General features: G+C 53.3%; 1 protein-coding gene and 1 long non-coding RNA gene across 3 annotated transcripts; both read right to left on the minus strand.

The window, feature by feature from the left end:
• Positions 1–8,461: 8,461 nt before the first annotated feature.
• ZFTRAF1 (zinc finger TRAF-type containing 1) lies at positions 8,462–53,372 on the minus strand. 2 transcript variants are annotated; one of them, XM_074986508.1, is made up of 4 exons: positions 52,961–53,372; positions 21,159–21,397; positions 19,207–19,418; positions 8,462–15,777 (listed from the first exon to the last, which is right to left on the minus strand). In XM_074986508.1, the coding sequence occupies exons 1-4, from the start codon at positions 53,300–53,302 to the stop codon at positions 15,386–15,388; spliced, it is 1,185 nt and encodes a 394-aa protein (XP_074842609.1). In that variant the 5' UTR covers positions 53,303–53,372; the 3' UTR covers positions 8,462–15,385. The 2 variants fall into 2 exon arrangements, with proteins under 2 accessions (XP_074842609.1, XP_074842608.1); XM_074986507.1 differs by having other exon boundaries at positions 52,886–53,372.
• On the minus strand, positions 16,738–18,666 carry LOC142009070 (uncharacterized). The gene is made up of 2 exons (XR_012644317.1): positions 18,399–18,666; positions 16,738–17,203 (listed from the first exon to the last, which is right to left on the minus strand). It is a non-coding gene; the product is annotated as an uncharacterized LOC142009070 (long non-coding RNA).
• Positions 53,373–70,886: the final 17,514 nt, after the last annotated feature.

Consider the following 70,886-nt stretch of genomic DNA (forward strand, 5'->3'; position numbering starts at 1 on the left):
TGTGTAATTTGGGTTATTTTTTCCAATGTGCATTACCTTACACTTACCCACATTAAATTTCATTTGCCATTTTGCTGCCCAATCACTCAGTTTGCTGAGATCTTTTTGTAGTTCTTCACAATCCCTTTTGGTTTTGACTGCCCTGAACAACTTGGTGTCATCTGCAAACTTTGCCACCTCACTGCTTACCTCATTTTCTCGATCATTGATGAACAAGTTGAACAGGATCGGTCCCAGGACTGATCCCTGGGGAACACCACTAGTTACCCCCCTCCATTGTGAAAATTTACCATTTATTCCCATTTACCATTTATTCCCTCTGCATATGAAAAGCTGTAAGATGGGCCCTGGCAGGGACTTTCTTGGGTCTTCAGTCCTCATGATCTCAGCCTGTCCAGACTGGGGGGGGGGGGGCGGGGGGGCGGTGCGCAATCCCTCAGTGGGATGATGTGGCCTTAGTAGTTTCCAGCTCAGCTCCTTTTTCTTTGGGTCTCCAAGGGGCCATGTCCCAGCATGTGGGCCCCAGCAGGCCGGACCTACAATGTTTTGATAACGGAATCTATGTAACCTGAAATGAGCTTTCAGGTCCTTCCAAGAGTCAGCAAATAACTCCACAGGCTGTGTCAGAAGTTATAACTGATGCATGTAAAGTTTTGCTTTAACAGTTCTTCTCTCTAACCCCTGTTCTTTCTTTTTTATTAGTAAACCTTTAGATATTAGCGCTAAAGCATCAGTAAGCTTGTTGTATGGGTAAGATCCAAGTGTATATTGACCAGGGGCAGGGGCAGGGGCTGGGCCCTTTGGGAACTGGAACCATCCGTGTGGAGTTTGGTGAAATAGGCTTAAGAGCCTCTCACCTGAATTTGGGGGTTGTTGGGCTGGGCTGCTAGAGCAGCTGGGAAGTCGGGGGGTTTGCTTGTGTGGTGTCTGGCTGGCCGGTGAGGCTGGTTGGCTTTGCCTTGGTAAGAAGGAAATCCCAGCCTGGGGCGGTAAGTGGCCTGGACTGCAAGCAAAGATCCCCTGGATTGATTCCGCCAGCTATGCCCGGAAACCCCGTCCTGTCCCCCGGGGAGAACTGGGGCGCTGGGGGTGGCATTGTTGTGTGTCAGGCTTTTGCCAGAGGCCCCTTGTGGCAGAGAGGCGTTTGCCAGGGCTTCCCGCTGGCTCAACCCCTCGGTGGGACCTGCCAGTCCCTGGGTGCTGGCTCTGGCGCTGACCCTCCGGGACAGGGGCCACACTGTGTCCGATGCTGCTCTCAGTGACCACACGGACCAGCGTCCAGTCTGGCGGCACCGGGCTCCTGCTGCTCTCGTCAGAGGCCGAGGGAGGGAGAAAAACCTTCCAGCTGCACCGCTGCTGCTCCCAGCCCCCCAAAATCCCCCTCTCCCTGCCCCTACCCCCACCCCCACCTCCAGCCCCCAAAATACTCCCTTCCAGCCCCCCATCCCTCTCTCCCTGCCCCTACCCCTACCCCCACCCCCACCCCAGCCCCCCAAAATACTCCCTTCCAGCCCCCCATCCCTCTCTCCCTGCCCCTACCCCCACCCCCACCCCAGCCCCCCACAATACCCCCTTCCAGCCCCCCAATCCCTCTCTCCCTGCCCCTACCCCCAGAACCCCAAAATACCCCCCTTCAGCCCCCCCAAAATACCCCGCTACCTGCCCCTACCCCCAGACCCCCCCCAATACCCCTCTTCCAGCCCCTCTGAAATCCCCCTCTTCCAGCCACCCCAAAATTCCCTTCTTGCAGCCTCCAGAATCCACCTTTCAGCCCCCGCATCCCCCCTCTCCCTGCTCCCAGCCCCACCACACTCCCCACACGGGCCCTGTGCTGAAGGGCCAGGAGAGGACCAATACGGGGATGTGTGTGTGTGTGAGACACCCCAATGACCCCCCAGCTGTTGCTGTGAGGTGGTCACCGGGGAGCCGTGCCCCAGGATGCTGCCGGTGGCCCCGAGTGGTGCCGGGGCGGGTGGGGTAGTGCCCTGAGCCAGGAAATTACCCTCACCCCACTCCCTGCCCCAGAGCTGTTCTCATTGCCCCCCCCCCCCCGCCCCCAGCCTGCAGCGCCTGCCAAGGTCATGGGCCTGCAGAGTTCATCCTGCCCCAGGCCCAGCCCTGTACCTTCCTGCCCCCCGCCCCCCCCCACAGCCCAACGGCCTCAGGCCAGCTCCACCGCTCCCCTGTACTCCCCCAGGCCGCTCTCAGCTGGGCCCTGCAGCCCTCCTGGCGCTCCCCAGCTGGAGGAGAGAGCTGCTGGCTGCCTGGGGCGCCAGGCCAGAGGATATGACTGCCCTCGGGGAGGGGAAAGGCGCCGACAGGGACGTGGCCATGTCAGTGGTGGGCAGTGAGGCCCTCAAAGGAAGGTGGGATCACCGGGGGGGGGAGGGGGGCAGGAAAGGGGCAGTGAACCAGGCACGGGCTGAGACGCCAGGGGCTGCGCCAGCCGGAATAGGGCCTGTACCGAGGCAGAGACGGTGCACACAGGCTCGAGTGCCCCGGCTGTGGGGGGCCGAGCTCTGCCCCAGAATGCCGGGTCCCCCCTCCCGAGCTTCTCGCCCTGGGGTGCCCAGCCAGAGGAGCTCAGCGCCAGGGCCAGGTGTGGGGCAAGCACCAAGCTGCACAGCCCAAAGCAGAGCCTCGCCCTCAGCTCGCCGCCGTGGGGCCCTGCAGCTCTCCTCCGGCTGCACCCGCCCGCAGCAAGGCGAGCCTCCCCTGGCTGCAGAGAGCCCCCTGGGGCCGGGCTAGGCCTGCCAGCTGGGCTGGGCACCCCGGGAGCAGCTCAGTCCTGGCCTGAGCACACCCCCAGCACCTCTGCCCTAGTCCTGCAGAGGCTTCATCCCTCTGCTTGGGCCAGGAGCAGCAGGCACGGGGGCTCCCTGCAAGCCGGTGAGGAGGGACCCGGGCGCAGGTCAGGGCGAGGCCCAGGGCCCGGCTGCATTACTCCTGGAGAGAAATTAAGGCAGATGAGCGCTGCCTCTTGCAGCCCCAGCTCTGGCCCACACAGGCCCTTTGCAACACAGCCCGTCAGCCCTATTGCCAGACCCTCGCCCGTCCCCTCTGCCAGCTCCCCCCACCAGCCACCCCTGCTGTCCTGCCCGGAACCTGATTCTGCCCCCCCAAGGCAGGCCTTGGCATGGCTGGGCAGCCTGAGGCTGGCACTGGGCTGCCGGTATCTCCCAGCCGAGCCCACAGGAGGAAGCTGTCGATAGTGGGGGTCAGGGGACAGCTGCTGGGTGTTAAGGAGTTGTGGGCCCTGCTACTTAGAGAGATGCACAACAGCCAGAGATGCAGCCGGAGCCTGCAGCCCCGGCCAGCTCGTGCAGAAGTACCGGGCAGCTGGAGCGCAATGGGGAAGCGGGGAGGCAGCGCTTTGCTCTGAGTCACAGTGGAAGGAAACCTCCACCTTGGCCCTGGGGGGGCCCCGATTCTGGAGCTGCAGCCCCAGTTGGGAGACGAGCTCCTTCCTGGCTGCCGGGAGGGACGTACCGGCTGGCCGGGCAGCACAGTCAGAGCAGTGGAGTTAAATGATACCTGCCCAACTCCCACTCTGTGGCACGGATCCGCCCGGGGCAGCAATGCAGAGCCGGGCTGTCTGAGGCTCCCAGGTCTGCAGGTCCAGCCAGCTCGGCCCCGCTGGGGCAATGCTGGGGCTCAGCGCCACGGGGGATGGTCCCTGGAGCAAGGGGCTCGTCCGGGGGAGGGTAAGAATTCTCTCAGCATTTCCGCCCACCAGCGCAGCAGCTAGTGCAGCTCCATATTACCAGCCCCCAGCCCAGGGACAGCCCTAGGGATGTGAGGGGGTCCCCAAGCTCTGCCCCCGGCCGCAGGCAGGAGTGTGATGGGTTCAAGGTCCCCAAGCGCTGACCCCCAGCTGCAGGCAGGAGTGTAATGGGTTCAGGGGTCCCCAAGCGCTGCCCCCCAGCCGCAGGCAGGAGGGTGATGGGTTCAGGGGTCCCCAAGCTCTGCCCCCCGGCCGCAGGCAGGAGTGACTCAGCAGGTGGAATGGGCATTTTGTGTCGCCAGAGGCCCAGCTCAGCACAGCGGGGTCCATGCAGCCGGCAGAGACAGTCATTCCAGCCGATCCTGGGGAGAGGAGCCCTCCACACCAGGGCCTCAGTTCCCCCTTTGTTCCTCTCCTCCAGTCCAGGCTAACTGCCCCCCACTAACTGCCGTGTCTAATTCATACCCAGCCAGGCTCCTCTCTGGCTGTGGTCGGCCCAGGGTGTTACCTGGCAGCTTAGGCTACAGCCGCAGGGGTCATCCCCGGCCCGTGGGAGCTGCTGGGCCTGTCACTCACACATCCACCCCCCCACAGCACATCGCTCCCCGCTTCCAGACCAAGCTGAGCAGGGTCACTCAGCCAGGGAGCTGGGGAAGTTTGGGCCCTGCGCCCTGGGGTTAAACATCAATTGAGCCAGCGGCGCTCCCCTTCGCTGGGGCCTGCCTCCCTGACGTCCTGCAGGAGCTGATCCACCTTGTCTGGTGGCTGGACGACGTTGGGGGCCAGGCCAGCCCAGCTCCCCCCGCGGTCACACCAGCCCCTCCTCTTCCCTTGGGCTCTGCCCAGGGGCTCCCTAGGCAGGCCCATGAGCTCTGCAAGCCGTTCCCGGAAAGCCAGGATGTCCTCCACCCCCCACTGTCCACCCAGGGGAGCCCCCCCAACTCTCTCAGCAAGCCCAGGGGTTCCCTCCCCCTTCTGCACCACAGCTTAGGTGGGGGGGAAGCTGGTGGGCCCTTGGGGTCCCTGGGTGCAAACAGCAGGTGGCACAAGTGCTCCTCACAGTCCTGAGATGCCGGAGGCCTTTATGCAGCGGCACCCCTTCTCCATATCCCAAGGAACCTTCCCAGCAGCCCGTGGGGCCGGGACTAATGCCCCAAGGCCCAGGCAAGTCAGATCCCTGGTTTCCCCCACCTGCACCGGAGCAGGGTGGACATGAAGTCAGCCCCTTGGTTGCTGAGGACCTCCTGGGGGGACCCAACCCTGCTGGAAATGGCCAGCAGAAAGTCTGCTGCCGTGTCCACCTTGGGAGGGCAGAGTCAGGCCCCACCTGGGTGTATTTCTTCCCCAGCTGGGTTGCCTTGCCAGTGGGCCCCACTGTATCTATCGCTACCTTCTGGGAGGGCTCCTCGGGTGGGCAGATGCCTCAGGGCAGCTTTCCCCAGCCCCTGGCAGGAGCTGCAGGTCTGGCAGTCCCACTGCACGCCCGCAAATGTCCCTGGCCAATGAAAGGTCTGAAGCAGCCTCAACAGGGGGGTGCCTCGGGCGATACCTTTGGGGAACCAGCAGCAGCTGCTGCTGGACACCCCGCCCCCCCGATTCTCCTTTCTCCAGGACTCTCCTTCATGCTCAGCCCAGCTGTCCGTGAAGTCATCTGCCAGCTCCTCCGCGCTGAGAGAGTCCTCTGGCTGAGACACACTCCATGGAACCGTTCCAGGACACATGGACCATCAGCTTAACCAGGTCCTCTACAGTCTGGGCTCCCATCCCACACACCCCCTTGCCGTAGTTCTGTGGCAGACGGGAGGCCAGGTCTGCACAGGTCTCCTCCGGCCCCTTCTATGCCTCCTGGAACAACTTCTTGTACATCTCGGGGCTCAGCGTGAATTTATGCAGCAGGGCCTGTTGGTAGTGCTCAGGGTGCAGCCCCTCCAGCACCTCTGAGCCAGCCGGGGGTGAGCTTCTGGAGCCATTCCACTGAGGGTACCTGGTTCAACTTGCACGTTCACTCAAAGGAGGTAAGAAACCCACCCAGGTCCCCCCCCATCCTTATGCTGGGCCAGCACGTGCATCTCTAAGTGACCCCCAGTCCCAGGCCTCCTGGCCCTCTCGCTGCTCACTGCGTCTGGGCTTCTCAGCTCCCCCAAGGCCCGCTCATGCTGCCGCTCTCTCATCATAGAGCTCCTTCTCCTGGTCCTCCCATTCCTCCAGCCATACCTTGATCTCCAGCCGTGGCACATCTGCCGAGAGGGACCCCGCCCCGGGTGAACCCCTGCTGGAGGAGCGTGGCCCGGTGGCCACCGCATCGGTCTGGCAGAGTTCTGGCCCCCATGCTGCCTGAGGGTGACGCTCACAGGGTATAACCAGCTACTCCATACCTGGACCACATCCAGGTCCCAGGACAGGTCATTCTCTTCCAACTGGGCAATCAGCTAGGCCTTGGTTGCCTTCCCCACAGTCAGACCCTTCTCTCTGCACAGCCACACAAGGGCTGCCTTCAGGAGTTGGGTGTAATCCATCTCCCCACTGTTCCCTGGGGTGCTGACTCGCCAGCCGACACTGCAGCACCCCATGACTCCCCAAAATTGCTTTGTTCTGCCTCCAGCACCCCAGCTCTTATACACCTCCATCCTTCTACTGCACCCCGTCACTTGCTGCTGGAAGCCCATCTGCAGGCGCAGTACATCCCACCGCTGTCACCAGCTGTGATCGGGTTCGGGGTCCCAAGCACTGTACCTCAACTGCAGCCAAGTGGCTCTTGCTCAGCAGGGAGAACGAGGGTTTTATTAGTTAACAGAGACACAGCGCAGCACAGAGGTGTCAGTACAGCCGGCAGAGACATCCTGGGAAAGGGAGGCCTGAGGCGAGACCCCTAAGACAGGACCTTGGTTCCCCAACCATTGTTTCTCTCCTCCAGTCCATGTTAACTGCCTTCCAACAACCCCCCCAACCACAACATCACCTCTGTTGCTTCCGCGTCTAAGCTCAACCCAAAGATTCTCAACTGGCTTTTATCCCTCCATATACTGCATGTATACGTCCATGTTAACTGCCTTCCAACAACCCCCCCCCAACTGCCCATCTGCCACTAATTCAAAACCAGCTGGGCTCCACCCCACTGTTCGGGGACAATTACCACCTGATAACTTAGGACACAGCCAGCAGGGGATCATCCGCAGCTTGTGAGAGCTGCTCAGCCTGTCGCACACACATACCCCCTACATCACAGCTGGGTCTGGCTGCAGAGGCGCCAGAGCTGTCTGGGCTCGGGCGCAGAGGTGCCAGGCTGGTGGGGTCCAGGCGGAAAGCCAGAGTGCACTCACAGAGCCAACGACGAGCTTGAGGCTACTCACCCTGACCTGCCTTGGAAGCAAAAGGCACCTCTGCCGTCCACACCTTGCATCTTCCCTGAGGGGGCGGGGCAGCCTCTGCAGCAGGTACAGGGTGCCAGGCTAACAGGCCCAAAGGAGATGCCAGTAGGGCCCCCCGGCATGGCCAGCGCAGCTCAGAGCACAGCTCCAGCTTGCTCCGAGCCCCCCCACGCCTGCAGCCACAGCTGGCTTGCAACAGGGTTCTCTCTGCACACGCTGCCCACCAAATGCCTGTGTTCCCCTTTCTCTCACCCTGCAGAGTGCCTTGGTCAGTGGGCTCAGACTGCAGGCAGGGAGGTGGAGGTTGGGCATGAGGAAACACCTGCTAGCCGCACGGGGGCGGTGGGTGTGTGTGTGTGTGTTAAACACGGGAATAAATTGCCTCGAGACATTTAAGAGCAGGTTGGATGAGTATCTAACATGGATGACAACTGGTGCTTGGTCCTGCCACAAGGGCAGGGACTGGACTTGATGGCTTCTCGAGGTCCCTTCCAGTTCATGTTCTATGGTTCTTAGGCCAGGCCAGAGAACTAGACAGGCCCGAACACCCAGCAAAGGTGAACTGGATACCTACCGCACACCACCTCCCCCTCAGACAGCCCCAGGCCCTCCTGTCTCTTCATGCTTCTAGCCAGCGTTCCCTCAGTCTTTCCATCAATGGGCAGAAGAAATTTTGCTGTGCACGCTAAGGCCAATGCCAAGGTGCACCACCAACAGAAACACACTGCCCACTACGGCTCTGCTAATCAACTGTGTGGCACCTGAATCACTCCCGCGTGGCCACCCAGCACCCAGATTACCAGGAACGCTGCATCTAACCTTATTTATTGTCCACCTGTAACCCCTTTGTTTCCTGCTGGGCTCCTGGAGAGAGGAGGTGACCCGTCCTGGACACAGCCCTTGGCTGGAGGCCACTGGGGGGTCTCCTGAGGCCATGTGCTTTGTGACCACCACTCAGCTCCTGCTCACTGGACAGGGTGCAGGAACCCACCGCCCCCCCAGTTCCAAGCCAGCATTGCACAGCAGGAACTTATTACCAGGAGGTCTCCGCCGTGACCCTTTGCTTTGGGTTTTTTCTTCCGCAGCCCCAGTCTCCACCCCCAGACTTGGGCTGTGGGGCCTCGGAACCCCCTGGGCAGGTGAAGCAGTGATGAGGGGGTGCAGCCATATTTAGGCTCTTACCTCTCCATCCCATGGTGCCCCCTTTCTGCTCTGGCAGCGGTGGGTGGTACCCGCTGGGCTGTGGCTGTGTGCTCTGGCTGCTGGGGTCCTCGTCCTGCACCCCTGGGGCTGGCAGATCTCCGGGCCTGCCAGAAGGATGCCTGGCAGCACATTTTGGTCAAGTAAACACAGACCCAGGCGGTTTGGTTTGGTTTTCCTTTTTTACTACAGTTACATACAGAAACTATTCCAACAGAACGCAGACCACCAAAGGAACAGAGGAAATCATGCCCGACAGTGGCAGGGCCAGCCCTCTCCAGCTGCGCGAGCACCCGGTAGCGCTCAGGCAATGGGAGAAAATGAGCGGCCGCGGCAGATGCAATATCTTCTCTTCGCTCCTCAGCCCTGACTTGCAGCCATCCCGCTAGGCCAGTCCCGAACGCGCCACGTGGGGGTCGGTTCTGCCTGATGAGCGCCCGGAGGCAAGACTCACCCCTCTTCCCACCCTCATCTCCGCGGAACAGCAGCTGAATCCCACGTTCCCGCTGTGAAATTAACGCCTCCCACCCCCCTATTATTTCTAACCCCCATACAGAACGAGCCAAAGGAACGAGAACAAGTAAAACCAGGCCAATTACAGAGAGGACATAACGATCCCGCAAACAACCCATTAGCTTTTAAATTACTTTAATTCTACATTCACTAGTTAAATAAATTACCCACAGTAAATACTGTAAGGAGGTTTGTGGTCTGCCAGACTTCAGCTCTGGCATTGAGAGACATGCTACAATCTTTGTCTAGTACTGAACTAGGCACGTAAGGCTCAGCTACTGTGTATGAATTTCGCAAGGCCCAGGAAGGACAGGGCGACCGCTGAGGGACGAGGGTGAGGAGGGAGAACGGCTTCGCAAAAAAGTTTAGTCGTTTAGAACTTTTTGCCCACCAGACGCAGGAAGCCCGTGGAGGCTGGCCGGGAAGCAGCCCTCGACTCCTGGACAGAGACGTAGGAAGGCCTCTTAAAACCGCCACCCCAAAGGGAGCAATGGGCACTGCTCTGACGGGCAACCCCACTCCCTGCTTCCCAGGTACTGCCACTCACAGCAACGCGCCTCTCAGACTAACCCTTCCGTCCAATGTGCCTATCCACTGCTCCTCCCTTCATTCTGCACGGAGAGCATGAACATTCACATACAAGCACTTCTCAAAAGCTGTACAGGTGTCGTCTCCCTGGGCTTCCAGAGAGATGACCTGCCACTGGGATAGTGCAACCAAGCCCCCCCACAGTAGCCAGAGGGGGACGGCTGCGTTCAGTCCTTTTCAGACACACTGGGTCACATCAGTCCCCAGACCCGGGCTGCAAAGCGAGCCCAGGCTTCTGCAAATTTAAGTCTGTGCCTGACCAAGGATCCGAGCCCTGCCTGATGGGACCCCTTTCAGAAACAAGGCTACTCCGCAGCACGATTCCTTGCACGTACCGGAGAGAGGACTCTAGAGGCAAAAAAAAAAAACCAAAAAACCAGGAACAGAAAGACTCAGTAGCAACAAGTGAGGAGAAAGGAGGGAAAAGCAGCAGGAGCAGCAGCTCGGAGATGAAAACCCGCAGACGCAGTCAGATGAGCAGCACCCGCTGAAGGCCGCAGAGGAAGGTACCTGGGAAAAGAAAGGGTTCCCCTCTTCCCACAGCCATCCTGTGCAACCAATGGCTGCCATCGAAGGCACATAGCAAACAGTACGTAAGACATGGGCACACGAGAGGAGCAGGGAGACGATCAGCTAACAGGATAGGTTCCTTGTGTGCAGCCCACGGCACCGTGTACACTGCCAGGAGGGACATGTCCAAGGCTGCAGGAGACAGAGTTGCACTAAATTACATCTGACAGGCTGGGCCTCTATTTGCCTTAGTACCAGAAATTCCTGTTGCACTGAAAGATGCTGTATGACGACAACTCCTGCCCCATCGCGCAGAGGATAAAGGAACAACACCGAACCTGCAAACTAGAGGCTCCTGCCTAGACCCCCCCGCGCCCTCGAAGAGAACTGCATCAAAACACCGCTCCGGCTGAATCCGACGCCTAAATAGAGTAGTCACTGGCGAGAAGACCCATATTCCAACACCGATTACCCTCTCTGCTGCATGAAGAGGCCGTTCCGTCCCTTACCGGCTGTGGTTGTTACAGCCTCTGGATGCAGGGCTAACCGACTGAAACAGCACCGCAGCGCCCTGATGGCTACCCCACCTGAGCTGCACCCCTCATTGAAAGAGAAGGGGATGGCTGCATCTGTTTGACACGCTAATCAGCAGGGCCCTCGACCGGGGTGACGAAAAGCAGAGCAAGCCAGGGGCTACCCCCATTGGGAGCAACGCGGGGAAGACTCTGCTGCCCCGGGCACCATCTAAAGCAACGTGTGCAAAAAACGGCCAGAACATTTTCCCGTCAACCACAAGAAGAGGAGCAAAGCTCCCTTCTGCCACCAGAGCCTGTTCCTCAGGGCAAGATTTCCCAAATCCAAACCAATTCACCTCCTGAAACTCACCAGCGCTCTCCCTACGCTTGGGGAGCTCGAGCAACAATTTCAGACATGAATGAGCAGTAACCTGCATTACTGTACCAACAAGTTCAGGCCTGCAGGATTACACCAGCTGTAAAGTCACAGAAGTAGTGGGGAAGGTGGCGGCCTGGGAAAACCATTCTACACCGACAAGTTTGCAGGGGGCCACAAATTCTTATTCCAGAGCCCAACGTGCTGGGAAATGAGTCAGTCTGCAGACAGTTTTCTGAAAGGACAAGCTGGCACGGGGAAACCCAGCATGCAAACTACAGGTTGATCGAACCTAGAGGACAGCACTGGACCGGGCCCGAGACAGCCATGATTAATAAATATAAGACATCTTTCCTTTCACGAACCCGTGGGGGGGCTGCGCACGAACCGCTGTTTAAAAAGTAAATCGCTACAAAGAAAGATCTTGCAGGCGCCTGCCCCTGAGCAGCAGAATGAACATTCCCAAGGATCTGCCTGAAATTTTCTAGAAGGATCTTCAAAACTTCCTAGGAGAGAATGACGTGCTGGGGGGAAAATCTCCCCCCGAACTAAGCCCCGGGTTATTCTGAGTGTTCCAGCTGGAAAGGGAGCCCCTCCGGGACAGGGTTTCTTCCGCTGAGCTCACTGAACAAGCACGCATTTCTCATCTGCTCCGTCTGCTTTGGGAAGAGACACTCTCTCTCTCTCAGTGTAGGTCTTGGAGGGAGGGTGAGAACCACGCAGTGTTTCCACAGCTCACACTACTGCAGAGCATCTCTGTGCTTCCATCCTGTGGATATCGCCAGCCCATTACAAGACAGTCTTACTGGAGCACTACCAACCGCACAGCTGATGCCAGAGCCTGGATTTCTTTGGCCACCACGTTCAGAAGCAGCTTCCTCAGCAGAAAGCTCACAGATGTACCAGGCGTACTAGCCAACCAATGGAACTGGTTACGAGAGACCAGCACTTCCTAGCCTATGCTGAACGGAAAGCATCAGGCCCTGCTGGACATCCTCGAGGCGACCTTTTCTCAGTCTGGAAGATACTCACTCTTCTGTCTTTGCAACAGTGGGGAAAGAGCTTTGGCCCATGAGAAATGTACCTACCTGGTGCACCGTTTGTTTGCACGGTGGCTTTAACTAAATTCTCACACTCTGGACAACAGGACTTAACCTATCAGCTCCTTTCAGAGAGATGCACTGGCCTGAGCTGCTGCATGGGGTGCTTTCCACTTACTCTAGGACAGGCAAATCCTTCCTCAAAGCGACAACTCTTTCCACTCCTTCATCTCCCTTCCCTTCAGGCACCAAGAGGTGCACACGTCAGTTTCACAAATGCTCAGACTTGTAATCGTCTGTCCCCAAAGGTTATAGCCAAGACACTTCTCGATGGCTGTTGGTCGTTCCAACAATGCTACTCTGAAGATACCTTCCAAAATGTCGGCGATCACTGGGTCAGGTGAGCTGAAGTCTAGGCATCCATGTAGTCCAACAGAACATGCTGTCATGGTGACATGTTATTTACCCTGTTACTCTCCTGAAGGGGCTGCAGAACACTGGCTATCTCATCCCACTCAAAACAGTAGGCGTTAACGAGGACAGGTTCTAAGAGCTCTTGCTGTTCACAGCAGGAAGTAGTGGCCTGTACCAGACCGCCATGGAGGTCTTGCTCCTTGCAAAGAAACAAGCACCACCCATGCGGCACTGCCTGAGCCAGCGGCTACCACACAACAGCCCCCCGCCGGGGAACTCTCCTTTCCACAACAAGCCTTTGTGCTCTTGACCCCAAGAAACGAACTGCACTACAAATGGAACAAGCGCATGCTGGGACAACAGGAAGGCAATCGCGGTGCCAATTCCTTACCATGACCGTGGGGAGACCCAGTCTGCCCCTGGTGTTTGACGGACTGCACTCTAGACTTGCCAAGCACAGGACTCTGATCTTGGCCAGTCTGCTCTAAAGGGCTCCCGAGGGCACCGTCTTTCCTGACACGGCTTCCACCCTATCCTGTGAGCCACTCGATCCAAGGAAACAGCACGAAAAGGAGTCCGCCTTTGGTAATCCCTTCAGCGTTGCTAATGCAGGAGACAAGTGGCCCTGAGACTGTGTGTTTGGAAGAGATGTACATTCATCACAAAAAAGTTCCTCTGAAGTTTTAGAAGGTGGCCTGTCTTGCTCAACAGGCCCTGCAACGTTGGCCTCCTTCTTAAGTCACTCAAAACCGTCACCAAATATAGACTCTGGCCTTCTGGTATGCCTGTCAACCTGTCAGTTGAATATGTAGCATGTGACAATACAAGAGAGTAACGGGACAAGCGGGACAATGGCTCTTTGGTATTTAATCAAAAGAAAGCTCTACTAGGTGTTACTCCTCTGAAGCTATGGAGAAGCCTACGTAGAACGGCAGCTGTTATTCCAGCATGTCAGTGTTGGGCATTTCACACACTGAAGGCTCTAGGAGCAGACAGATTCTGCTCTCAGGAGGCAGGAAGGAGGCGTGAAGAACAGGGCCAGGCCTGTAGCACACAAGCTCAGGCTCTCACGCCACACTAGACAGTAAAAACAGCAGCTAAGGGAAAGTTATTTTTTCTTTGCAACTCTCATGGCCATTCTAACTGAACATTTTGAACAGAACTTTTAACTTGGCAGCAATACCCTTCATTCTATGAAACGCTAGGACTCTTTAAAAGACACCGCTAAGATTTCAAGACACTATTAAGACTATTAACTAGGCTTCATGCTATAAACATTCTCCTATTCCGTGGCGCACAGCAGAAAGACTCATCACGTTACCAATAAAAGGGCTCAGACTCCCATCGGCCACTGGGAGGTGAAAAGGCTTGGCTGGAAAGCAGACATGATTCCAAATGAAAACCCAGGGCAGAAGCAGCTCCAGTCCAGACAGTAAAACAGTAATAGCTTCATTGTAGGCAGCATCTGCGAGAGGTTTTTCTGATTTCCATCATACCCAATCCAGTTACTACTTAAAAATATAATTTGACAGCCTGACTTCAATGGGCATATTTACTACGCAGCTGGTCTTGACGACACGGCATTAATGAGCTTGTGACCGAGTTTTCATCCACCACCAGTAATACCCCACTTACATTCCTTAAAAATAGTGTCAAGTGAAACATCCCTGTAGAATTCTTCACAATTTGGTGAATGGCTGCACTATCCCTGTCCATAAACATGCTGTATACATTTCCTATATAAAAAATATTTTCACACGGTAAAATTGCATAATCACTAGAAGAGCCTGCAACTCGTTTCTTTTTTCTCGTTTCACAAGAAACTCAAGTTTTGGCAAAACTGCAAAGGGACAGAATTTCACCCTGCATTCCGAAAAGTCGGCAAGAATTTGGGTTTGGTTTCTACATAACGTCCTTGTCTTGGCTAGATAAAAATCGCAACCTGTGCTGTGCTGTGGGGCCAGAGGAAGCAGGAAACTAGAAAGGACCATGGGGTTGTTGCTGCATGAAGTGCAGGACAAAAGGAAGTAGCGACAGTATTTTGTTTGCAGCATTCCAGGGTGGTGTCTGTGGGGGGAGGGAAAGAGGAGGGGACAATAACCATTGCCCACAGAGGGGCACTGTGGAAATGCTCTGATAACCCATTCTAAGTTAGTCACGAAGAAGAGCATCTTGGCTGGGGAATCACCAGGAAAGCCCGCTCGGTCCAGCAGGCTCAGGTCACAGCCCCGAGAAAGATCATGCAATACTCAGTGTCTGCTTTTCATAATCCTCACCCCGTATCTCCCCCTTCCATTTACAAGCCACAGCCACAGTTAACTCTGCTGGAACACGGGGCTGGGGGAGATGGAGCCTGGAAGGGAGGGCTGAACGCACTGTGCACAAATGGGAGTCTGCCTCTTGGGAACACGTTCACATGTAATGCAGTACAGCTCCATCCCCCCCTCTGCCCTTTCCGCACAGAAGAAAGGGCCATTAGCTCAGCCAGCATGAGTTCCACAACCTGCCCCCTGCCCCTTTGTTTTATTCTATGAACAAAACAGACTGAGGACCAGGCTGCACAGACAGTACTGAACTAGGCTCTCCCAAGCCCCAAACTACAGCTTGACTTGCCTCTGTGCTCCCCGCCCGAAAACAGGAAACCGACTGATCCAGTTCTTTCAAGCCGCATGCTGTCCGAAGGGCAGGGGAGAAAATAGCACCCGCTGAGCCCCGGCCTTTCCCTCCCAATGGCTGGATGCAGATCGTGCACTTTAGCACAACAACGTAACCGTCTAGTCACAATACGCTGCATCGCTTGGCTCGCTGGCTCCCCAGCTTGCCCTCAACACAGCATGCTCAAGAGCTCTGGGGATGCTGCCGGCACTCTCAGGGCTTCCTAGCTGTCATCACGCACGCCAATCCTTGGCAGGGACCTGGCTCCACTCTGCTCTGTCCCTGGGGGAGACGGGACCGGGGAAGGGAAGGGAGGCTGGGGCCGCTTATGCTGTTGCAAAAGACATGCAGACATTTGTTGTTGTTGTTTCCTTTAAAAACGATCAAACGACTGTGAAACCACAACTGGCCCAGGCAGCTGTACGAGGTAACTATGGTTCAGTGGTGCTTTCTGGGTAACTTCCAGCTTAACTCAGCCTTGCCTATTTCTGTATCTGGAATATAAAAAGCCGCAGGTTGATGTTCTTGGCCGCCAGCAGTTTGTTACATTCCACAGAGTCGATGATGGGCAGCGGCACGTACTCCGTCTCATTGTTCTCATTCGTGAAGACGAAGTGATAGATCACAGGGTTGATTTTCACGTCGTCATAGGGCCCCTTCAGGAGCAGGAAGGAGCACTCCATGGGTGAGCTGACCTTGCTTTTCAGAATGAGCTGGAAGGAGAGGGTGCGTTTGCAGGACAGGTTGGGGTTGCGCTCCGAGTCGTTGACTCGGGCCTTTAACACCCAGGTCTGGTTGAGCACGGTGAACCTGGGCGTCTCGTAGTACAGGCGTGTGATGAAGTCATCCGTGCGGTAGGGACGGAACTGAACTTCTGCAACACAACAAAAGGGGGTGGGGGAGAAAACACAAACAATTAACCAGAGCAGCTGGCAGCTTGAACAATTGAACTCAAGTTACCTGTAGCTATTGTGCATGAGCTTTCTTGACATGGCATAAGGAGGCAACTGGGGCTGGGGGTGGCTACGCAAACCCAGCCAGTGGCAGGAGAAAGAGGACTTCATGGGAAGGAGCTCAATGCATTTTAATAGTCTACCAAAACCAGTAAAGTGCTTTTGAGATGCATAAATTTGAGGGGAGAGGAAGGAGGGGGGGGAAAAATACAAGGTTAATCAAGCTCCCTGAATACACCATCTGAGGAACTGCCCTGTGGGATCAGACCACCCCGGCCAGCATCCTCTGTCTGACGACGGCCAGACTCAGACGCTTGGGAGGAAGGCGGAAGTAACACCATTTGTACGGGGGTTGATCCTCAGTCTGTGACGGGGTCCAGCCTGGAGCCCTGAGGGTTATACCCTGGAGATAGCTGCGTGTTTGGTGTCGCTGTAGCTAGCCTGGGCGTCAGCGTCTAATCCTTTTCTGACCTCTTGGCCTTGGCAACCGCGAGTCCCACCCATCAGCAGGCTGTTGTGGAAAGAAGAACCTCCCTGGATTTGTCTCATGTTGCTGTTACGCGGGCCAGGAGAGGCCGACATTAGCTTGGGGAGGGGGAGCGGTGCACACAATCACACCCAACCAGCCCGACGCCTGAACAGACCTGCCCGCTGCCAACAACCCACGGTACGGTGGCTGGGAAGCCTGCCATCAGGAAGGGCAAGCAGGACGGGCTCTTGCCACTTGTCTCCTTGTGACCTATTGCTGGAGAATGAGCAGGAAGAAGGGGCAACCAGCATCTGGTGAGGTCAGGGTCGTGGGAAGTGGTGGAGACCGTGGGCGGGCCCCAGCTGAGGCCTGGAGTGCCCAAAAAGAAGCACCACACGCAGACAGACAAGAGTTCAGATAAGAAAGCAGGTTTTATTGGGATTGCGCGTACACTTCGGTGCTCCAGGTGCAAAGGCACTTATGCATCACCCCAGTACAAACCACAGAACAGATCTTCACGCTTCAACAACGGTACAGAAAATCCTGGGTTCAGATACATAAAGAAACGTAACAGCACATTGGGTAGCAGCCGTCCGAGTTCACTCTTACAGACGTGCTAGCGGGTCTATTCCCAGCCCCCTTTTCAAGGCACGGTCTGCTGCAGTCCAATAACCCCTCTGGCAGCAGGCTCCACAGCACACCGACAGTCAAATCTGCCACTTCGGAGCAAGCCCAGAGCATCCGTGTTTTAAGTCTTTACAGTCTAAAGCATGAAAGCTCACACCAGAACTAGGAGCAATGAACCTTAAGGTGCATGTCACACGGGCTTACATAGTCTTCAGCATTTCCAGAAGTTAGGGAAGCTCAGCGGGCAACACCTGGACAAAGGAGGCGACCAGTTATTCAAGCTCCACAGCATTTGTAACTCAGCTCTCTGCTGTACCCCATCATTTCACTACAGACCCCAACAACACAAGTGCTCAGAGTCCAGCTGCATCTTCAGGGATCGAGCAGCATTATTTCTAGCACACCTCTGTACTCAGGGCGGACAGTTTCCTGGCAAGTCAACGTGTTAGGCACAGGGCGGTGGGCCACGGCTAGCACAGAGCAGAGATCTGCAGCAGAATGCTACTGCTTTGCCCTGCTCTCAAAGGTGTCCCCCCGAGCTAACACCTTCCAAGGGCTGGGCCTGGAGAGCAGCAGCAGGGCAAACCACAGGCCGTCTCACTGCCTAGACAACTGTGCTCGTACTGCAGAGGCTGCCATGCTGCGCTAAGGAACAGACTACTTACCTGTGCTTGTTGGCAGCAATGGACTTAAGGTGGGGGGAAAAAAACCAGGATCTAGGCCAATGGGATCGGCTCAGATGCCTGCTTCCTCTTCCCCCAGACCGAGCTCCTAGCACAACCTATTTGCCACACACCAGCCTAAATGACTGTCACTAAGGAGCCAACTCCAGATTTAAAAAGCCAAGTAATCGATGCAACAGGATGCTGGAGAGGCTATCACAGCAGCTACAAAACCGCTGCTTACCTCCCATGGGACAGGCCAGTCCTTGAACAGTATGAAATTATCACATACTTCCGCCTTCTGGAACTGCAGAGCATCTACCGCTCCTCTGAGCGGAGGAGGAAAGCCAGCTGAGACCAGATCTGCCCTCCCTGCTCGGCCGATAAGGAAATGTGTTTTCCCCCCACCCACGCCTTTCCCTCTCCAAGAGAATCCAGACTTTCCTTCAGCACTTCCCATCCATGCTATCTGTCTGCAAGTGCCTCAAGCACAAATAAATCTGAAACATTTAGCACGGACGTGCCAGTAACATCACCAGTGTCTTTTATGGCATTGTTCGTTCATTCGAAGGTCACTTTTACCCCTCTTTCCCCCTCCTCACTCCTGCACCTTGCCAGACAAGGCAGACAATAGGTAGCTGTGCACTGGGGAAAAGCAAGAACAAGAGGCACTCAAATGCAAGAAGTTACTCCGTATCGCTGAGCACGCTCTCCGGAAGACACTCACACAACAAACAGCACAGAGACCCAGTGCAAGATTAAAAAAGCTTGCTGAATAGCTCACCAAGTGCAAATGGAATGTGAAAAGCTGTAATTCCCATTCCACGGGACCAGGAGACCTATCATGTAGGGCCAGCACAGGTGTTACTTGGTTAACAACACACTGGATTCCACTTGGAAGGGGAGATCAGATGACACACAAAGGTTTTGTTAGCTGGATGTTGTCAAATTTCATTTTCACTTGCAGTAAAACAAAGAACATCCCAGGTAATCCTGGTTTAAAATTCTTATTACTCTGGTCGTGTGCAGCAATCCGGCGGATGCAACTACAGCACCTTACCTGCAGCTAGAAGGGGATCTTCCTCCATGCTCAACACGCACACGGCTCCATGGATTAGTAATCAAGGGGAGCAGAGCCATGAGAACCAAGGCCGGCTGCCACCCCGAGACCAGGCACACCGCCTCTGAAACAGCTCCAGTTTTCACCAGTCCGAGGTCCTGGAATACTGCATTCACCTCCCGAATCAAAGTCCCACCTGGCGCCGGGACCATGAAATCTACCGCCGCTGAGCCAACTCTTAACCTTTGTGACTACGCCTCCATCGCCACCCGGCACCAAGAAGGGAACCCGGACACGAGCTAACCCAAGTGCCAAGCAGTCAGGGAAGGTTTCTCGGAGAGCGCTGCTGGGACAGACGCACTGCAGCTACCGGCTGCCCAGCACAGTCCAGCTCTTCCGATCTACACCGGCACTGTACGTTACATAAGAAAACAGGCTTCATCAGTAGGTAAATGACACTGGTGCCAACAGGAATGCAGTGAAAATGGAGGGAGAAGGCAGTTCTTGCCCAGGACCCCATCTGAGTGATTACCTGTATAGCCAATCTTCTCAAAGCTGAGCAGGCTGAAGATGCTGTTGTACAGCTGCATTTCTTTTTTATGGGTTTGGTCCATTTCATCCAGAATCTCCATCAGCTCATTCCCAGTCTTTGTGGGGTGCGTGCACTCCGTTTCGTGAACGGTCAGCTCGTGGTACGGCCCCTGCCAGGGGCACCCGATGCGCTTGTATTTGCACTGGGTCACCCTGTCAGGAAGAAAGCACAAAGAGGAGAGGGTTGGCTGCTCTGTGGACGGATGCCGCGCCACACAATGAGCTGCGCGGAGAGTAAATGACGTCGCACGAGTGAAAGAGACTTACTGTCTGATCACAATGCAGCCTCCAAGCAAATCCCAACCACCCCGGTGGAACAGTAACTACCTCATCGGCTGTTGGCATTCATCACTAATCCTCTAGGCATCGGCATCCCAGAACCTTCCTCCCTGCCAGGAGGGTTAAGCTGCGCGGGGTGATGGGAAGGGGCCATTTTACCCGAATGCATGCACGCAGCCCGAATTCGTTTGAGAGATTTCACTTGTGGGCATGCTGTAACTGGATCTTCTGCAGCACCTGACCTGCCGCGGTCCAGCTAGAGGGCTCTGCCTGAAAGAAGCACCCCCAGAGTTCTGGCTGCTCAGAACTATGTGAGATAAGGAGCGAGGGAGGGTGTGCGTGACAGGCAGGACAATTCGCTGCCCTGCAGGACGTTGCGGGGATGGCTGGGGGAGACAGCAAGCGTCTGCAAGCCTGCTGGGTCTCAGTGCTGCTTTACCATGCGACAGAAGAAGAGCAACCTGCGGCCCAGCCAGCCACAACTTCGCTTTCCTGCCTCGCCAGCGTGACCGCAGCCAGACCACAGCAAACTTCAGAAGAGGGAACCTGCTCAGAGGTTCGCCCCCAGCTGCACCCCAGTGGCTCAATGCACACGATCCCCCTGGTTTAGATACCACAGCGCCAGTGCTCCCACAGCCTCTTTTCTGAGGACCCTCTGCAGCCCACCTACCACCTCTCGCTAGTCGGGTGTTATCGTGTCCTCTCACCCAATCTCATCTCACTTGCTGCCTGTGCTCCCAATCTCCCTGGCTCTCAGTTTCCTGCCTCCTCTGGGGTTGTGCTTTCTGTCGACTTGGGGCCGCCTACATCAATGTGGCCCACAGGAAGAGGGTCTACAGCACTGGAGCAAATGCCGTTTTCTGGGGCAAAGAAATCCTCACTGAAGATTTTAAAGCCATCCGGAGGCGAGTGAGACATCTCAAACCCACCTCAGCTGTGAGCAAGGGAGGGTCCAGGCACATTTCAGCCTGAGTTACCGTGCTGGGGACTCACTGGGACGAGGCAATTCTTGCTGTTTTACCAGCTCTGGAAGGCTGTTTTCCCGCAGAAGACCACTGACCACACAGTTCCTTCCTCCTGCCTTGTGCTGCTTCCACAGCAGGGGTTACTAGATACTATGGCAGGGGAAGCCAGCCGTTCAAGAAGGGTGTTCCGACTCCCTCCACGGCAGCGTCTCTCCGAAAGGCCAGGAGGAAGCTACCAATGACTGGTTCCGTTAAGGGTTCGCTTGGTCTTCCTGAAGTAGAATGCTGTTCCCATAGCACGGAACGGTGCATGTCTGACAAACCCCATTGCTTCCCCTCTGCCCTGGGAGCAGCAGGTGCAGCTAACACCCCTGCCAGAACCTCACACTGCAGCTTAGTCTGGGTCAGCAGCGTTCCCAATCCCGGGTCAGAAGCGCCATCAAAAATTCACGCTCCAGCTAAGCCAGCTCTTTCCTCCCACCCTCTTCCTGGCGCTGCCGGCTCTGCTTCAGACAGCGCCGTCCGTCTGAGGAGCAGCCGCCGAAGCCCAGCCCAGAGGAGAAAACGGCAAGGAGCTAAGATGGGGTTGCCCTTGGAGGAGTTAGAAAAGCCCCTCGTGCCTCACCGAACGGAAGGGGAGACGGTTTACCTGTCCTGGCACTCCTCTTTCTGGTGTCTCTCCAGGAGGGAGCGAGGGAACTGCCGCATGCAGAAGCCACACTCTGAGGGCAGCTCGCTCACAGCTTTTTCCACAGCCAGGTTTCGGCAGCACAGGCTCTTACTGATTTCACAGCGGCAGTTGGGGCACGTAGCCTGTTCCTCCTTCAGCCGGGCATCTGCTAGTAGGTGGATAAAACAGCCAGCGCACATCAAGTGACCGTTAGTACACTGTGGAGAAGGAAAGGGAAATGGAGCTTCAAAGAAATTGCGGGAACAGCCATCCCTGAGGCACACCCCCTTACGCAGCTGTCTCGCCCGCGGACACGTTAGACAAGGACTTTTTTTTTTTCTTTTTTTCTTTTTTTAATATGTACAACTAAGCCACAGGCATCAGGTAAACTAGGAACAGACCATCCCCTTGCATTAACATTGCAACGTTTCGTCTTTGAGGGACACGGAAACTGCATCCCACACAGCCCGCTGCCCTCTGCAGCCCATGCTGCCAACGTGCCCAAACTCTGCCAAAGGTCAGAAGCCAGCGAGTAGAACACCTTTTGCCTGACTCGCCCCCACCTGGGCCTCAAGCCACATGACTCAGGAGGGGATGGACGGGTGCTTTAAAGTGCTACATGGCTGCTGCTTCTTTTGCTAGAATACAGACTAACACGGCCGCCTCCGTTACGTCTGACCCAGAGGTGCTAGGACTCCGGTGCTGTCCACCCGCCTGAGGACAAGAGACAGACGGTTGGGGTCAAATGCCACGCCTGGGCTCAGACACTCCTGCAGCCCCGCTCTCGTTTTGTTTAAGCAGGGATGGAGCGAGGTTTAAAGGGACGGCTCAGCTTCAAACAGGGACAATCTCTGACTGACTAGCCAAGGAACCACCAGGCTGGAACAGGCACATGGCACCCAGCAACTGGCCAGCCTGACGCTGCTGTTTTACAGGCGCTACGGCACTCCCTCTGCCTCCTGGCGGGAGAGAGACGGGAGGGTGGGTGGGTGACAGCCTCGCAGTGACACCCCCACGCCAACGGAGACAGCACAGCACAAAGAACGGGCACGACAGCTCCTTTCGGGGCAGACCGTTTCACCCTCCACTCAAAACGTAGACAAGCGCCACTCCCGACTCTCACCTCTACGCCGCACGCTCAAGCGGCGGCCGTTTCTGAGCCCTACGAGACAGGGGAGGGCTCTGGAAGACTCGGCTACTGAAGCCTGTTAGCAGGGGACTCCGTTACGCTCCGAACGCTTTCCTGTACACTGCGGCTCTGCTAAGCCAAGAGACAACCCTTTTCAGCAGTCAGTTGACCGCTGCGCGAAAGACACCTTCGCTGCTCGCGTCGACGGGACGAAGCGGTTTTCAACACCTTGACAAAAAGTGTTTTTCAAGGTTAAGCTTCTCGAGCCTGAGCCCACAGGCAGCCCCTCTGAAACACCCTCCCTTCCCCACGCTGAGAGGAAAGCGAACGCCCCGGATCGAGCCAGGCTCTTCAGCAGCTGTTGTGCTAGTCACACACAGCACCAGAACGCCGAGCCGCAGCTTAAAAGTAAAAGCTGCCCAGGCCTTGCTGCCTGAAGCTGGAGAGATGTGCCTTGGCCAGTAACACTGAGCCCCTTACACCCCACGGGGGGATGGCAACATCCCGAAAGCACCACCACAAGCCACCTAACCGTGCAATCCTGACCTCCCCTGGCCCAAAGCGGGAAGGCCGTACAGCCAACTGCTGGGTCTAGCGTAGGGCAGAGTCCGAGCAGAGCCCATAAAAAAAACGTGTCTATTACAATAAATCATCCAAAAGCTGGTGGCCTCTTAATGTCTTAGCTGGCAAGGTGAACCAATTCTCCACCTCAGCCTGCAGCTCAGAGCGAGAACGTGCTAACCAACACGCAGGAGCACCCTTCTATCCTGGCCCAGGGAGGACAGCCTGTTCTGAGGACAGCCGTGCTCCAACACCACTTACTCGGTCTCTGAAGAGCACAGTTTCCAAGTACACACGTACATTTATACTAGCACGTGCCATTGCTCTATGTGGTGGCAAATCCGACTGAGCATATCATCGGCACCATGCTACCCTGGAAATCAAACTGGGCCTTAGCCTGTAGCAGGGCCCGCTTAGTCAGCTCTTCTGCAAGCTGAAAAGTCCCATCTTATTAATCTCGCCTCAGAAGGCTGCCATCCCTTGTCCCTAATTGTCTTTCCCCTTTTCTGAACCTTTTCCAATTCTACTCTCTCTCTCTCAGATGAGGTGACCACATCTGCACGTGGCATTCAAGGTGCGGGTGAACCATGGATTTATGGGGAGCCAGTATGATATCGGCTGCCTTATTCTTGATCATTTTGCTCAACAAGTCCCAGCATTTTGTTTGCTCTTCTGACTGCCGCTGACCACTGAGGGGATGTTTTCAGAGAACCACCCACAATGATTCCAAGATCTCGCCAGTGAGAATAGCCAATTTAGCCCCCCTTGGTTTTAGAAGTAGAGTTGGAATTATTTTTCCAACATGCATTACTTTGCATTTTCCAACACCGAACGCCATCTGCCATTCTGTTGCCCTGTCACCCAGTACCAAGAGATCCTTTTGTGGCTCTTTGCAGTCTTCTTGGGACCTCCCTATCTTGGAGTAGGTTTGCTTCGCCTGACTGCCCCTTTCTCCAGATCATTTATGAGCACGCTGAAAACCACAGGTCCTAGTACAGACCTCTGCGGAGACACCACTATTCACCTCTCTCCATTCTGAAAACTGACCATTTATCCGACCCTGTATTTCACATCTTTTAACCAGTTACAAATCCACCAAAGGACCTTCCCTCTTATCCTAGGACAACATACGTTGCTTACGAACCTTTGGTGAGGGACCCTGTCAAAGGCTTTCTGAAAATCTAAGTACACTAAATTCATTAGATCCCAAGTCCTCATGCTTGTTGATCCCCTCAAAGAACTATAGTGGATTGGTGAGACGTGATTTTTTTTCCCTTTCAAAAAATCACACTGACTCTTCCCCAACAAATTACATCTATGTGTCTGGCAATTCCACTTGTCTATACTTTCAACCAGTTTGCCCAGTACTGAAGTTAGGCTTACTGGCCTAAAATTGCCAGGATCACCTCTGAAGCCCCTTTTAAAAATCTGCCATCACATTGGCTGCCCTCCAGTCAATTGGTACAGAAGCTGATTTAAAGGGTAGGTTACAAACTGCAGTATGATTAATTCGATCCATTTTCAGAGACACGCTGAAGCAGGCTATGCTGGCAACAATACCTATGCTTCAACTTTCCACCACAAAATTGAAATGAACACCAGTTAGAAGATTAGCGGAAATCAGTACAGACAGCTTCTTTCTAAGAGAGAAGTAAAATAAAAACCGCTACCACCCTAGAACAGGTAGGGTGTACTGGAGCCACTCTGTAGCTCCAGAAGTCAAACAGCCAGATGAAGGCAATACTCATGAAACAAGGAGACTCCAGCGTTCCCCTTTGGTAGGCGCTAGGATTTCCCAATAGCATGTGTTTGCCAACAGAAACGAAGACCCTTCTTGCCACCACAGGACTTTTCTAGGCAAGTTCCTGCTGGCTCTTTCCTTCCTCTTTGCCTTATAGAGGAAAAACTTATTCATAAAAACCAAATTGTACCCAGCCCAAGACCATTAAAAAGCCTCAGGCCACATGCAGTGCTCACTGGCACAATGAAGAGGAACAAACATCCCTGCACCTCGCCGGGGCACAAACCTATTCGAACAGGGCCACTGAGACGCAGAGAAATTCTATTTGAGCAAGTCCTAGTGTAAAATTCCTTAGACTAACGGAGCGCTGTCCAGCTGATCCGGGCTGGCACTCGGAAGACAAAGCTCTGGTGAGCAGCACTGTCAAGTACGACGTGAAATGGAAAAGCTGCTGTGAAGCAACTATTCCCCCGCTGTGCAACAACACTAAAGGAAAAAAAAAAACAGGATCCAAAGTCAGATGATGCTGCACTAGTAAAGAGATTGACTCCGTGCTAGGGCTGCCAGTCAGCTGCCATGTGCTATTCTCTGTTTTCCTTCCTAAGTCACGCTTCCTTTGAGAGATTTACCCCACGTGCAAAGCTATTTCAGACCGGCCTCGCGCACACAGCACTATGGCTAGGAAAGCTGCCAGCCGCCTCCTGTTTCCAGAGTGAGTTCTCACCCATTCCTTCCTCTTATGTATGATTTATTATGTAATGGGCACCTCGACTCAACGCCACCCCCTGAGATCTGGCCTTAGTATGCTGGGCTCAGCAAAGACGGAATAAAATATTGTCCCTAATGAAAACAGACATGTCAGATGTGGAGTCAAGGAGGGGGCACAGCTCATAAGCAGAGAGAGCAGGGTAACAGTTACAGGGCAGGTTAGTGCCATGATTTAGTTTTATAGACGAATGAGTGGGCTTCATTTAATCCTCCACGTTTATTCTATTAACTGTACTGCAAGGGGGTCGGGGGAGGAGGGAAGCCGCTGGCGACCACCACGAAGGCAGAAAGAGGGGGGCACTGAGATGAGTTATGGACAGAGGGGCCCCACACCACGCAAGTGGAATGAGACCCAAAGGAGCAGGTCAGAGCACGCAGAAGGGAAAGACCATCCCTGGGGCAATACTACAGCAAGGAGACCCTGAAGCGCCACAGCTGTTCTCACGACTGGCAAAGCCCTGACTCTCTCCCAAAACAAAGCCAGCAACTAGCAATCCAAGGTCCCAGACACACAGAACTGGTTTCTCCGCGGCATGCAGCACTCAAGGTAAAGGACTAGACTGACTGCACCCCAGTCAGGCCGTGGGAGCTTGGATTCAGCAGGCTGGCAGTTTAATCCCGTGTAGCAGGGCAGTTCCACCCTTACCTACCGCCTACCCGCGGTCCAAGGAGGAGAGAACGACACCCAGATAATTGGTCCAGGGAGGAGAGAACGACACCCAGATAATTGGTCCAGGGAGGAGAGAACGACACCCAGATAATTGGTCCAGGGTGGGGTGGGGAAGAGGCTTGTTTTAACAGGTGTGTAAATAATCAAATTACCAGCAGCATCAACAGCCTTGCAGCCTGACAGCCCAACACCCAATTCCACACCCGCAAGTCTTTGCCTTGTGGTGTCACTTTGAAACTCACTCAGCTTCTTGAATTTCATTCTGCAGCTGCCTCCAATGTCAGGAAAACAATAATGCAGGGAACAATGGCATAATCAAACCAACTGTGATTAGTGGGCAGCTTCCTTATCCTGGCTTCTTTAAAGCTGTCATGCAGGAAGGTGCGGAAACCAATGGCTTGGTCACTCCGCCCTCCCCAGCAAAGCATCCCAATCCCTAGCAACAGGTCAATTTTAAAACCTGCCCCACCCTGTTTCGCACCACTGCGCTTGGAAGGACAAGCAACCCACCTGCTGGCACTGAGCACGTGGCCAAATATTAACCCCCAGGTTGTCTGCCTCTGGCCAGGTTTCCAAGCCTAGAGCATCTGGACTCTCTGAGGATGGCACTCTCTCTCTCTCTACAATTGCGACTAGCATGCCGAGGAGGAAATCACTGTTTCTGCACTAAATTCAGTTGCCAATTTACCTTTGAAGGTCATTTCTCCTGAATGCTGAGCCTTGCACAACAGCAGGTCAGTTTTGCATCAGGTCTTAACACGCCCTCTCTCCTCTTCCTTAATGTACAGGCCTCTGCTTCAAAGAGGTTTTAAGCACTTGTTCCAATTTCAAAGTAACCTTGAAATACAGCTGGTGTTTGTGCTCGGTTTGCTCCTTTGCCCTATATTAAAGGCTAACATGGAAAGCTTTTCAGCACATTTTGTACATCAACAATATCGGGAATTCCCATTTTCTCTAATCTGCCAGACCACAGTGGATTGACTTTAATCAAGGTGATTTAAATAAGCAATTCAATCTGGGATTTAATCACCAATCCTCAATTTAAATGTCCACTTTAATTAATTTTCCCATTTGCACTTCAGCTATTTTCTAAAGAAAGGTGTATTCTCACTGGCTGACATGCCATTAAGCCATGTTTATTTCACAACTAAATAGAGCCTTTATATTAGATTTAGTATTACCAGGAAGAATACATTAAAACTATATATTTAAGAAGTTCAGTAGCTTAATATTTTCATATTAGCCAACTGTACATTTTAGTATGTTAGAAAATGGTGAATAATGTAATACTTATTAACTAGATAAGTCACTTTTTGCTCTTGATTTTTGTTAAGCTCCGTTAGGGTGGTAACTAGAGTTTAAGTAAACACACAAAAGGTTATTTTTGTTAAATGTATGACTTTGCTGTATTTATAAAGTTTGACTTCAAGAGTTACAGATTCCCCCCAAATTCTTTAAATAGAAAAGCAGCCTTTAACTCAAAGTTTTTGATAGAGGTTTACAGATTAGCATATTCATTAATTAAACTGTTTCACAATTTAACTGTTTTATTATAAATATGATCCTTAAAGTATTCAGATGTCTGAACAGGTTTATTTTCCAAAAGAAAAACTTACAATTTAAACAACCCATTCTGATTTACATTTTTGAAAAAAATCAGGTTCTATATATTTACCTATTTTAAAAAATCCATTTTGATTCAACCTGCTCCAAACAGTCTTTAGCCAAAATGTTGAAGGAAGCTTTCTCAGCACTCAGAAAGGACAGTGGTTTTGAATCATTCACAAAGAGCTCTTCTCCCTAGGGTTTTGGGATTTTTTAAGGTGTAAACTGCCTGACTTAAACCACACATTTCTCTTATCGTTACGCTGACTTCGGTCTCACCACGTGCTCACCCTTATTCCAGTTCTCTAGTCTGCCAGCAAAGCCAGGGAAACCAAAGCCAAGTGCTGATATGTTTAAAACAGAGAGATGAGAAAAGGATCATGGGAAACCTCAGAGAAAGCTAACCAAGTGAAGCAAAGGCACAACACAATGCAAAACAAAGCTCAATATTAATAAATGCAAAGCAATGCACCCTGGAGTGGAAAAAGTCCAATTAATCACATAACTTAGAGGTTCCACGCTAGCAACCAACTCCAATGGGTGGAGCGAACATTCCTTCTGCACATGGACAATCTGTGGAAGGAGATGGGCCAAGGAGGCTCTGAGGTGCAGGCTCTGGAGTGGGGCTGCAGAAGGAGGAATTAGGGTTCAAGGGGGTGAGGGCTGTGGATGAGGGGGGTTTGCAGTAAGGGAGGGTTTTACATCAGGCTCTTGTTTTCATCCCCGCAGTTAGCAGGGCTCCCTCCGTCCAATGTTACCCAAAGCAACCAAAATTTCCATTATGTTCATATGCAAAAAACCCCTTTTGGCCCATGTAAGGAAATAGGTCTGATAATGTTTTTACATTCCACAATCGGTACACAAATGTGACTACACAGACAAAGAGTAACTGATGACAACATTTTTAATGTGATGGATAAGCCCGAGACAGCAGATGATCACGCTGTCCCCCGCCCCATGAAGTTTCACGGCCGCCCCCCATTCTGTGCACCCCCAGACTAGGCCAAGAGCTCTTGTGGGGAGCAAGTTTTCCCATACCTGCCTCACAGGAACTTTCTTGCTCCTTCCTCTGTAGCATCTGCTGCTCAGCACTGTCAGACGTATCCTGAGCTACATGGCCTCAAGTCTCACCCCGTCTGGCAACACCTATGTTCCTAAGAAGGCAACTCCAGCCAGTCTTCCCATGCCACAGATCAGAGAGGAAAATACCCTGGTTTTGGCAAGCTACGTGTGGATTCACTGAGACAGAAAAACATGTTTCATGGGTCTCTGCAGCTCCCCTGCGTTCAGAGACAGGCTTGTGCAATTTAACACAGCTTCCGGCTTTCTTTAAAAGCAGGGTAGCATTGTGACCTATACCCACTCCCGTGATTTTCTCAGTGAACGCTGTCCGAGCGGGAACAGCGAGGTCGTTGCTCTAGTCCATTAGGAATTCTACCCTGCAGCACTCCTAGGCTGGGAAACCCGGTCTGGAGGCGGGGGGTGGCACTGCTTTGTTCTGCCTGGCATCACCCCTCTGTCTGTGACCGCCAATTAAAGGTTGCCGCGTAAGAAAGACAAAAAGGCCACCCAGGTGCAGAAGTTAGAGCCCCAAGCACAGAGCAATGAGAAGACCTGTGGCACCTTATAGGCTAACAGATATTTTGGAGCGTGAGCTTTGGTGGGCAAAGACCCGTTTCATCAAATGTATCTCTGGGTCTTTGCCCACCAAAGCTCATGCTCCAAAATACCTGTTAGTCTACAAGGTGCCACAGGACTTCTTGTTGTTCTCGAAGATACAAACACGGCTCCCTCTCCGCTACGTGCCACCAAGCACAGAGCACTCCAAACGCGCAAACGTCCCACAAATGGAGAAAGATCAAAGCAGAAAGTAGCTCTGTGTCTTATACATCTCCCTATGCTCCGAGTAAGGGCCCTGCTGTACCATGGCTGTGGAGCCATTGGATAACAGGGAGACCTCAGCGCTCCCTCCGCAAACCCAGCCTGACAAGTAGTAATGAGGTGAGTCACTCGGACCTGCTCCAACAGGGGTAAGCCACAGAGATTACTCCTGACCCCATCCAACAGGGTTCTCTGCCCTGCTGATGTACCTAGCAACAGACAAAGTATGAGAACCTGAAAGGACTCCACACAACCTTTTCTAGATCCTTGTAGCTATGAGGCACAGCCGGTTGGCCCCATAGGCCTCTGGGAGAGACCTGATGATCCAGAGGAGTCAGTCACATTTGACGTGTGGTCTCCCAAAGGAGCCTCCCCATGCCCTGGGCCTGTCCCCGGCCGCCCATGCACAGCAGTGTGATCAAGGGGCAGGCAGGTCTGTGGCAACGGAGGGGGTAGGTTTGACAGACCCCCTGGAAGAAAGCCCAGCTCTGGCAGAGCAGTCTCTTCAGGAGGACGTCGGGATCTGGAACTCCTTGCAAGGAGCATCCAGAATGAGCCAAGCCTGCCTGCTCCGGACAAAAGCTGAAGACGTCTTTTGGGAACAAAAAAACACGCCAATCCTCAGACCAGCTGGTGCGGAACCAAGTGTTCACAGCAAGCAGAGTCCATAGACAGTCAGACGCGGCACGCCCATTGAAATGCGCACTCTGCCGAGAGCAAACAGCTTACACCCCGCGTGTCTACAAACACCACCAGCTCCAACCGTCGCATTCCAAGAGCATCCCCTCTTTCCTCAACCTCCAGGCACCAACAGCCGGCGTCTGGCAGACAGGCTGTTGATACAGGAAGACTTCATGCAGCCAGTAAGAAATCTATCCTCCGCCAGGTCATGCAGTCTGGACGTTAATTGAAACGAGCCCAACAAAGCACTTCCCACTGATCGCTCAGGTTGTGGGGCTCATGTAGACGAATAATGTGAACTGATTCAGAACATGGGCTCTCGCTACGAACCCAGAAGAGCTGCTTTGGATTCCACACCAGGGCAAACTCCCCACACTGTGCGCACATCAGGTGATCTCAAGTCAGGGGAGCTTCTCTCCCACTTTCCAGGGGAAAGCTCACAACCCACGAGATGGTGACAGTCCTGTGAATCCCAGCACACCTTTTCACTCCACACCAGCAGCTCCAACAGCACAGCACAGAGAGTCCCAAGCAGGATCCTGCCCTCCACCCAGGTGCCACAAACACTGGGGATTATGGAGCAGTCTGCAAACTTCAGGCATCTCAAAAATGACAAGGAGTTGGGTAACTCTCAGAGGACCAGCCTCTATTCCCTCTGAGAGCTGAAGCAGAAACCTGCAAGCAGGGGCTGTGCCCTGCAGAAGGGTTAGCACACAAGACCTAGAAAGAAATTTCCCAAAAGCCTGGAAAGCATCAAACCTCAGAACATGCTTGACTTTTTTTTACAGCTGTGAAAAAGACAAGCACGCAGCAGATCAGTGACCCAGTACCATTCATTAGGCAGGGCACAACAGCAAGGGCAGTAGCAACACAATTTATAGGAACAACAAAACCACAGGCCCAGGCGGGGAAGCCGGAATCTAGGTAAACCAGCACGCCGAGTCAAACGCGAGCCCAGCCCTGTGAATAATGTGATTATTGGCTGCAAAAATAGCCACCTCACTCCTCCACTCCCCTTTTAAATACTCACTGCCTAAACATACTGCAGCCTCTACGCATCATGCTTCGGAAAGAGTCCGGCACATTTGCTTGCATAAAGCAACCCTTGAAACATCAACCAGACTGCACCTCACCTTATCCGTATGGGCTGCAGACAGCTTTAAACAGCTATGACCAAGGGCAGGTTAAGCATTGGCCAGAGCATTTCAGCATAATCAACCTAACACCCTTCTCCATTACTAAATGCAGGGCTGGGGCAAGGGTTAGTGACTGGCAAAAGGAATGAAGATTATCACATTTAAAGTTACACTTGCTTTGCCCGAAAGAGTGAAGGGAAACCTGAGTTGTAGTGCTGGACAAACAGCAACAAGGAAAACCCTCAAATACCTCCTGTTCCAAAGCCCCAGACAGATGCTGACCACCCTCAGTTCTGGACACCAATAGCCAGAGGCGTTCCTGAGCCGCTATCGGGTAACACCCAGCTCTCAAAAGCACCCAGCTCTCTCCCCTCCCCCAACAGCTGGGGCACTTACGGGAAACCAGTATGTGCAGCAAAATGCATTTACATCAGGGATGCTGTACTCAACTGGCGGTAGGGTCAGGGTTGCACCGTTCATTGACTGAGCTGTGAAGCCACCAGGCCTTCCATGTGACTAAAGAGAGAAACAAATGGGTCTAATCACTCCTTGATGAGGGCCCAACCCAAACTGCCCAACAGCTCGCCAGCAGGCGCCCACGGCCAAAGATTACAGCACACCGGTGGGCGAGCAGAGCTGGTTAAGAACCAGCTCGGTAACAGCAAGGACTGCGGCGGTCAGAAGCCAAGGAGAGTTAAGCTCCATTGCATTTCAATGGGAACCGAGTGCCTAACTCCCCAAGCGTGAGAGTTAACTGGTGACGAGCCCAGAGGGGAAGATGAGCACATGTAGTTACCTGAAGGGCGCAACCCCCACAGAAGGGGAGAGGCTGCAGCTGGTGGTGAGCTCCCAGCAGACAGCAGGCACCTCGTGAGAGTTATTTGGAGAAACACCCAGAAGCACTCTCAATGGTTCAAGTACCCACATCAGCGGGACCACTGCCCTACCCTCCTATCAGGGAGCACCAGCTGCAGGAAGGGGGCAGACCCCACCCATTCAGCAGCACCTGCGGCCAAAGCCACAAAGGGAGAAAAGCGCCTCAGGGCGCAGTAAGTACCCTTTCCGCCGCAGATGGGACGCGGCTGCTCTGCCTGAGGGAGGTGAGATCCACCAGGAGCATCCTGGTTTGGGTCCAGACCATCGGCCTCAGAGCGGTGAGCTCAGGTGTTTGGTAGCAGAGATGAGGAGCAGTGGTTGCACACGCACAGGAGGAAGTAAACCCAGGGAACCCCCTGCTAGAGCAGACCACAACAGGGACTGCACTCTGGGCCCCGGCTACACTAGCTGCTTGGTGGCTCTCCCCTCAGCCCAGAGCCAGCACATGCTGCTGTCAGAGTCCTGCAGGTTGGACCACATACAGCTGAAGCGGTGAGTGAGCCAGGGGGCCTCTAGCCCAGAGCCCGTGCCCTCAGCCCCAGGCAGAGATACTGAACTTTCAGGCACAAGGGAAAGGAGGACAATTCCCCATGTATATGGATGGCTTTGCTGTTAGTGCGATGCATGGAGACCCTGCCCAACTACGACTCAAACACACAGCAACTCCACTGTGTACTCAGCAGCTGGAGACAGCAGGTACGTTCAGAAGACAAAGCAGCATGTGTGGGGCTGGCCCCTTGCAGCAATCCTTTACACCCCAAACATCGGACAGGGTGGGCAGGACAGTTCAGCCAAGAGTGGAGTCCCTCCGCAGCTGCACTGGTGTTAACCAGGGCAGCCAAAGTTCTCTGTGAAGCTGTTAGCACAAACCCCCGCTCTTAGCAACTCTTTGGGGGAGTGGAGCACCCGTCAGTGACTAGCTTTAATAGCATTTACTCAGTGCGGAGATGCAACTGGGCTTTGTAAGTAGTAAGAAGCCTTTATTAGATGTAGGGGAAAGTTTGGGAGGTGCTGTACTTTTCACGGACGGGGGTTTACAGGCTAGCACGAGGACAGAATGGCAGGGTACCAGCAGGAACCTGTAATATACACAAGATGGGCTGTTTCGTTTCCAAGGATGTTTATTGCACACATAATGGCTTGCAGGCCTGACCCCATGTCAAAAAAATGTAACCTGCGGGTCAGCAAGAGCCATTTGCACAAGTGTTTGCTTTCACACACAGTTCCTTGGTGCTGCTCTCTCAGCAGGGCAAGGTACCTTTCAGAGAGCTTGTGAGGATGCGCTGAAGAAAGGGCAGAGCCATAACTTTTATCCTAACCCATACCCAGCGGGAGGGCAGGAGTCTCTGGTCAGTCCCAGGGTCAAAGCAGTAGTGTCGTCTTCTCACTGAATTCCTATTCGAATCTCTGCCCTTGCTGGGCATTCCCCTCAACCCCTGTGCATTCCTGCCCCTCCTGTCCCCCTGCTTGCCCTAGTCCCCATTGGCCTGTTCCCCTACACCCTGCGTCCAGCCTTGCAGTGGCAGCCCTCCTCCCGTGTTCCTGAAACAAGAACACCCAGCCCCAGCGTTAGCCATCAGGGTTTTCCTCTTCCCCCAGCTCATAGTTTTAAGCAATTGCAAAATGGGAATGCCCTCACCTCCCTCCAGTGCCTGCAACGGGGCATCCAGGTCACGGGACTACAATTTAAAGCAAAGGAGCTGACTGCAGCCACATCCCATCAGTCCCTTGGAATACCAGGGAAAGCAACCACATGCCTTTCAACTCCACCCCGAATTCCCATGCTTACTTGGAATCCATTTCCCTTACCAGTGGAACTGGGAGGTGCGACCCTTCCCATATGCTTGATTTTTGTATTAAACTAACACACCCCCTGTCAAGCAACTAAGGGTAAGAGTGGGGCAAAAGGTGGCCACAGCTTGAAAGACTTGATTGAAGATGCATTGCGGCGTGATCTCTAGGTGAAAGCTTTCTGGTCGCTGGCCTAAGAGGTGCCCTGTGATGTCAAGGTTTCGCCCCCAGCGCTCACTACTTTCTTGCACTATAGTTCTCCTTCAACTAATGTGCAGGTTTGCTCTTTAGCAACTTCCCCATACCTTATCAGATCTGAGCCCATGGCACAACTCAGCCACGAACAGCATAAAGAGCCAAGCACTTCCACCCTGGCTCATGGCAGCAGCCTGCAACACAAGGAGTTGGAGCAGGAATGTAGCCACTGCTGGCCCCATGGCGGGGGGGTGGGATAGGATGGTCAGAGCAGGCAACTAGACACTCAAACAACAAGCCCTGGGGGCAATATGCATCGGAACATGGACGCTTCTCTCATGTACTTGCCCAATAAGCGTACAAAGCTGCACTCCAGCTGCAGAAGTTGGGTTCTCCCCTAACTCCAATTCCTGCTCGAGCAGGAGAGGCTCAGCTGCTCTCTCAGGATTCTGGATTGCACCCCACAGATCCCAAGACATCACTTTGTCCTCGCTCCACCTCCCCGCCCCTTGATACACGCTGCTCCTGGAGCCTCCACGCTGTAACAGGGGAATGACGCCCACACTAACATTTAAACTTCCTCATTTTGTTCCGTGCTGCCTGGTATTTGGTTAGCAACAAGAATGCCAAAGTCACTGTCACAAGTCTGGGCTCTGGGGGCGAAGAGCTGGTAGACAGGTCATCAACTGACCAGGACTCACTCTCAAGCATGTGCTCATAGATAGCCCCTGGGGGAGCCGTCCTTGACCCCACACTGGGCCAAAAGAAATCTGATGTGGCTCAACAAGGAAGTGCAGAGTTAAATGTTTGAGACCTAAAGCATTACTGGTACTTCACAGATGACCGAGGGGGAGAACGGCCAAGGAAACAGATACTGAAGGACCTTGAAAGAGAACATAGGCCACACTTCCCCAGGGCGGATTCTGCTATCTGCAAAGTCCTGGGGGACGCAGTGGAGAACCAGTTCAACAGGAGATCTGCCCTGCGATATTATGGCCAAACACCCGTTAATCAGACCCTTGGAGGTGCATCCAAGAGCAAAGACATTATTACCTCCGTATTTGGCATTGCTGCGACTGCTACTGCGGCCCATTTTGTTGTCCACCGTTACAGATAACGATAAACTGGAGAGGGGTAAGAGACAAGCAAGGAGAGGGACACCACCTGTCTGGGACTGACTCCTGCTAAACAAATAAATCCTGTACAAGGAAGGTGAGGTGGTGACGTGCTCTGTCTAAGTACATCCACAGGGAACAAATTTAACAGGAGGCAGCACAGGTATCAAGATCCGAAGGCTGCCAGAGGCAGCTAGCCACATTTGGATTAGAAAGAAGGGGCAGATTTTTAATGGATTTGCCATTCCTAGTGGACGGTCACTGACCATTTCCAAATCAAGATGGGCTGGCTTTCTGAAGAGTCTGCTCTCACTCCACCAGGAGCCACGCGAGGGAAGCCCTGTGACCTGGATTGGAGGAGGCAAGTCCTAGACGAAAGGTCAGAAAGGACCTTCTAGTAATCACTTAGAGCAAGCTCAGAGGAAGAGTCAGTCCCAAAGTTCTGGCCCTTCTCCTCCTACAATGAGGAAGTTTCCCCACCATGAGCTCGACTGGACCTTGACACCATTTACATTTTAACAGTGCTGCCTTCAGCTCCTGACCAGGCCCATCTCTGCCACTTCTCTGCACTTGCCAGACACTCAGGGAGTGGTTCCAACCTGGGACCCACTCAAACCCTGCTGGCCTCTCGCAAGCCAGATTGTGCCCCCTCCCCACACTGCCCCTGCAGACACCTCCAGACCCAAATCCCCACAGGGGAGCTTTGCTGGGCTGAGAGCTGATTCCAGATGCTGGGGAACACTTCCTACCAGCAAGCTGAAGGCAGGGCAGCAACCTGAGACCCCAAAAAACACTGCCTCCCTTGCCTACCAGGGCAAAGGAGCATGCAGATGCATTAGGAGGACGGTGGGAAGGATAAGAGGCAGACCGGCCTAAAGGGGAAGCAGCGAGCCAACAGGTCCTGTAAAAAAAAAAACAAAAAAAAAAAAAAACCACACACAGCCCATAGGAGGCAGAGGGCAAAGAGGTGGGGGGTTCAGCGAGCCTGCTGGGAGGATCTGGGGGCAGAAGGGACAAGGAGCAGAGCTTCCCATCCTGCCCAGCTGATGAGCAGAACACCCACAGCCAGCAGCATATTTTCTACTGGTGACGCACATCCCTCCGTGCATAACAAGATGTACTTCATCCATGGACGGAACACAGCGGGGAGAGCCGAGTGGATCACAGGATGGTGGCATGGAGAGGGATACACGGTAGGTTCAGGGCAGGACAGAGCACCAAGGAGACTGGTTCTGTAAATCTGCATGACCCCTCTCAGGTTCAGCTTCCTCATCTCTCTTCTTCCCCACCTGGGCAACAGGGGAACTGGCCAGGCGCCAAACTTGGACAAGCAGTGCTGCAACTAACTGACGGGCGACTGGGCCAAACCTGAGCAGCACTGCAACCCATGCACCAAATTGTGCATGGGTTTGGGGCGGGGGGGGGGGGGGGGGGAGCACAGCCCAACCTGCCCCTTCCATGCCCTTCTGCCACCCCATTTTGGGTGCCAGGGCTTTGCACTAAGATACTGCATGACTGAACTCAACTGGCCCTCAATTTCCTCCTCCAAGGTCACAAACCAACATGGGGTGCGTTGGAGGGTGCATGAAGCTAGTAAGAATCTGAGGTCCAGTGCCCATGATAATGGTGGTTTCTGGCTAAGCTGACCCTTAGGCAACAGAGCCTGAACATTAAACCAGCACACTGCAGGATGGCTACTTGCACCCTGGGTCTCTCCACTGAGAGCACCAAGCACGGACACTGATGGAGACTGGCACAGTGAAGGACCACAAGGTGTTCATCCTTGCTCTGAGCAAGCCTAATGTAAAAGGTGGCTCTGGTACCTGTCACCAGAGAGAGACCGGGAGAGGCTGCTACAAGACCACATGGTAGCCAGCACATTTATCCAGGCCTGGCCCACACGGAAGGGCTCAGCCTGAGATCTGGTGCGCACTTCAGCCTGGATTCTCCCCTGCTGTCACAAATCCTCAGATGTGGGAATAGTCACACGTCAATGGGAGCTGGGACCTCTTCCCACAGGCATGTCTGGATATCTTACCCATTGACATGATCCAGTAAAGCACCTCAACTTTAAGTACAGATCCTCGTGAACCTCATGACTACACACACCTTACTGCAAATGCAGGCCTCTGGGAAGCCAAAGGCAGCCACCCTGTGACAGCATGAGGGACAAGCAGGGAAGGAGAACATCAAGAAAAAGGGAGAGGTTTCCTAACCAGAGCCCAGAAAACAGGTGTGCTTGTGCACCCAATGCCAAAATAAGAGCTACAGACATAGCAACCTGTGTTGAGCCTGAGCCAGAAGCAGCCAGCCACTGGCAAAGTCCCCCTAAAAAGTGAAGAACCTGGGCCTAGTTAAGTGAGGAAACCTCAGCTGTGAAGGTTGTCTTATGTTCAAGAAACAGAACCCTAACCGCCCTAATTCTGGATGTTCTTCTAACAACTCTGCTCTGGGAGCGAGACTCTGGCCCATGGGACACAGGGGGAGGGTGTGTGCGCGCGCCAGGCAGTCCCTTCTGGCCTTGGACTCTGGGCTCCTGAATCAGTCATCACAGCCCAAGTTTAGTCTGCCATGAACAGCGGTTTGTCATTCATCAAGAGGGGGAGTGGGACCATCTGACCCCCTGAGGCCTTCAAGTGCAACCGGAGCAAACCGTGTGTATTTCTGGCTTTATCCTCCTTGTGTTCAGGGACCTTTGCCAACATGGAGAATGCCTCATGTACAGGAATGTTTGTTAGCAACCAAATCTTACAAGTTGAGCACCTCTGCATTAATGCACATGAAGTCCCATCCTCTTATATGCACTGTGTTCCCTCCACTCCCCACCATGCCTGGAGGCAGGTAAAGACAAGCACTGCTCAAGGCCTTAGGGCCACGAGTGGCTCTCTGAAGTCATCACTAAGTGTCCTAGAACAGTGGCTTCCCAACTCTGGTCCATGAATCAGCAGCCCATAGAGGCCTTCCTGATGGCCCCTAAGAGGAAAGGCTGAGGATGAGCAGAAGAGGGTACATAGAAGGATTAGAAGTGGCTCACGAGAGATCATTTATGGAGTAGTCTGTTAAAGTAGCTGGTTAACTACATCCCTTCGCAGCACTTTAAAGGCAAGGGACACCACTCCTCTTGACCCACTGCTCGGGGTGTGGGGAGGCGTAGTGCATTATTCAGAGCTGCAAAGAGCAAGTCACTTACTGAACGCAGGAGACAAGAGGAAGACAGAGGCTCCAAAGAGTGGATCTGCAGCCAGTGGAGAAATGTTCCCATTTCCTCACGCATGCTCTCCAAACTCTGGATAGCTACTACGGTGCTGTAGACCCAGGAGCAGACATCACATTCTCTGCTGCCAAATGGCCTCACAAGAACCATCAGCAGAGAGTGACGGCAACTCAGATTAACTTCTATGCTCAACCTGCTGAGCATTGCTCTCTGCAGAACGAGCTCTACAGATGAAGGGAGGGAGATAAAGAACTCAGCTCTAAAGTCTCAGCCAGTGAGCCAGCAAGACGACGAACAAGGCAGTGGTTCATTAGAACTCTCGCCTACAGCAATCACTTCAGAGCTATAGAAACAGTTTAATCACCACCACTGCTGCAGAAAGAGATTGGACAGGCCTGAGCCCTGCAATGGCCAGAGCTTAGTGATTTATCTTCTTAGATAATTGTCCCAACCCAGAGAAGTTGCAAGTAATTTTTTCCATAGATCAAGAGAACGAGGCTGCAGTAAAGACAGAGACTCTGGCCCTAAAGGAGACATCTGATAAAACGCATATCAGACACACCTCTGCAGTGCACGGAAGTCACAAAAAGATAGCTGTCTTCTGCAACCCCACCATTCTCTCGCCCAAGCTTCCTTTCACTACTAATTTATTCAAGAAGTTTTCATGTGAAGCCTAAATTTGTAACTAAAGGCTTACTAATCTGAGGTTTAAATAACTGGGGAGAGATTCAGAGGGGTAGCCATGTTGGTCTGTAGCTTCACAAATAAACAATCTGGTCCCCCTTGGTGGTCACTTGATCATGAGTCGGACATTTTCATGTCACCCTCCTACTTGTGAGTCCACTGATGGCCAATCAGCCCGATTCTGGAGCTGCAGATCTGATCACAGAAGGGGCAAGTGCCGTTGGCTGTTAGTGGGGGCCGGGGCAGTTTTTGACCCTCTTTTCTTTTTCTCTACCTCTCCCTGTCTGCAGTGTGGTGGGACCTCTCAAATTGTGCCACCCTTCCACAGATTACCGCTCTCCACTGGGGATGATCTTGGGCAAGGTTCTCCCAAGCGTCGACACTGATGCTTCACTCGGTCCACGTGTCACTTTGGCACGTCCTTATATCGCTTCCACTGGCCCCTGACGTTCCTCCATCCTTTCTCCAATTTGAAAGACAATCAGACATTTGAACCACGTGATCAGTCCGACAAAGTTGATGAACGATAATGGCTTTGATGCTGGTCATGTTAGACTCTTCCAGGACACTAGCATTCATGCGCCTGTCCGCCCAAGAGATAGTTAGGATTCTCCATAGTTAAAGGCTCAATAAATTGATGTTTAAATAACCGGGTATAGAATCAGAGGGGCAGCCTTGTTAGTCTTTAAGGTGCTACAAGATAGTCCATAGCTTCGCAAATAAAGTTACCATAAAGTTATTTATGAGCTTTTGTGGGTAAGACCCACTTCAGATGATTGGACTCTGGTCATCTGTAGAAGTGGGTCTTGCCCTCGAAAGCTGATGACCTAATAACTGCTAATCTTTAAGGTGCCACAGGACTTGTTATTTGGGTATAGATTGCTATAGTGACACATTAATATACTAAGCTCTAAAGTGGTTTAGAGAAGATTAATAAATGACAGAGTCAAAGCATTTAACATTACCTTACAATGAATCCACACCTGCTCTGAATCCAGGCACATGCAATTCCCAGGAAGGGTGCACTGCACTCCTCTCCATCAGCCTTCCACTTGGAGTCATTTCTCTGCCTAATTTATGGCCTGACCTCCAAAGGCCTGGCCATCCAAGACCCTTACTATAGTAAGGTCTGGATGATGATTGTTCAGGCCTCTAGGTTACAAGCTCCTACAGGAAGTCACAGGGTCATCTTCAATATCAGAAAAGCACTGGGGGCAAATGAATGCCTCAAATCCAACAGCAATTTTGGTTGCCATCAACATATAGCTATGTTTCTGCATCTTTAGGCACCAAAAAAAACTTTGAAAACCTAGTCCTTGGTCTCAAGAGACAATGCCCTGGGTTGGATCTGACAAAGGGCTGCCCACCAGCTATTTCCTACACTTAAGCATTTAGCAGGAAAGGATCACACGGAACACGCACCAATACTTTCTATTTTACACTCAAGTAACAAGAAATGCAGTAAAGGGACGTTAAGATTTCAAAAGTACAAGTCTTGCAGCTGAGTTAACTGACCCACACGCCTACCTAGCAAAGGCAGACATTATTGCACATAGAGAGACACGGGGTAGAGAAAGGTTTAACGAGTCAATGGCTGGAAGAGGAAAACAGACAAGTTCATAGAATTCTACAGCAGAATAGAATAAAGTAGAATTTTCTAGCTCATTATCAGGGCTCTTTTACATACTTTGCTTTATCTAATTCATGACTTTCCCCCTCCTCCTGAGCCCCCCGCTCTCTGATTTGCTCACCTCGATCATTTTTCTAATTTGTCAGCCTTGATTACCGTTTTTGGTTCTCTGTGCCTTAAACAGAGAGTCTGTTCTGGTCTGGCTATTGTCTGAAGTGAGTCTGTCCCACAAAAGCTCATCACCTAATAAGTTATTTTGTTACTGTTTAAAATACTACTGGACTGCTTTATCGTATATAGACTAGCACAGCTCTCCTTGTTACTACAGAATTCTAGGGCTGGAAGGGACCTCAGGAGGTCATCTAGTCCAGCTCCCTGCTTCCAGAACGATCAACCCCAATTAAGAGTGACTTAAACATCTGGGGATAGGGATTCCATAACCTCTCTAGATAACACATTCCAGTGCTTCACCACCCTCCTGGGGAAGTCCGTTTCCTAATATTCAACCTACTGCACTCATTCTGTAACTTCAGACCATTGCTCCTTGTTCTGGAGTCTGTCACCACTGAGAGCAGTTTCTGTCCATCCTCTTTAGAGCTCCCCGGAAGGAAGCTGAAGTCCGCTATTAAATAATCCCTCAGTCTTCTCTTCTGCTTACTAAATAAGCCAAAATCCCTCAGCCTCTCCTCATAGGTCTTGTGCTCCAGCCCCTTGATCATTTTTGTTGCCCTCCGTTGAACCTGCTCCAGCACATCCTCTCTTTACTGGGGGCCCAAAACTGGACACTATATTCCAGATGTTCCCCCCTATTCAGCACCGATGAGGCCACAACCACTTCTCTAGATCTGCTCGAAATGCTCCTTCTAATGCACCCTAATATGTCGTTATCCTTCTTGGCTATGAGAGCACACTGTTTACTCATATCCAGCCATCCACCCACCATAACCCCAAGGTCCCTTTCTGCTGTATTGCTGCTTAGCCAGTCAGTCCCTAGCCTATAACAGTGCTTGGGATGCTTCCATACCAAGTGCAGGACTCTGCACTTCCTTGTTGAGCCACATCAGATTTCTTTTGGCCCAGTCCTCCAATTTATCCATGTCACTCTGGATCCTGTCTACCCTCCCACTAGCTTGGTGTCATCCGCAAACTTGCTGAGGGTGCAATCCAGTCCCTCATCCAGGTCATTAATAAAGATTTTGAACACCACCAACCCCAGAACCAAGCCACTTGAAACTAACTGCCATCCAGATACTGAGCCATTGACCACTACCCGCTGGGCCTGACTGTCAAGCCAGCTTTCTAGCCATCTTACAGGCCATATATCCAATCCATACTTCCTTAATTTATAGGCAAGAATGTTGTGGGAGACTATTAAAAGCTTTGCTGAAGTCAAGGTTTATCACATCCACTGACTTCTCCATGTCCAAAGAGCCTGTTACCTCGTCATAGAAGCTAATCAGATTGGTCAGGCACAGCTTGCCCTTGGTGAATACATGTTGGCTACTTTTGATCACTTTCCTCTCTTCCAAGTGCTCCAAAATGGATTCCTTGAGGATCCCCTCCATTATTTCCCTGGGGATTAAGGTGAGGCTGACGGGTCTATAGTTCCCTGGATTGTCCTTTCCTTTTTTAAAGATGGGCACTATGTTTGCCTTTTTCCAGTCATCTGGGATCTCTCCCAATCTCCAAGAGTCTTCAAAGATAATGGCCAAAGGCTCAGCAATGACCTCTGCCAATTCTCTCAGTACCTTCGGGTGCATTAAATCCAGACCCATGGATTTGGGCACATCTACTTTTTCTAAGCAGCTCTTAACTCGTTCCTTCCCCACCGAGGGCTGCCTTCCACCTTCCCATACTGCACTGTCTAGCACCGTAGTGGGGAGCTGTCCTTGTCTGTAGAGACTGAAGCGGGGAGGGACTGAGTACTTCAGCTTCTCTTACATCATCTGTCACTAAGTTACCTCTCTCATCCAGTGACAGCCCCACACCTACCCTGATAACCCTCTTGTTAAGATGCCTGTAGAAACCCTTCTTGTTACCCTTTGCATCCCTTGTCAGCTGCAGGTCCTGTTGTGCCTTCACTTTCCTGATGACTGCCCAGCATTTTCCAGCCCTATTTATACTCCTCAGTCAACCGTACACGTTTCCACTTCTCATACCCATCCTTTGAGTTTAAGCCGACCAAGGATTTCCCCTTTAAGCCAACCTGGCTACCTACCATATTTGCATTTCTTACTATGCAGCAGGATGGTTTGTTCCTGTGCCTTCAGCAAGGCTTCTTTAAAGTACTGCCAGTTCTCCTGAACTCTCCTCCGCTTCATCTTCATTTCCTAGGGGATCCTGCCCAACAGTTCTCTCAGGGAGGTCAAAGTCTCCTCTAAGACTAGCAATGAGACAGTTCAGAGTAATTAACCACTGAAACAATGTACCATGGGGGGTGGCGGAGTCTCCACCACCAAGGAGTTTTGTGCTAGGTTACTAAAAACTCTGCTCTCAGAATGACTTGGGGGAAGGCCTCTTGCCTGTGTTACACAGAGGGTCACATGGATGGATCCCAGAGTCTCTTCCGGCTTTGGAATCCAGGCATCTCAGACTACACTTGAAGCACATGTAGTGCAGTAGCAGCTGCAGGCTGCAGCAAGGATCAGGACCTCAGTGCACCACATACGCTCGGGCATGCTAAGCCAGTGTTCGCCAAAGCCCTGGGACAGGCTCTGCTAACTGTGAAAAGGCACTTGGTTGCATTTGTGTGGCTTGATTTTAGCTCACCATTCCCCAAGAGAAAGCTAAGCTTTTAAGGGGCTAAAACTATGCACTACGTGGACAGACATCTTCAAGCCTCGCTCAATTAAGCTCTGGCGGGCTGTGGGGCTCCCCACCTCCTGTGAAGCACTGAGGATGGCACGGAACCTCAGGAAGTCGGGAACTCTGGAGTCCTGAGGGCAGAGCACAGCGTGAGAATGGAGGAATAGGGGAGGGCTGAGCAGTTTCATGGTCCTCACTGAGGTGATAAGGGGTGTAAAACCAGAAGTCAGCCAGCTTAATACCCACATTTACAGATTAAGTTGTCTAAGCATGTAACTAGCTTGGCTACACGCTGCTTTTCTCTTCCAAACAGAAGCTTTGGCACTTCCTTTTTAAAAAAAAGCTGGGAAATCCCTCCCCAGAACAGAGCTGTTGTTCAAGTGACTCCCTGCTTGGTATCAGAGAGGGAGCTGTGTTAGTCTGTAGCTTCGAGAACAAGAAGTCCTGTTGCACCTTATAGACTAACAGAGATTTTGCAGCATAAGCTGTCGGGGGCAAAGACCTGCTTCGTCAGATGCATGAGTTGGGGGGCAGGGGTGGTTTCAGAGGGGTATTTAAAGAGTGGGGTCCCAGTAAGAGGGAGGGCCAGAGCTGACAAGGGCTATTCAGCAAGGTGGAAATGGCCCAGTATCAACAGCACTTATCAAGAGAGGAAAAAAGTCAGATCAGACAGGGGGATGTGAGCCTTTGTCAGAGTCTAATGGGGAGCTATTAGCACCCAGAGCAGAGAAACTGCCTTTGTAAACTGCGAGCCACTCGCAGGCTCTGTTTAATCCATGGCTAATGGAGTCAAATTTGCAAATAAATTGCAGCTCAGAGATTTCTCTCTCCATTTGATTTTTGACATTTCTTTGTTTCAAAACTGTCACCCTTAAATCTGCCACTGAGTGTCCAGAGACACTGTCTGTTTGGGTGTATAGTATGGATGAGAGTTAGTTACATCTGGAATATTTTGTACAGATGTGGCCACCCCATCTCAAAAAATATATTGGAATTGGAAAAGATTCAGAAAAGGGCAACAAAAATAATTAGTGGTATGGAGTGTCTGCTGTATAAGGAGAAATTAAAGAGACTGGGACTTTTTAGTTTGGAAAAAAGATGATTAAGGGGGGATATGACAGAGGTCTATAAAATCATGACTGGTGTGGAGAAAAGAGATAAGGAATTGTTATTTACTCCTCCTCGCAACACAAGAACTAGGGGTCACCAAATGACATGAATAGGCAGCAGGTTTAAAACAAACAATATGAAACTTTTTCCACACAGTGCACAGTTAACCTGTGGAACTCCTTGCCGGAGGATGTCGTGAAGGCCAACACTATAGTAAAGTTTAAAAAGAGAACTAGATAAATTCATGGGGGATAGGTCCATCAACGGCTATCAGCCAGGATGGGCATGGACGGAGTCCCTACCCTCCGTTTGCTAGAGGCTGGAAATGGGAGACGGAATAGATTACTTGATTCCCTGTTCTGTTCATTTCCTCTGGGGCATCTGGCATTGGCCACCGTTGGAAGACAGGACACTGGGTGTGATGGGCCCGTGGTCTGACCCAGTGTGGCTGTTCTTATGTTCTCACAGTAAAAACCAAAGCACTGCAATTGAAGACTCAATGGCACGTTCATTTACCAATACTGTAGCCATTACCTTTGCAGACCTCTCCCAGATACGTAACTGAACTGCAATTCCTATTTATAAACGCATTACAGCTAGGACTCCAGCCAACTATATGAAGTACATTAGTAATGATTGCAAATGCTTGAGTACGCAAGGTCATCTTAAATATCAACATTCGCCTTAAACCCCTCATGTTGACAACACAGAAAATGTATTCATAGATAAGGTAATTTACGTAAACCAATCCACTGAGTGCTTGTTTCCAGAGTATAATGCTTCGGGTTGGGGTATTTAAGGGGAGTGCTGGACATGCAGTAAATATTACCCTTGCACACACCCCCTGAACAGCCAAGCCTAGGGAGTGGACCGCCTCAGTGAGTTGCAAGGTTGTCATAACCAAAACGGCCTCCAGGGACACAGTAGTTTTGCCAGCAGCTCTTGGGTACCTAGCACTAGTGGGCTGTGCCTGAACCATAGCAGCGCTTTGATTGGAGGGAGAGCAGGGCTCTCAGCCAATGGGGTGTGCAATCAGCCCACACAGCTCATCACATCCTTGCTTTACAAGCATGTCACTTCAGTAACACCAGTTGGAAAAACCTGGGCAGGAGGAAATCAGGGGGCGAGGACAACCCTGCGCATGGGCAACGGTAAACAAAATCCCTTGAGGGCCACACAGAACCTTGCTCCACCACTGCTCTACAGCGAGCTGGGTAGGATCTGAGTGTGTTATGTTCAGGTCTCAGTTTATAATACCACAGTCCCAGATTCAGGCGATAATTAAGAAGTCTCCCATTCCCCTCTCTTCTTCATGTTTGCCTAGTGCGTATTAGGGGAACTTGAAGATTGGACAGGAGGGTCCCAGCTCTGACTTGCACCCCACCAGCACGAGTACAGACTCCTGGGAAGGAGCACCACCCCCAATGGCTTGCACAGTTTATTCTGCTACACCAAAAATATTGTTATAGTGACTCGCCAGACCTAGTTGACAGCTGAACCAAAGGAGAGGGCAAACAGCTAAACTCACCTCTGAACCCTGGCAGTCACAGTCCTTAGAAGTAAAAAATGCACAAGCCCAGCTGTTTGTAGCTTTTGGGACGGCCTTTCAGCTGTTTACTTTGAGACCTAAATTGAAAGTCACTAATAGAGCTGACAGCAGATTATAATCAAGGAGATGGAGAACCAGAATGTCAGCCAGACACTAGAAATGCACCCTGTGGTATAAGGGAGGCAGTCTGCTGTGGAAACTCCTGCTTGTTGTGTACGCATGGATTAGATAATCAACAGAAATCCCAGGCTTCCTTAATAAGCACAAGGGACAGGCAATCTTAAGAACAGACTCAGAACAGGGGGGCAGCTCCTCATGAACACAGAACACCATTAACTTGTTTAAATGCAGCTGTATGGCTCCTTTCCAGAAACGATCCCCAAGATGCTCACGAAGTGAGCAACTAACAATGGAAATCCAGCTTGTGGGATAACCGGGCTGCATACATCCCTATACACAGCAAATGCATGACTTCACTGATGTTGCTTTTCTCCTCAGCCTGTCTGTCCATCCCTACAGAGCTTTTGCCATATGCCTAGAATTCAGCTGTAAGGCTTTGGGGCAGGGATCATTTTCTCTTCCTCCCACAAAGTATCAGCAAGCACGTGGGCTTGTCTTCAGCCAGGAAAGGTCAGAAGAACCTCCTGAAGGTGTAGAGTAAAAGGTCATTAACCCCTGTGTGGATCTCTCAGACACAAAGGGTCTTGGACACTCTAATTCAATTCCCTGAACGAAAGCTTGCAAACAAGTGTTAGTGATTTAACATCACTCCTTCAGTTAATTCATCAGGACTTCCCTGATTATCCCCATGTAGCTAAACCCTTGAGAGCGCTACAAATGTCACCAGAAGCTAGAACACTCAGCATAATCCATTCCCTGTTCTCTACCGTAACACCTGCCATCCCGGGAGCACTGTCACACCTTTAACCACTCTGCTGGGCCGGTCACTGACCTGTAGGGTGGAATCCCAGCCTTCCAGGACATGCAACAGGGTGGGCAGTGCACAGAACATGGAGACAGACTGCGGCACAGCAATGCTAGTATTGCTTACAATTAGTTTGAAGGCGGCCACATCACTCCCTCCTCCTGACACCTCTCCTGCGACAGGTTGCAAAGCAGCTGTGGGGGGATCTACCACCCTACCTGTTCCAATCTGCTTCTCTTCTTATTACCTAGCAAGGTATGCGGGATTCCTCTCACTGTCTGGGTTATCATCATGTTCCCACTGCATCTATGTTTCTGATCAAAGAGACGTTGTACATAAAACAACTTCTGATATAAATGTGCATAGTGACGCCAAGAGGCAGGCATTGGCTTTTCCAGTCACGAGTCGCAGCTCCTTGTTAAGAATCCTTACGGCAGGCTTGCAAAAAAATCAAAAGTTATCTAGCCTTGGCACAAGCGCATTCATCCTTCCCCTCCACCTCCCTCACAAACTACCAACTTGCTCCTCTATTACAATAAATAAGGGTAGTCAACCGAGGCAAGCAGAGACTGCACAAGGTAGGCCTAGCGCAGAGTTTTCTCCAGTTGTTTCGCAGGACATTCTGACAAGTCGAGCTGTTAATAAGGGGTTTGAGTTTATTGCACTGTAGCAAAGGGAGGGGCAGCCAAAAAGCCCACAGAACAGTATACAGTAATGTCTCAGAGTACGCGACCCTGCTCCTACGTGGCTGACCCCTGATTCATACTTCACACAGTAAACCCTCCAGATACGCCCAGTTGTGGGGTGGGAAAGAGATCCCTGTCAAAGCAAAACATGCTGCCAGCTCTTCCCCTGAGTGCCACTAGGATGGGGGGCCCCCCTCCAGCCTCCACCACAGCCCCCGGCACCAACCCCCACAGACGCAGCTCAACTTCACCTCTCTATCCCCTCCGGCAGTCCTAACCCACCCCAGGCTTAACCCCTACCACCCTCTCCCAAACCCCAACCCACTGCCCAAGCCCCTGAGTTATGCAAATTTCAGGGTACCCGAGAGTTGCATTCACATATCTTGAGGAATTACTGTAATTCCATGAATTATGTTTATCTAACCCTTTCCAGCCAAGACCTCAACATTCTTTACAAATTGTGAATAAGGCCTCAACACTGTGCTAGGGTAGATACCCCCATTTTACAGGTGGAAAGAGCGAGGCACAGAGAATAAACAACTTCCCCAGAACCATACAGAAAGCTAGTGGCACTGCCCAGCCCAGGACCCAGCCCTGCACTTCAAGCACAAGACCATCCTCTCTCAAGCACAACATTATTCATCTTTAACAGAGTATTCCATAACCACAAACAATGCTCCGCATTGAGCCAAGCAGTTCCCTACAGGTCTCAGAACCCACCGCCCACATTTAGACAAGAGCTGAGCATCCTATGTCGGAAAGCTCCAGCTTTTCCCTATGTGCCAATTTACCACAGCACCGGAGTGCCTTCCTGGTCCTCAGATATATGCTCAACAGCATCCTGCAGAGCCCCTAGCTCAGAGATCAGCCGCCACGGCATGGAGCACGAGGGGCCAGCTCAAGGAGTTACGCTCCATCTGGAGATGTGGGATCAGTCCCCACCCTCCACCACAGGCCTGGTGGGTTGTCACCGTAAAGCCCCTCTGCCACACAAATTCAGCCGGGCGGCTGGAGACGCACATGAGGCTGCAGGAAAGAGGGCATAAGAGAAATTTAAAAACCCACCATATGCTACAGGCAAAGCTAGCACAGACAGCTCAAGCAACAGCAACTAGACAGCATAAGCCACTCCAGAAGACAGGTACAAGCCATCACCGATGTCGTTTTGTGGGGCTGGGCAATTGTGGGGCTGGGCAAGCCCAGGATGACCACTCGCTATTCACGGCTGTTTTCATTTCTCCTGAAACATTTTAAATGCTTCTAATTGAATCTGCCTGGGGAATTCCACAACTATTAAAGCGCCACAGACCAAGTTGCACCCGCCTTTCCAAAAAAAATCACAACCGTGTTTGCTTTGCTGGCCTAGAAAGGCGTCTGTAATTTTGTGGCAATCCAAAACCTCGAGTGCCCTCTCCAATAATGGGCCCATTGTGTGCGGCTGCCAAAACTCCCATAGCCAGGCAGCCAGCAGCAGCTTGCCCTGGTTTACCTATTCTCTGCAGGGAAGGAAGTTAAAACTGAATTATTTCGTCTTCTTTCAGGGAAAAGAATTCCAGGGCACCAGACAAAACTGTGAGAGGGCCCAGAGGAGGGAAAGAGGCTGTTAGTTTTAGAATCAGCATCTGACACATATTGCCAGATGCTTTTCTCACAATGAAGCCGAATACCTACAGACAATGGCTCAGGAAAGAGTTGCTGCCAGTTCTTTGAGGGGGGAAAAAAAAGCATACAAACGGAGGGCTCTCTCTCACCTGGGTATTTCACCATTCACTCTGAGTGAGTTCCACTGTGCGCCCCTGTTTCTGCTAACAGATCCGCTCCGAAGAACACAGCCGCCTCTCAGAGCAAGCAGCCATTTTACATGATCCCTTGAGCCAGTAAACCTTAACGTGAATGATACAGCTGCACATGAAATAACCCTAGCAGTGCCATGGCTCCCTTGCTTGAGACAGCACAGCACTGCCATCTTAGACCACCGCTACGTTACCAAGAGCGTGCCGATATTAGTAGGGACCGATCAGCGAAGTGTAACATCGCCAAGGCAATGACCTTTGCATTTGGGCTCAGCTAATTCAAGTCACACTGATCATTTCAAGGGCTTCAGCTCTCACACTGCTTCACAGCTCAACTCCATGGCAATTAAATGCAAGTCACACTAATCTTCTCAGCACCAGACCTCTTCAGTTCTCCTTCCTGAAGGGCTGACAATCCTCCAGGACTGTCCTGGAGTCTCCAGGAATCAATATTTATCTTTAAAGATAACCGTGTGATGAAGTCTCCAAGAACATATCCAAAATTGGCAACCGTACATCTACAGCTGCCTACCCACTGGGCCTGTGCTGCAGAGACGCTGTAAGCGGAGAAGTCCGTTTAGGTTTTTGCTGGCCTGAAGAGCCCCAAACGATAAAGCGCATCCCAGGAAGAACAACAAACCAAACTGAAGATGCAAAGTTGGACCCCCTGAGCGCGCGACCCAACGCTGTCTTCAGCCAGCCTCGGAGGGGACGGGCAGCCCTGCTTTACAATCAAAGCCTCCCCAGCGCCAGGAGATCAGCATCACACAAAATGGATGCTGGCTACACCAGGGTTAGCACTTGCTCCTGCTGCGCCGTCGCAGGAGGATGCTCACAGGGCTAAAGTTAACTGCCTGCTTGCAAAAAGAGGCAGTAAAACAGGCAATGATCTGGTCTCGACACCAGCACCAGCCCGCACACATTCACGTAACAGGCCCACGTAATGCCTTGGAGTTCCTGGCACCCCCACTGGGTGTGGTCTACAAAGCCCTCGCTCTGAGGCAGCGAGTCCTCAGTTATTCCCACCAGTTCCACCCGATGCCCACTCATGCGGTAGTACAACGGAGTCCACGTTCTTCGTGGTAAGTGTGTTTTGTCACCTTTTTGGCATAGCCCTAACTCAGGCTAAGGGACCAGTCAATGGATGACTCGACAGGATCATGCTATTTCACCCTAAGATCCAAAACCTGGTGGGCCCTTTCACACTTATGACCCGGTCTGCCTCCTTCCAGGGGAAGCGCACATCCCACCAGCTGCCAATCACCAGGAGAGGTGGCACAGCCAGCTCCTACCCACCCAAGCACACCTGGGTCCCTGTTTTCATCTAGAAATCCCCATTCCTCCCCAGGATGTTGTGTATCTTTTGGGAGGCGTTCGTGGGGGGTGGCGAGGTGGGTGGAATACACCTTCAGGAGGCCATTGCTTCGACTTTGACACCAGGAGCACATCCCAGGTGCTACCCTTTGGGAGCAACCATGGGAAAACGTCTGCCCCTTTAGTGACCAATAAGCTGAGGAAGAAGTGACTTTGGCCATCACTGTGCTCAGGAGCAGGGCCTGTTCCTCAAACCTCAGGGAGGTGAAGGAAGCAGTAGCCCATCACAGAGCTGGAGAAGAGCAAAGACCCCTGGGTGCGGGCCTGGCGAGGGGAACCTCCACCTAAAGGCGGGGTGTGGTGTGATGGCCCCATAGCCGGGAGAATAGAACCTAGCACACAAAGGTGAAGGCAAGTGAGGGAGAGAGAACATCGCTGGGTGCCAGAGAAGTTCTACAAAAAAACAGACTTGACTAGATCCAGATATGCCATTCGGGGGATCGGGCTGGGAGAAGCGGGTATGAAGACAGCAGTTGTGCGCAATGGCAGCAAGGAGCAAGAAGGGATCCCAGGGAGGTGTACAGCAGCCTGAGGTCCCACGAGTGGGTTCCTGGTTGACTAAGGACACAGGCAGGAATGAGCAATGCTGTGCTGGGATACAGAAAGATTACCAGGGATGGGAGATCTGGTCTGAGGGCATATGGTAGATGAAGCCATGGGCAGGTCCGGGCATGCTGCGAAGGGACGGCAGAGAGAGGGTATCATGTAAACAGCACTGAGCAGTCCCTCAGGCACAGGATGCAGGGGGCCAGACCAACAAAGATACCGTCCAGGGGTTAGTACCAGGTTGCTCAAAGCCTTGGGAAGGTCCATGCACACAATACAAGGCGGTCTGAGGGGGCCCAGCACCCAAGGCCTTGGGCAAGTGCAGCCATTCCCTAAAGGAAGTGGTAGGGATAGTGAGGTGAAGAGATCTTGAGGGCAACAGCTTGCAGATTAGGGCCTGGGGCAAATCCAGGCACAGAGGGTTGCTGCAGATCCAGCAGAGGCATGGGGTGGAGGTTCCAGGGACACAGTTGAGGGTGAGAAAACCCAGGAGGTGGAGTGGGTGGGACGGGTGGACCATGGTACACCAGGCAGGGAGACCCAGAGAGAACACAGGTCCTGAGAACCGATAGGGAAGTCCGGGAGGACAGTGACTGGTAGACCGAGGCTTTGAGCAACTCCAGGCACACCATGCAGGACAACAGGCCCCAGGGATTTTGGGGGTCCCTAGGATGTGCCAAGGAGTTGGGGTGGCCCCAGGTGATAGTACTAGTAGACTAAGGCCTTGGGAAGGAGTCAAGGAATACCATGCAGGACAGTGGGGCCCCAGGGAAAGTCATGAGGCCTCATCTCATAGGCCAAGGAGCAGTGGGTAGAGCACGGAGGAAGAGGGACACTAAGGGAGCTGTGGGGATCCCAGGGCAGAACCTGGAAGACTGTGGCCTTCAGCAGGTCTAGATGCCTGTGGGAACTGGGGACCCCACAGTACAGTGGGACCTCTGGGGTGCAGATAGGGTGCCGATACCAGGCAGACCAAGGCCTTGGGCAAGTCCAGGCCCCTTGTACGGGGAGCAGTACCTGGTAGACCAAGGCTTTAGGCAGGTAGAGGCACCTCGTGCAAGGTGAGGGGAGCTGGGAGGGGGCACAATGCGCCCAGTGCCTGGTAGACTGAGGCCTTCCGCATGTCCAGGCATCTCGTGTGAGTCGGGGGGGTGGGCGGGGCGCTAGGAGGGCTGTGGGGAGCCCTAGAGAGTCCAGTACCTGGTAGACTGAGGCCTTGGGCAGGGCCGGGGGTCCCGTACCTGGTAGACCGAGGCCTTGGGCAGGGCCAGGCAGACCGGGGCGGGGGGCGCTGGGGGTCCCGGGGGGGCCCGTACCTGGTAGACCGAGGCCTTGGGCAGGTCCAGGCAGACGGTGCAGCACAGCACCGAGTACAGCCGCTCCTCCAGCTTCACGCTGCCCGCGGCCCCCTCGGCCCCGCCCGCCCCCGCCGCCTTGAGCCGCTTCTTGGGTGGCGCGTCCGGGTCGGCGGCGGGCTCCGCGTGCGGCCGGGCCCCGCCGAGCAGCAGCCCCGGCTCCTCGGGCCCCGCCGCCGCCGCCGGCCCCGCCGCCTCCCCCAGCGCCGCGGAAGACGAGGCCGCCCCCGAGGAGGAGGCGGAGGCGGCGGCGGCAGCAGCCGGGCCCCCCCCGCCGGGCTCGCGCTCCTCCGCCCCGGACATGGCGCCGCCCGCCCCGCGCTGCTGCCGGCCCGACTCCGCCGCTTCACCCCGCCATCGCCACCGCCACCGCCACCGCCGCCGCCGCCGCCATCTTTGTTAGGCCACCTCCCCACCTCCCGCGGCGCCGCGCCCCCGGCCAATCAGCGCGCTCCGGGGGCGGGCACGGCGCGCCGCCCGCCTACCAGCACAAAGCCCGTCGCCCCGCCCCGGATAGGCCCCGCCCCCAGCCCTGGCCTTTTTGATTGACAAACCCGGAGACTGAACAAAACAGGGGGCGGAGCCAGAGAAGGTCGGGGCTGGAGCGGAGGGCGCTGCCATGGGCGGGGCTACAAAGGGGCGGGGCTAGGGGTGGGACGGAGCTCGAGGGGGAGGGGCTAAGGGACGGGACGCCGCGGGAGGGGCGGAGCCAGAGGTCGAGGCTAAAAGGAGGGGCTATGGGTGGGGAAGGGCTAAGGGGCGGGGCTACACAGGGTGGGGCGGAGCTAAAAGGGAGAGGCGGAGGGTGGGGCTTCAGAAGGTGGGGCGGAGCTAGACGGGAGGGCGGGGCTAGAGTGGGGGTAGAGCGGGAGGTGGCCTGTTTTGGGGGCTGCTGGTGCTGGAGTTTGCTGGTCTAGGGGTGGGGGAAGGGCAAGGTATGAAAGCAGGTGATGGGGAGCAAGGGGACCAGCGAGTGGGAGAGGGACTGCAGTGCCTGCGGCAGCACTGCTGAGACTGGCCGGGGAGGGCAGAGTCCCAACAGACATCCCCCCCGCCACCTCCCCTACTTTTTTGCATGGTATCTGGTCGCCTTCCCCGGCTCCTCTCCCGCCCCACTGCTGTGCAGAGCTGGGGGCGGGCGGGTTCCTTGTCATTCAGGCTGGCATGAAATGGGCACTTTCCAGAGGTGCTGCTAATCCCTCCTGGCTCGAAAACTGAACAGAGAGAGGACCTGCTGTGGTGGGGGGGGGCCCGAAGCACCACCCTGGAGAGCTAGGGCTTCCAAAGGAAGTGTTAGACCCCCTGGAGAAGCCCAGCTGGTACCTGCCCCCCATTCTGCAGCCCAGGCCCTGGGGCTCAAGCCATGGACTGGAGTGGGTCTCTTCTGCCGATTTTTGGGGCATCTCCTCTCCTAGGGGCATCTCCTTTCCTAGGGCGAGTGGATTTGCAGAGCTCAGGAAGTAACTTCCCAGGCAGCGGTGAGAGGAAACGCCCTGCTGTCAATCCACCACGGCAATGCAGCAACTTTGGGGGTTTGCACTGGGCCAGCAAAACTGGCCCGGCTACAACCCCCCTGTGCAGACAAGGCCTTGTCTACCCGCCCTGCCAGTTGTAACACGTCCTTTGGTCTTTGCGGATTGCTTCCTGTCTTGCCTTTCTTTGGCACTGCTGTGAGCAGGCAGGTGTAAGTGTATGCTGTACCATGCCCCTGGAAAAACAATGGCCATTTACGCCTGGCCGGTGTTTTCAGAGTGACTTTGCTTTGGACAAGAGCACGCAGAAACCAGCATACCCGACCAGTCACAAAGCAGAGGCAACCGTTTGACCACGAGGCAGTTTTTGCCTTTCAGGAGCTGTGTGAACAGTGGTCCATTGTTCCCTCCTCCTGTGGATGCTCTTGTACTTGGCGATGATATTCCTTTGGCACTGAAATCTGGAGGAAAAAACGGGAGCAAGCAATTTGCATATTAATAACACTTATCTAGTGAGAAATCTCACTCCCCTTTGGGATTGGGCCCGTTTTCTGTCGGAGTCGCAGCTGCGTTGTGACTGGGCCCTGCCATTCTGTGCCAGCCAAGCAGGAAATGATTGCCTTTCCCTTCTGCAGCATTAACACAGAGTTGCCACTTTTAACTCCCCTGCAATCCCCGGCTCGTCTCAGTCTGTAATCATCTGTCTGGCCGACATCCAGGGCCTGGTTCTCCTCCTAAAGAGGAAAGAAATGGCCTCAACCCTGAAAGATGCCCCAGGGCCTCATCTGTGCAGGCCCAGGCCCAGAGACTTGGAAAGTTATTTTGTGTTTGAAAAGTGACCAGCAAAAGATTATTTCTGAGAACGGTGCTTGTGCTTTTGGGGCGTTTCTCTGATGGAAAAATGACCGGACTTCTTCCTTTTCACCTTTAGAAAGATCAGGTCTTCCCTGGTTTCTCTGCAGGGTGCAATGGGAAGCAGGGGTGTCTGGTGGCTGTTATGATGTCACCCCTCGGTCTTTGACACAGGGTGCTCTGCACCACTTGGGAAGCTGGCTGCAAGTGCTCACCTCTGGCTGATGTCATGGCAGACACCAGGGAGCAAAGCCCATCGGCCAGGCCTAGTGGCAAGGGGGCTGTCCTGGGAAGCAGTGACTTGGAAAGAGATTCAGAAGTCACAGAGAACAATCAGCCAAACATGGGTGCCCGGTGTGAGGCTGGGGCCAGCAGGGCTGGTGGGCCCCCAGGGTGCCTAAGGAGGGAAGTCTCTTGAAGGAGCCAAGAGGTGATTTTCTCTCCATGTGTGGCTCTGGTGCGAGCATTGCTGGGAACCTGCAGCCAGCCCTGGTGCCCACGATCCCGGGGGGATGGGGAGAATGGGCGACGGGTGAAAGAGGAGCCGTGGGGACAAGGACAAGATCAGCAAGCCTGCTTTGCAGGGACACGCTTCAGGTGCTCCGTGGGTTTCGCTGAACTAAGGGGAGACTCAGGGGCGGCTTGATCCCATTCTCCCGATACCGACCTGGGAACACACATTTCCTGCTAGAAGTCCTGTGGCACCTTATAGACTAAAGCTGGGTCTACACTAGAGAGTTTTGTTGACAGAAGGGGCTGTGTGTCGACTTAACTTGGGGAGCAGCAGTGCACTTGAAGCATTCTGTCGACAGGACTCTGCATTTTCCTTGACATTATTATCCCTCAAAAATTCAGGCTGTCTACACTTGCATTCCTCTTTCGAAAGAGGTATGCAAATTAGGTAAATTGAAAATGCAAATGAGGTACAAATTTGCATATCTGCTACCTCGTTTGCACTTTCGTATTTCCAAATAGCTTCTTTCGAAAGAAGAAAACCAGTGTAAACACTGCTCTTTTGAAAGTAAACCCCATCTTCAAAAAAATGCTTCTTCCCTTTTTTTAATGGGAAGAAGGATTCTTTCGAAGATGGGGGTTACTTTCGAAAGAGCGGTGTCTACACTGGTTTTCTTCTGTCGAAAGAAGCCATTTCAAAATAAGAATATGCAAATGAGGTGTCAGGCTTGCAAGTTTGTATGTCATTTGCATTTTTGAGTTGCCTCATTGGCATACCTCTTTCAAAAGAGGAACGTGAGTGTAGACACGGCCTCAAGGTACAACATCCTCTAGACAACGAAGGGTCCTGTGGCACCTTATAGACTAACAGAAAAGTTTAGAGCATGAGCTTTCGTGAGTTAACTCACTTCTTCAGATGCTGGTCCTGGAAATCTGCAAGGCCAGGTATAAATAGGCCAGAGCAAGGCTGGGGATAACGAGGTTAGCTCAGTCAGGCAGGCTGAGTTGTATTGTCATCAGTAGATCTGGAGGTGTGAACTCCAAGAGAGGGGAAGCTGCTTTTGTATTTAGCCAGCCATTCACAGTCTTTGTTGAATCCTGAGCTGAGGGTATTGAATTTGCAGATGAATTGTAGCTCAGCAATTTCTCTTTGGAGTCTGTTCTTGAAATTTCTTTGCTGCAGGATAGCTACTTTTAAATCTGCTACTGTGTGTCCTGGGAGATTGAAGTGCTCTCCTATGGGTTTTTGTATATTGCCATTTCTGATGTCTGATTTGTGTGCATTTATTCTTTTACGTAGAGACTGTCCAGTTTGTCTGATGTATATGGCAGAGGGGCATTGCTGGCACATGATGGCATAAATTACATTGGTAGATGTGCAGCTGAATGAGCCCACGATGGTGTGGCTGATCCGGTTAGGTCCTGTAATGATGTTGCTGGTGTGTATATGTGGGCAGAGCTGGCAACGACGTTTGTTGCATGGATGGGTCCCTGAGATAGAGTGACTGTGATGCGGTGTATAGTTGCTTGTTAGGATTTGTTTTAGGTTGGCAGGATGTCTGTGAGCAATGATAGGTCTGCCTCCCAAGGCCTGTGAAAGTGGGGGATCATTGTCCAGGATGGGTTGCAGATCCCTGATGATGCGCTGTAGAGGTTTTAGCTGAGGACTGTAGGTGATGGCTAGTGGTGTTCTGTTGGTTTCTCTCTTGGGCTTGTCCTGTGGTAGGAGGCTTCGTGGCACACGTCTGGCTCTGTTGATTTGTTTTCTCACTTCCTCAGGTGGGTATTGCAGTCTCAAGAATGCTTGGTGCAGATCTTGTAGGTGTTTGTCTCTGTGGGAGGGGTTGGAACAAATGTGGTTATATCTAAGTGCTTGGCTGTAAACGATGGATCGTGTGGTGTGTCTGGGATGGAAGCTGGAGGCATGAAGGTAGGCGTAGCGGTCATTGGGTTTACGGTACAGGGGGGTACTGATGTGTCCATTGTGTATAAGCACGGTAGTGTCAAGGAAGTGGATCTCCTGTGTAGATTGGTCCAGGCTGAGCTTGATGTTGGGGTGGAAGTTGTTGAAGTCCCGGTGGAATTCCTCCAGAGTCTCCTTCCCATGGGTCCAGATGACGAAGATGTCGTCAATGTAGTGTAAATAGAGCCGGGGTGTTAGTGGACGAGAGTTGAGGAAGCGTTGTTCTAGGTCAGCCATGAAAATATTGGCACATTGAGGGGCCATGCGGGTACCCATAGCTGTGCCGCTGATTTGAAGGCATATATTGTCACCGAATCTGAAATAGTTGTGTGTGAGTATAAAGTTGCAGAGCTCAGCCGCCAGATGTGCTGTAGCCTCATCAGGGATACTGTTCCGGACAGCATTTATTCCATCTTTGTGTGGGATGTTGTCCTCCACGGTTACTCAAGATGATCCAGTCCTTCCACGAAGACATGAGAGGAACCATCCAATATGACAGCTCATTATCGGATGCTTTCAGAATCAGGAGCGGCGTCAAACAAGGATGCGTGCTTGCTCCGACCTTGTTCGGGATCTTCTTCGCACTCCTCCTGAAGCATGCCTTTGGATCTTCAACAGAGGGCATCTTGCTGCACACAAGATCTGATGGGAAACTGTTTAACCTTGCAAGGCTGAAACCTAAGTCTAAGGTGCAAGAAGTCCTCATCAGAGACATGCTGTTCGCAGACGATGCTGCTGTATTGTCTCACACAGAAGACCAGCTTAAAAAATGCTGGATCAGTTCTCCAAAGCGTGGAAGGACTTTGGGCTTACCATCAGCCTAAAGAAGACAAACGTACTCGGTCGGGATGTTGCTGAATCCCCATCAATCAGCATTGACAACTATACATTAGAGGTCGTCCACGAGTTCGTTTACCTCGGGTCCACCATCACTGACACCCTGTCGTTGGACACTGAGCTAAATAGGAGGATCTGAAAAGCGGCCACAACTCTGTCCAGACTCAGCAAGAGAGTGTGGAATAACAACAAGCTGTACACTCACACCAAAATGCAAGTCTACAGAGCCTGCATCCTCAGCACCCTCTTTTATGGCAGCGAGACCTGGACCCTGTATGCCTGCCAGGAAAAGAGGCTGAACGCCTTCCACTTGCGCTGCCTCAGGTGCATCCTTGGAATATCATGGAAGGACAGAGTGACCAACACCGCCGTCCTTAAGCAAGCTGGAATCACAACCATGCACACCCTCCTCAGGCAGCGTCGGCTCCGCTGGCTTGGCCACGTCCACAGGATGAATGATGGAAGGATTCCAAAAGACATCCTGTATGGTGAGCTAGCCTCTGGCAAAAGACCTCCCGGATGCCCCCAGTTGCGCTACAAAGATGTCTGCAAGAGAGACCTCAGAGAGGAAGACATGGAGCTGGACAACTTGGAAGAACTAGCAGACGACCACAGCAGATGGAGGCAGGGGTTACACAAGGGCCTTCAGAAGGGCGAGGTGAGGATCAGACAGCTAGCAGAGGAGAAGCGAGCGCACAGAAAGCACACTAAGGACTTGCCAGACACCCACCACATCTGCAAGAGATGCAGCAAGGACTGTCACTCTCATGTGGGTCCTCATAGTCACAGTAGACGCTGTAAATGAAGTCCTCAATTGAAACTATAAAGGGCGCAATCCATAGTCTATGCAGACTGAAGGATGCCTACTCTATACTTGGGCAAGTCCTGAGACAGGAGGCTTCATCCCACCTCCTTTGTATCCCACGGGGGAGGGGTCATGGGAGAGGGTGCGTTCCGGCCATGGCCAGGATTTTCTTTAGCTTTTACTGTTGCTTTTGCTGCCCCCGCACCCCCCCAGCCCTCTTGCCAACTCTAAATGGGCGTAAATTGACTTCAGTTTGAGAGAGGGAGCCAGGCAGCCTTCCAGCGTATACTCATGTATTACATTCCCGCCATGGCCCATACCATGGCCCGTAACCCTGTAACTGCTCTTATCTGTTCCCATTTGCCCAGCAAACCCAGCCAGCCAGGCAGACACAACAGGCAGCGTTCCTGTCCTTTGTTCACATGTAAGTCTTCTGCCAGAAGGTGTCGGCAGCAAGCAGGGCCGGGTTCAACATCTAGGGGCTCCTTTTCACCCATCTCACACAGAACTGGCTCCAGCCCACACCCAGTAGCGTGGGAAATGTGCACCCCCGGGCGCCTTGGAGGGGCGATGCTTCCCCACTCGCACGCACAGAGTCTGAGTGTAGAAAAGAAACTTTTAATGAAAGAGGCAGAGAAATCACATGGCAATAGCTTGGGAAAATCCCACACCCAGAGTTCATAACCAGCCCTCAAGTAACTGTCCCAGCTCAGATGGATTGAGCAGTGTCCTTTGCCTCTCAGGCTCACCAGTCCAGGACTGTAAGGATCCAATCCACACACCCAAACTTTCTCTGCACCCCACCTCAAATGCCCCACGTAAGCTCTGTCCAGTCCGTGCAGGCCCTGACACATCACCCTGATGCACCCCTCATTGAGCCTGAGGCAAGGCCAGACAACCTCTCATTGGTCCAGTGTCCTGCTTGCCCCCCCACTGGCCGTTTGTCCCCTGTATTGTGGCTGGAGGCAAAACCAGCTCTCCATGGCTTGAGCCACCAGTTCTTCTGCTCAGCTCGTAGCAGTTTCAGCTTTGGGCCTAACTACACCACCTACCAAGAAGGAGTCTCACAAAGGCTACGTCTACGCTAGCCCCTTCTTTCCAAAAGGGGCATGGTAATAAGCAAGGTCAGAACATGCTAATGAGGCACTACCATGAATATGAGGCACCTAATTAGCATAACAGCAGCCACAGCAGGCCCCCTATGCAGTGCAGATGGGGGCCTTTGCAAAGCCCCTTATTCCTATTTGGTTTTAGGGGCTTTCGAAGACTAGGGGGCTGTGGCCACACTTGGCCAGAATTTCGAAATGGCCGTGCTAATGGCCAAATCGAAGAATACTAATGAGGTGCTGAAACGAATATTCAGCACCTCATTAGCATACTGCCACCCGCGGCACTTCAAAAGTGCCCCATTTTGCTTGCGTGTGGGTTGGCTACGTGGGGGTCCTTTCCCAAGGAACCCTGCAGACTTCAAAATCCCCTTGTTCCTATCCACTCGTAAGGAGATTTCCAAGTCTGCAAGGGCCTTTCAAAAAGGATCCCCATGGAACCAAGCCACAAAGTGCCCTGTCTAGCAGCATGCTAATGAGGCACTGAATATTCATTTCAGCGCCTCATTAGTATTCTTTCAGTCAGTTATTAGCATAGCCATTCCAAAGTACAGCTGCACTCCACAGGTTGAAAATCTTGTCTACAAATTCCATGCCTTTCACAGCACCCCTTTTAAATTGCTAATGTTACCCCCAGGGCACTAATCCACTGCATGCTTACAAAAAAAATTCAGCAACGATAGTTGCTATAAATTAACAGAAAAGTTTTGAGCATGAGCTTTTACAAGCACAGAAAGCTGATGCTCAGATTTTTAGTGTTAGTCTATGAAGTGCTGTAGGACCCTTTCCTGCTGTTATTAACCCAGAGTAGAACAGTTATTGCTTGAACAACATGGCTGCGTCTACACGTGCACGCTACTTCGAAGTAGCGGCACCAACTTCGAAATAGCGCCCGTCACGTCTACACGCGTCGGGCGCTATTTCGAAGTTAACTTCGACGTTAGGCGGCGAGACGTCGAAGTCGCTAACCTCATGAGGAGATAGGAATAGCGCCCTACTTCGACGTTCAACGTCGAAGTAGGGACAGTGTAGACGAGCCGCGTCCCGCAACGTCGAAATTGCCGGGTCCTCCATGGCGGCCATCAGCTGGGGGGTTGAGAGACGCTCTCTCCAGCCCCTCAGCTCACTGGTGGCCGCGTGGAGCGGCCCCTTAAAGGTCCCCTCCCCTGCCCTGACTGCAGGAGGCTGAGGCAACGTGCAGGCTCCTGCCTGCACCCGCGGCGAGCCTGCACAGCCCTCAGCCCCTGACACCGGCCATGGCTGCCCAGCAGCCCCCCCAGCCCCCCCAGGGGACCCCCCCCCAAGGGCAGCCAGAGCAGCCAGAGGACCAGCCAGTCTGGGAAGCGGCAGCGGGGCCCCTCTTGGACGGAGGCCGAGCTGCGGGACCTGCTGGGGCTCTGGAGCGAGGAGGAGGTGCTCCAGGTAATGGGGAGCAAGAGGCGGAACGCGGATGCGTTCGCTCGGCTGGCCGACGGCCTGGCTGCCCGGGGTCACCTTGCCCGCACTCCTGACCATGTGCGCAGTAAGGTCAAGGAGCTGCGGCAGGGTTATGCCTGGGCCCGGGATGCGGCCAGCCGATCTGGGGCCGCCCCCGTCACTTGCCCCTTTTACAGGGAGCTCAGGGACATCCTGGGCTCCCGGCACACCTCCTCCCCTCCGGCCACCCTTGACACCTCGGCTGACGAGCCCCAGCAGGCCCTGCAGACGGAGTCCGCCCCGAAGGCAAGCCCCGCACCCCGGGGGCCCCCCCCGGAGGCCATCCCCGGGACATCGCGGCAGGAGGAGGAGGAGGAGGAGGAGGAGGAGGAGGGGGGCTCCTCCTCTGCAGAATCCAGCCTGCAGATCCTCCTCCTGCCATCCCGGAGCAGCAGCAGGGCCTCTGACCCCCGGGGATCTCCGGACCGTGGGAGCGGACCCACAGGTAGGTACCCCTCTCTGGTGGACACCCCTGGGCTTGAGGGGCGGGGGTAAGAGATATGTGTCCTGGGCCCCCCACACGCTCACATGGCCATGGCCCCAAGGACACCAGGGCCATGGCCCTCACAGCACTGCAGCCATCAGCCCCTTTCCCGCCCCCCCCCCCCAAATGACAGTGCCATGCCCCATCCCCGGGCCAGGGGGGAGCGGAACCTCAAGGGGCCCCCGGGCGGAGGGGGTGGGACACCCCGCAGTAGCAGCATGTGATGGAGTGGGGGGAGTGCAAAAGGGAGACTCAGGCTACATATGAGCCACCAGAGCCGAGGAGCTCCCAGGGCCAAAGGAGGATCCTGGCACTACAGCTGGCAGGTGACACCTCTGCCCTGAGCAAACAGGAGGGACGAGCCGAGCTGGCTTGGAATTGGGGGGCGAGGGCGGGGGCCACAGGTAGAGGCTAGGGGAAGGGAGAGCTGGTAGGCAGCCAGCCTGAGGAGGGGGAAAGCTGCATCCCAGAGGGGCCCCCCTTGGGGTCTTCTCCCCACGACGGGTTGGAAGGACTGTCTCTTCCGACAGCTGGTGCTGTCACTCCTGGCAGAAACTGGCCATCTGTGGCCTAAGAAAGCTCTCCTGCTCTCAGACCCTGCGGGGTGAAGTGAGAGTCGCTCCCACCAGGGGACGGGGTGCAGGGCAGGGGGACCCCTGAACCCCATCCATCACAGCAGCATCTCCTGGGGATGGGGATGGGGAACCTGCAGCACAGGGCGGGGGGGACAAAGGCCACGGCTCGGGGCCCACACTAACGCCTGTCTCCATTCTTCTTTCCCCCCTCCTCTCCTGTGTCCTGCACCTGCATCTGCACCATCCGAAGGACCGGAAGAGAGCGCCGGCGAGGCCTCGGTTGTCCCAGAGAGCCCTCCGGGACCCTCGCTCCAGGGCAGCCCCTTGGCCAAGGAACGACCGGCCCCGCGGAGGGCCAGACGGCGGACCCCGCGCCTGCTACCGGCGACGACCACGGACCCCCAGCTGCTGGCCATCCTCCGCCGGCAGCTGGAGGTGTCGGAGCAGCACCTCCGGCTGCAGGAGCAGGCGCTGGCCTGGCGCAGGGAGGCATGGGGGGCCTATATGGAGACCATCAACTGGCTGGTCGACTCCCTGGCCCCACATGCCGCGCTGGCCAAGCCACCACCCGCCATGCCCGCTCCTACAGCCCCACCACCAGCTGCTCCAGCCGTCGCCGGGCCGTCTGCCGTCGCCCCACCACCTCCCTGCGAGGGCCACCGTGCTGAGGGACCCCTGGAGCCACCCGAGACTCGCTGGCGCCGCTACCTTCCGGTGGAGCCCGCTCCCACCCAGCCGCGGACCAGACTGCAGGCCCGGCGGAGCTCCCAGCCGGGCACACCCACTGCTGGGCTGTAGGGGCGAGGGGCCCGGGACGTGGCCCCCCCCCTTGTTGGACAGACTTTGGGGGCTGCTTTATGTGGGTGCCCCTGTTTGCCCCGTCCCCCCCTGTAAATAGTTCTCCCCGTTCTCCTCCCTGCTTTTCTTTTTTGTTGATGGCGCACAGTTCTTTGCTTTGTTGTTGTATATTGTTTTATTTGTGCACATCTTGCTTTTGTTGAACGTTTGTCCCTCCTTTTTGGTTTCTGTTTCACATATTTATTTATTTACAAAAAAAAAAAAAATTCGTTAAGACAAAAAAAACATTTACGTTCACCCACAAGTTCGTGCTGTCATTTCTCCTGGACAAGTGGGGGGGGGGGGGCGGTGGGGTGCTCCATGGTGTGGGCGTTGGGGCAGGAGTGTGGGGGAGGAAGAGGCGGGCAGTAGGGGGCCTGGGCAGAGTTCACCCCGCGGCCTGTTGCTGGAAGTGGGCCTGCAGGGCCTCCCGGACCCGGGTCCCCTCTGGGTCCACCTGCCGACTGGGGGCAGCAGGTGGCTGCACGTGTGCCCTGCCGGCCTCGGCGGCCCAGCCCTGAAGAAAGCTCTCCCCCTTGCTCTCCACGAGGTTGTGCAGGGCGCAGCAGGCACCCACAATCTGGGGGATGTTGTTGGGGCTGGCATCCAGGCGGGTCAGAAGACATCGCCAGCGTCCCCTGAGGCGACCGAATGAGCGCTCCACCACCTGGCGCGCATGGTTCAGGCGCTCGTTGAAGCGCTCCTGGCTGGTGGAGAGGTGGCCCGTGTAGGGGCGCATGAGCCACGGCCGGAGGGGGTAGGCCGCATCTGCGATGATGCAGAAGGGCATGGTGGTGTCCCCCAGAGGGATCTCCCACTGGGGGATGTAGGTCCCCGCCTCCAGCCGGCGGCACAGGCCCGAGTTCCGGAAAACCCGGGCGTCGTGGGTGCTGCCAGGCCAGCCCACGTGAATGTCCTGGAACCGTCCCCGGCTGTCCACCAAGGCCTGCAGGACGACTGAATGGTAGCCCTTCCGATTGAGGTATCAGCCTCCACTGTGGTCTGGGGCGCGGATGGGGATGTGAGTCCCATCCAGAGCCCCGAAGCAGTTGGGGAAGCCCAGGGTGGCAAAGGCGGCGACAGTGGCATGTGGGTCCCCCAGCCTCACGAGCCTGTGCAGGAGCATGGCGTTGATGGCACGCACAACCTGCAGAGAAAGCACATGGGACAGCCCCAATGAGGGGTGAGCAGGGTGTGCGTGGCCCTGCCCTGCACTGGCCCCCCTGCCCTGCCCTGCCCTGCCCTACCCTGGCCTGCCCTGCCCTGGCCTGCCCTGCTCTGCCCTGCCCTGCCCTGGCCCCCCTGCCCTGCCCTGCCCTACCCTACCCTGCCCTGCCCTGCCCTGGCCTGCCCTGCTCTGCCCTGCCCTGCCCTGGCCCCCCTGCCCTGCCCTGCCCTACCCTGGCCTGCTCTGGCCCCCCAGCCCTGGCCTGGCCTCCCCCTGTGGGTTCTCTTACCTCCATGAAGACAGCCCCGACGGTGGCCTTTCCGACACCAAACTGCTGGCCCACGGATCAGTAGCTGTCCGGAGTGGCCAGCTTCCAGACCGCGATGCCGACCCGTTTCTGCACCGTGAGGGCATGCCGCATGGCAGTGTCCCGGTGCCTGAGTGCGGGGGTGAGCCACTGGCACAGCTCCAGGAATGTCTGGCGGGTCATCCTGAAGTTCCTGAGCCAGTGGTCGTCGTCCCACTCCCCAAGCACCAGCCGCTCCCACCAGTCGGTGCTGGTGGGGTAGCTCCACAGCCGCCGGCGTGTGAGGCGGGGGGTGGAGCGGGGTGCTGCAGGGGTAGGGGCTGAGCCCCACTGCCCTGGGGGCATCTCCTCCCCTGGGGCAAGAAGGTGCTCAGCTACCCTCAACATGGCATGAGCCAGGGCAAGCCCTGCTCCTGCCGGGAGGGCTGGGTGGACCTCTAGCTGCTGCTGCTGCTGCTGCTGCTGCTGGGGGTCCATGACTGCGGCGCTCGGGGTCTGTGTGCCTATATAGCTGCGTCTACACGTGCACGCTACTTCGAAGTAGCAGCACCAACTTCGAAATAGCGCCCGTCGCGCCTACACGCGTCGGGCGCTATTTCGAAGTTAACTTCGACGTTAGGCGGCGAGACATCGAAGTCGCTAACCTCATGAGGAGATAGGAATAGAGCCCTACTTCGACGTTCAACGTCGAAGTAGGGACCGTGTAGACGATCCGCATCCCGCAACGTCGAAATTGCCGGGTCCTCCATGGCGGCCATCAGCTGGGGGGTTGAGAGATGCTCTCTCTCCAGCCCCTGCGGGGCTCTATGGTCACCGTGGGGAGCAGCAGCCCTTAGCCCAGGGCTTCTGGCTGCTTCTGCGGCAGCTGGGGATCTATGCTGCAGGCACAGGGTCTGCAACCAGTTGTCAGCTCTGTGTATCTTGTGTTGTTTAGTGCAACTGTGTCTGGGAGGGGCCCTTTAAGGGAGCGGCTTGCTGTTGAGTCCGCCCTGTGACCCTGTCTGCAGCTGTGCCTGGCATCCCTATTTCGATGTGTGCTACTTTGACATGTAGACGTTCCCTCGCTGCGCCTATTTCGATGTTGGGCTGAGCAACGTCGAAGATGAACATCGACGTTGCCGGCCCTGGAGGACGTGTAGACGTTACTCATCGAAATAGACTATTTCGATGTTGGCTGCACGTGTAGACGTAGCCTATGGCTCCTCAGACCACATGCTGTGCAGGCTGAGTGTATGTGGGAGGGGCCCTTTAAGGGAGCAGCTAGCTGTTGCCCCAGAAGCGCTAGTCCACCCGTTGACCCTGTCTGCAGCTGTGCCTGGCATCCCTATTTCGATGTGTGCTACTTTGATGTGTAGACCTTCCCTCACTGCGTCTATTTCAATGTTGGGCTGAGCAACGTCAAAGTTGAACATTGACGTTACCAGCCCTGGAAAATGTGTAAACCTTATTCATTGACATAGTCTACTTTGATGTCACAACATCAAAATAAGCTATTTCAATGTGGGCTGCACATGTAAACATAGCCCATAAGTACAAAAACTTTTTCTATTTTTATCCACTTTGCTAAAGACAAAGTACTAAAACATTTATTGTGTAAACACCACATTTTTTTTTTTTTGGGAAAAACAACTCAAAAACACAGCCAATTCTTCCAAAAAGTATAATTATCCATTCCAGTCAAACACTTTGACTCACAAGTAAACATCTCTGAGGAAAGGATCCCTGTGCAACCCATAGCTTCCCAAGTAACGGTGACTACCCTGGATTGCACAAAAACTTCAAGCATGGATGAGAACCCACATTTCTTACACTGAATGATAGCATAATTTGTGACTTTACAAGAACATGCTCATGACAAGAGATGAAACCTCACAACTTCACCTGCTCCCATCAGACTCTGTTGAGAGGGTATTACATATGCATCTATTTAGATTTTCATGTAAATGAGATCTGAAACACACAGGGCCTAAAGCCTTTCCCAGTCCTGAGCTCCTGCTGGCACATTCCTTACACACACATATCAACAAGTCAAGCCCCAAACTCTGTCCCAGGCTGAGGAAGATGCCTATATGCTAAAACGTCTGTTGCCAAGCCACATATGGTAGACCCCCGAGATACACACCCTCAATTTGAGTGAATCTTTGGTTGCCATGACCTGGAGTGTTGAGGAATTGAGAGCTGCCTCCAGGCTGCCTCACCACAAAATGAGCAGGGTTGTGGAGTATTGCAGTTAAAATTAGTACTCCGCACCTCTGCTCTTCTGAGTTACAGAAAAATAGATCAAAAAGCAGTCAAGCAGAGCTTTAAAGACTGTTTAAATAGTTTGTTAGGTGAGTTTTCATAGGGCAGACCTGTTTTTTCAGACCCTAGCCAGGTTAAAAGGGATTCATTATTTCAAACACTGAGAACCAAAAACAGCAACAAAAGAATAAAAATCAGAAAAAGAGAAGCAAGATAAGCAAATCAGAGAGTGGCTTCCAGTCTCTGATTTCTTCACCTTGATTCTCTTTTTCTGGTTTTGTGCTCCTTGCTTACTGTTTTTGGTTCTCTGTGTCTTAAATATTGAGTCTGTTCTGGCCTGGCTCTGGTCTGAAGAAGTGGGTCTCTCCCACGAAAGCTCACCTAATGAACTCTTTTGCCAGTCTGTAAAGTGCAACTTGACTGCTGTTTGTTTTGATAGCGTATAGACTAGTCGGGCTTCCTCTCTGTTACTGGAAAAATAGAGTTCCTGTTTTGAGGTGTGCACTTTTAATTAAGTGGTGGAGCTGGCCCATGCTGCTCTGCAGGCTGGGGACAATGTCCTGCAAATCTTGTCCTAGGTCCTGTGGTCACCCCTTGTATTTCAGGGTATGGTTGCCGGGGGTGGGACCTGCTGTCTCTCATACACAGCTTTCCCAAGGCCAAGCCAGCTAGCTGCTTGGAAAACAGTTGCGACCTGTCTGTGGGGACTGGAGAAAATGGGAGTGAGGTGAAGGAGAGTGAACAGGAAAGGCGCTTGTCTGTAAGAGCCAGAGCAGCCCTTTGCCTGGGGAGAAGTTTGTTTCAGCTCCTCATGGCCAGAACCTGCCTGAGTGTGAAACCACTGGCTGTGCTCTGCAAGGGTCCAAAGCAGGCAGTGTAAAAGTTTCTGAGGAATTGGAAGTTGGTTCAAGTAAAGTGAAAACTATTAGGGAATGTGAGCAGCCCTGTGATAACCAAGTAAAACGTGCACAGACTACAGTGAGAGATTATGCCACACACTCTCAGAGAAACTGAGGAACCACCTGATCAGCGTCCTGTACAACAAACAGGAGAACATCAAAAAAGAGCTCTCCCATCTGGAGTCTTTCATCAATAACCAACCTTCAACACAAACTTCCACGCCGCTGAACTTTACTAAAATAAGACAAGAGATTTACACTAGACACTTCACTACTATACAGAAGAAAAAGGACAGCAAACTTTCTAAACTCCTGCCTGCCACACAGAGCCACAGCAGTGGTACCACTAACTCAGCCAGCAATATCATCAATCTGTCCAGCTACACACTCAGCTCAGCAGAAGAGTCTGCCCTTTCTCGGGGACTCTCTTTTTGCCCCACCACACGCACAAACATGATACAGTTCTGCGGTGATCTGGAAGCCTACTTTCTCCGTCTCAGACTCAAAGAATACTTTCAACACAACACTGACCAACACACCATTACACAGACAACCTCCCAGCAGCACAAGAAGAGTAACTCCACGTGGACTCCTCCCGAGGGCAGAAACAACAGTCTGGACCTATACATAGAATGCTTCCGCCGACGCGCACAGACAGAAATTGTGGAAAAACAACATCGTTTGCCTCACAACCTCAGTCGTGCGGAACGCAATGCCATCCACAGCCTCAGAAGCAACCCTGACATTATAATCAAAGGGGCAGATAAAGGAGGAGCTACTGTCATCATGGACAGGTCTGACTACCAGAAGGAGGCTTCCAGACAACTCTGCAATACCAGATTTTACAGGCTACTTTCCTCAGACCCCACCGAGGAATACACTAAAAAACTACACCGTCTGCTCAGGACACTCCCTACACAAGCACAAGAACAGATCTACACCAACACACCTCTAGAGCCCCGTCCAGGGTTATTCTATTTACTACCCAAGATCCACAAGCCTGGAAATCCTGGACGCCTCATCATCTCCGGTATTGGCACTCTCACTGAAGGACTGTCTGGTTATGTGGACTCTCTCCTCAGACCCTATGTCACCAACACCCCCAGCTACCTCCGCGACACCACTGACTTCCTGAGAAGACTGCCATACGTTGGTGACTTACCAGAAAACACTATCCTAGCAACCATGGATGTAGAGGCTCTGTATACCAACATCCCACACAAAGATGGAATAAATGCTGTCCAGAACAGTATCCCTGATGATGCTACAGCACATCTGGCGGCTGAGCTCTGCAACTTTATACTCACACACAACTATTTCAGATTCGGTGACAATATATACCTTCAAATCAGCGGCACAGCTATGGGTACCCGCATGGCCCCTCAATATGCCAATATTTTCATGGCTGACCTAGAACAACGCTTCCTCAACTCTCGTCCACTAACACCCCGGCTCTATTTACGCTACATTGACGACATCTTCGTCATCTGGACCCATGGGAAGGAGACTCTGGAGGAATTCCACCGGGACTTCAACAACTTCCACCCCAACATCAAGCTCAGCCTGGACCAATCTACACAGGAGATCCACTTCCTTGACACTACCGTGCTTATACACAATGGACACATCAGTACCACCCTGTACCGTAAACCCACTGACCGCTACTCCTACCTCCATGCCTCCAGCTTTCATCCCAGACACACCACACGATCCATCGTTTACAGCCAAGCACTTAGATATAACCGCATTTGTTCCAACCCCTCCGACAGAGACAAACACCTACATGATCTGCACCAAGCATTCCTGAGACTGCAATACGCACCTGAGGAAGTGAGAAAACAAATCAACAGAGCCAGACGTGTGCCACGAAGCCTTCTACTACAGGACAAGCCCAAGAGAGAAACCAACAGAACACCACTAGCCATCACCTACAGTCCTCAGCTAAAATCTCTACAGCGCATCATCAGGGATCTGCAACCCATCCTGGACAATGATCCCCCACTTTCACAGGCCTTGGGAGGCAGACCAGTCCTTGCCCACAGACATCCTGCCAACCTGAAGCAAATCCTCACCAGCAACTATACACCGCACCATAGTCACTCTAACTCAGGGACCCATCCATGCAACAAACCTCGTTGCCAGCTCTGCCCACATATACACACCAGCAACATCATTACAGGACCTAACCGGATCAGCCACACCATTGTGGGCTCATTCAGCTGCACATCTACCAATGTAATTTATGCCATCATGTGCCAGCAATGCCCCTCTGCCATATACATCGGACAAACTGGACAGTCCCTACGTAAAAGAATAAATGCACACAAATCAGACATCAGAAATGGCAATATACAAAAACCCATAGGAGAGCACTTCAATCTCCCAGGACACACAGTAGCAGATTTAAAAGTA

The sequence above is a fragment of the Carettochelys insculpta genome, chromosome 2 (genome assembly GCF_033958435.1).
Source record: "Carettochelys insculpta isolate YL-2023 chromosome 2, ASM3395843v1, whole genome shotgun sequence".
In the NCBI taxonomy this organism is placed as follows: domain Eukaryota; kingdom Metazoa; phylum Chordata; order Testudines; family Carettochelyidae; genus Carettochelys; species Carettochelys insculpta.

Bases quoted from the DNA above. Each gene is read 5' to 3' on its own strand.
- ZFTRAF1 (XM_074986507.1), bottom strand. From the start codon at position 53,302: ATGTCCGGGGCGGAGGAGCGCGAGCCCGGCGGGGGGGGCCCGGCTGCT. The intron at 21,398-52,885 runs GTACGGGACCCC...CCTTCTCCACAG, and splicing joins CCAAGGCCTCGGTCTACCAG to TGTACTAACGGTCACTTGAT. The intron at 19,419-21,158 runs GTAAACCGTCTC...TCTTCCTGACAG, and splicing joins AAAGAGGAGTGCCAGGACAG to GGTGACCCAGTGCAAATACA.